The 72089-nt window shown below is 35.3% G+C and overlaps 1 protein-coding gene across 1 annotated transcript; it reads left to right on the forward strand.

The window, feature by feature from the left end:
• The first annotated feature begins 25565 nt into the window (after window positions 1-25565).
• On the forward strand, window positions 25566-39428 carry LOC144338525 (uncharacterized). Its single transcript, XM_077988411.1, has 4 exons — window positions 25566-25771; window positions 33256-33419; window positions 36555-36724; window positions 38292-39428. The coding sequence occupies exons 1-4, from the start codon at window positions 25566-25568 to the stop codon at window positions 38346-38348; spliced, it is 597 nt and encodes a 198-aa protein (XP_077844537.1). The 3' UTR covers window positions 38349-39428.
• Window positions 39429-72089: the final 32661 nt, after the last annotated feature.

Below are 72089 nucleotides of genomic sequence, written 5' to 3' on the forward strand. Positions count from 1 at the left end.
AACCTATTTTTTCCTTCATTTATGTCAGTGCATGCTTCATATATTTGGGAGTTCTTATGTTTGATGCACATCTTCTTAGACTGTTATATATTCTTGGAAAGTTGACATTTTTATTAATATATAATGCCCTTTTCTCTTGTAATATATTGTTACTTAAAGTCCATTATTTTCTGTTATGAGTATCTACATTTCACCTCTTTTTTCTTTAATATTTGCATGGAATATCTACTTCCTTCCTTTTACTTTCAACTTATTTGTGTCCTTAAATCTAAAGTGAGTCACTTGTGGATAGCACACATTTGAATTCCATACAATCAATTTATGTATTTTGTTTGGGAAGTTTAATCTATTTACATAGAGAGTAATTAATGATAAAAAATGACTTATTTTTGTCATTTCAAAATTTGTTTGCTGTGAGTTCATAGCTTATTCATTTATCATTTCCTGAATTACTACCTTCTTTCTTGTTTTGTTAATTTAAAAAAATTTCTTTTAGTGTTTGTTTTCATGTGTTTTTCCACCTTTATTGAGGTATATTTAGAAACCAAAAATTTATATATCTAAGATGTACACCTGATGTTTTGATATACATATCCGTGGTAAAATAATAATTACAATTAAGTTGATTAACACATCAATCAACTCATATAGTTACCTTTTTAAAAGATTGTTATCTTCAAATGGAGATAATTTTTTACTCCTTCATTTCTAATATAAATGCCTTTCATTTATTTTTTTCTTGCCTTACTGCTCTAGATAGGACCTCAAGAACTCTGTTGAAAAAAGAAGTGGAGACAGTGAGAATTCTTATTTTGCTCCTAGTCTTAGAGAAAAATGTTTAAAGCTTTTCAACATTAAGCATAATATTAGCTGTGAGCTTGTCATATTTGGTCTTTGTTATGGTAAAGTGCATTACTTCTATATCTAATTTGTTGAGAGGTTCCTTTTTAATCATAAAAAAGGTGAATTTCATCAAATGCTTTTTCTACATCTATTGATATGGACATATAATTTTTCCTTCATTCTGTTAATGTAGTACATCACATTTGTTGATTTATTTAGATTGAACCATCCTTGTATCATAGGGATAAATCCCACTTGGTCATGGTTGTGATCTTTTTAATGTGTCACAACCTTTAGTTTGCTAGTATTTTGTCTAAAGTTTTTGCAACTATGTTAATCAGGGGTATTGAACAATAATTTTTTTTTTCTTGTAGTTAGTTACAACGTTTTTCTCTCTTCACCTCTGAGTTATGTAAAACAGATGTCAGTTCTTTAGGCAGCCCCAGGCAGGGTTAGAACTTTGAAAATAAGTTCTTCTGTGAGCTTTCAGGATCATGTGAGTAAATGTGGAACTGGTCTCCTGCCTCCTCCAAACCAAGACTATGCTGTAGTGGTGGGGGATAGGGCAAGTGCAAATAAAACTACAATGAAAATTTTACAGTTTTGAATGTTACTGTTTCATGACTGAGCATTCATTTGTTAGCTCTAGATGTGTGACTTTCTTTCTAACATTCTATAATACTATTTTAACAAGTCTCTAGTTGCTTTTTGGTGTTTCTGTCGAGAGTTAAGGACCTGGAACTTTTAGATATTTTTCTGATGTCCTACCTAATTTTTAAAGAGGTTTATCTTTTGCTCAAACATTGAGGACAGCTAAGTCTTAAGTCTTATAGTAATTTCTTTAAAAATCTCACACCAGTTTTCATAATAATATAAGACTAAATTTTAAAAACTACTGTCTCACACAAGAAATGTGTGTCTTCTCTCAGATGAGACTTTGGACTGTAGACTTTTGAGTTAATGCTGAAATGAGTTAAGTCTTTGAGGGACTGTTGGGAAGACATAACTAATTGTGAAATATGGGGACATGAGATTTGGGAAGGGCCAGACGTGGAATGATATGGGTTGTTTGGCTGTGTTCCCACCCAAATCTCATCTTGAATTGTAGCTCCCACAATTCCCATGTGTCAATCAAAGGACCGGGTGGGAAGGAACTGAATCATAGGGGTGAGTCTTCCCCATGCTGTTCTCATGATAGTGAATAAATCTCAAGATATTGTTTTATAAAAAAGGAGTTCCCCTGCATACAGTCTTTTTTACCTGCCACCATGTAAGATGTAGCTTTGCTTTTCTTTTGACTTCCACCATGATTGTGAGGCCTCCCCAGCCATGTGGGACTGTGAATTCATTAAACCTCTTTGCTTTATCCATTACCCAGTCTCAGGTATGTCTTTATGAGCAGCATGAACACAAACAAATAACACAGACTAACCTTGCTTGTGTCCTGGCACTCTCTTACTAGAAAGTGACTTGACGATTACTTAACATCATTTTTGGCACCTAAATTCCTCATATGCAAAATGATATAATAATAATTTAGTTCTCACTCCATAGAATTTATAGAGGGATTAAATTAGATAATATATTTTAAAATGCTGAGCACACAGCCTGGTACATAATGACTGCATAAACCATCACTAATATTTCTAAAAATCAGGTTGTATTTGTCACTGGTCAATCTATTATTACCTTATTTTTGGAACAAATGTATGGGTCAAATTGTACAACCTCAAAATAGTTTAGAGGCTATTCCTCTTCAGAACTGTTTTTACAATACTGTGACTATAGTATGCTTAGATAGGAGGAGAATTCCAGTGTTAACCAAGGTTGCATCTTAGCATACTTTATTTTCATTCTTTACCTCAACAACTTTGTACAGAAAACAGGTTATTTTCCTCTATTAGAAACAGTCTTAGGTATTCTTGAAACTGTTGACCAGTTAATACTAGAAAGAGGAATCTACTTAAAATAATTTTTTTAAAACTTGGTAGGTGTTTATTACCATTTATGTAATCATTCTTAAATAACTCAATCCATTATTTCAAAACATTTAACTACTTAAGCTATATTTTGAAATTTTCTTTTCTTTTTGAAATATAACAAACATGTATTATAGAAAAGTGTGCAGTTATAAGCATATATTTGAAGAAATTATCATCAAACATAGCCATGCACTTCTCTCCTCCCCAAAGGTACCACTATTCTACCTTCTTTTCTTTTTCTTTTTTTTTTAATTATACTTTAAGTTCTAGGGTACATGTGCACAACATGCAGATTTGTTACATATGTATACATGTGCCATGTTGGTGTGCTGCACCTGTTAACTCATCATTTACATTAAGTATATCTCCTAATGCTATCCTTCCCCACTCCCTCCACTCCATGGCAGGCCCTGGTGTGTGATGTTCTCCACCCTATGGTAACCCTATGGTAGGTAGTCTTCTCATAGAAATCTTTGCATTTCTTATAAAATACTCTAACAAGAATTATCTCTTCAGAGAACTTTTTTTTTTTTTTTTTTTTTTTTTTGCTGGGATGGTTTAAATGTATACCCCAAAATCATGTGTTGACAATTTAACTCCCAAAGCCACAGTATCGAGAGGTGAAAGCTTTAAGAGGTGATTAAGTCATGAGGGCTCTATGCTCATATATACATTGTTGCTATTATTGATGGAGCAGGCTCCTGATTAAAAACATGTGTTTGTACCACTTTTCTCCTCTTTTGTGTGTGTGTGCTCCCCTGCCCTTCTTCCTTCTATCACAGAATGAATTAGCAAGAAGGCCCTCACACAATACGGGCCACCCAGCATTCAGAACCATAAGAAATAGATCTCTGTTCTTTATAAATTACTCAGTCTCAGGTATTCTGCTATAGCAACTCAAAATGGACTAAGACACTTGCTTACTGAAGATCTAATTGAAAGTAGTCTCCACTATGCTATGGAATGTCTCATATATGTGTCCTATAATTAGTCATATAATTTAACACAATGTAATTGAACACGTTTTCTTTTTGCTTCGGAGTTTTGGAGACTGACCTACTACCAGAGTTAGTTTTCAGATGAAGAAATTAGTTCATCTTATGCAAGAAAAGAGAGTGAAGGCTTGCAAAAGATATAGACTACCAGTATAGTTATAAGTAATAACAGATCAGCCACACTATTATGTCAAGCATTTTCTTAAGATTTATCTTAAAGTTAATAATTATTCACTCATTTATCATTTTTTGTATCACATGCTCAGTGTTTTATTTTTAAGAATTATTTTTCTTTCTCTCAAATGTTCACTTATAATATGAAGTTATGTCCACAGAAATTTTCAGAAGCAGAAAATTATTGTGGAACTCTGGGATCGTGAGAATTTCGCTAAAATCAACATTTCTAAATTCAGTTCTAGCTCCCTAAGGGGAACAAGTCAGTAATCCAGTCAATTCTGGGAGAAACAGGGGATTTTGCTTGACTAGCTATATTCCTTCTATGCCAGTGAGATATTATTATTGATGAATTGTGAAGAGTTCTGACCAGTGTACTTACTTTAGTAGGTAAGACAATCTTTTGAACACCATGAGGAAAGAAATACGAGTAAATAACTTAGACAGTAGAAGAAGATCCATGTTTCTCTTTACTTTTTGCTCTGAATAGAAATTTTTAAAACCCACTTTTCCACTACAAGCTATACATTCATGTTTAAATTAAGCTTCTTTAGAAAAGTGAAGCTCATCCTCCAACCATTCAAAATCTATTAATGAGAACTTTTCAAGTTATAAATGGAAGATAATCATTTCAATTACTTCACTTAAAATAGGATGGACGAGAAAAACGGTTTTGTTTTTCCCTTTTCCCAAGACATTAAATTGTTTGCCTAATAAAAATAACAAGTTTAAACTTACAAATGAGAATCTCAATGAAAAGGACATTGTGAATGCTTGTTATTTGGAGGTTAGGAGTAAGCATGCCCCCTTCTTTGTGAACACTAGCCAATATTTTAAAAATTACATGTTGGGAATAATCTCTAAGACACGGTTTCACAATGTTTTGCATTCATTTAAAAGTGAAGTGTATTTTATTTGTCTCCTTGCCAACTTTTTGAAGTCTTCCTCCCAGGCTCCTGTCCTTTTTTAAAGAAACCCTTAGGACTGCTTTGATGCTCCTCAAATGAAAAAATCTACACCCAAGAACACATGAGATTGTCCTAATTGGACTCTTTCCCAGAATAAAGAAGACTGTTGGAGGGAGAGTAATTTAAATAGAAATGTGTCTATCTTATCCTGAGCTGGCATTTCCTATTGTCAATATTTTAAAAAAGTGCTGGCAGGGGCAATATTTGAAGTACCAAGGTTGAATTACTAAAGTAAGCATCATAACTTCCAACAATAAAAATATCATTCTTTCTTAACAACTTTTATTTCATAGTGACACATTTTGTTACAATAATTTGTGGGTAAATGTGCAGTTTTCTATATGAACCAGGGCTACAACTAAAATGTCATCTTTATTTATCCAGCCCATTAGTTCTATTAATACCAATAACAAAAATACTTATGGCCCTTTATTCATGTATAATTTTCTCCCTAATTTCGGGAGAATACTCAGATCAGTGACCAAAACTATCAAAACATAATTTATGTTTTTGTTTTTCATTGAATGTGACTTGCTGTCTCTCTCTCAGTGAGGGTTTGTACAGTGACAAATACTTGTAAGCTATTTTTTAAGACTATCTCAAACTGCTGAAAAGTGTTAAATTTCATGAAACTAAGGTAGGCAGTAGGTATAGTACATATAGTAATGGACTAGACAGTGACAATATTAGGTTCTAATTTAGTCCTGGTTTTGTTACTTACTGGTTTCATAATTTTAGACAGACAACTAATCCATTTGAGTTTCAGTTAGCAGTCTTTAAAATAAGAATACTAATATGCTCAGTGTCTATTATATGAGTTTTTATGAAGATTAAGCAAGGTAATATATGTGAAAGCACTTATGTGTGCAAGTAGTTATTCTCATTTATAGCCAAACAAATTGCATTATTTACAAGAGTTTTTTGTTGTGTTTAAATGCAATGGCAAAAGCACCTGAAATGGGAGAAGTGTATTCAGTCTCCTTGAAACTAATGATAGTTTTCTCCAAAGTTAGTTGTTTCAGCGTCCTCCTTTGACTTACTATATAAATATTATTGATCTATTGTCTCACTCTATATTTATTTATTCACCTATAAAATAGGACTGATATTTATCACCCTAGTCACTATAAAACAGTTTTTACAATGAGATCTCAGTAAAGAGAATATTATATCTCTTTAGATACTATCTTTAGACAATATCTCTTTTAGATACTAAAGGATTTGCCTGAAAAGTGAAAATTTTAAGTCAACCAACTATAGTTTTTGTCAATATGACACCAGTAACAACAAGTTTTGTTAATGATTTGACAAAATTGATTAGTTGTTTTGGTTATCTGTAGAAAAACCCCATTAATATCTACAAAGTGTTAATAATATTGAGAAGGAAAAAATTTGTTTTTTAGCTTCTAATCCTTAGTAGGAAGTGCCAGACTGCCCTCTAGAGTTCTGAGAGCAGAATCACATTTACTTAGGTTGAAGCAAGTGGAAGCGCTACTGTTTTTAAAAAACTAATTACGAATTGGGATACTGGGAACTTGCCTTTTAATTCACACTTTTAGCTTTATTTCTCACTAATATTCCCCTAACACTCTTGACACTCCCTGTTATTTCCAAGCCTTTTCTATTGTATGTTCATTGTATTCTCTCTGCCTTGCCTGCACTTCATTTCTCACTGACTGATCCTAACCCTACCCCAAGACAGAGCCGATCAAATTTCCATCCATTCTTCAAGAACCAGTTCAAATTTCACAGTCTCAGCCATGCCTCCTCCCAGATCTTTCTAGTCATTAGTCTTTTTTTTTTTTCTTATAACCCCATAGAACTTTTCAATTCTCGCTTACCCTTATTCTAGTACGACTTGCATTATTAATATGCATAAATGTCTGCCTGCTCCAACTAAACCGTAAGTACCTAGATTGAAAGGATAATGAAATATTCCTTTCTGAAACTTGCACAGTACCTCACATAAAAGTGGTTTAATAAATATGTGTCGAATTAAACTAGGTTGATTCGATAGGCTAAGAGGGTAGGTTTCCTTATTATAATATTTTTATTTAAATGAGTCTAGGTTTATTTTATATAATCTAGCATGAAATATTTATTATGGCCTCGATATTATTTTCCTTCTTTCCACTTCTTAGCCCATATAATGACCAGAAGCTTTGATGAGATTCCTCCTGCTAGTGCTTAAATTCATCAGGTTGCTTTCTTTGCTTAATTGATATTATTTTAAACTGATATTTTGACAGTATTCTTTACAGTCTGATATCAATGTCCCATTAGCAACAATTACTTAGAATAATTACTCTTCTAAATGGAATAAAATTTGAAAGTCTAATTCATTCTAGTCTCTGCCCTCAAGGATACAAGATTTTATTATCTTAGTTTAACAGAATAGGCAATTGACGCCCAGAGATGTTAAGTTACTATAAATGACACCGCTAGTCAATAGCAGATATAATCTCAAAATTCACAATCAAAAGTTCTTTTCCTTATAACCCTTTGTGTCCTTGTTGGATTACCTCTTTTGGGACAACAGAAAAACCTTATTAACATTTACATTTCAGCATACCAAATGGGTAGATTGGTGATCTGATAGAATGATTGAGGTGCATTAAATAGTACAATGACTCATTGGAACAAAGAGTTACTCAGGTTTAGGGTATACTTTCTAAAAAAAATAATATTTACCACACAGTTGAATACTAAAAAGGAAACTTAGTTGTTAGGTTTCTATGATTTTATTATAAAGGCAAAGTAAAATACAATAAATCCTTAAAGTGTCATATTATGGATGTTAAGCAATAAGTAAAAGGAATAAATATATTTAATTTATCCAATATTCAACATATATCCTCAACAAGCCACAAAATTGAATAAGGCAGTATGAGGAAGTGTGACCAAAGGGACTCATACATCACATGCAATTGGACTAGATTACATGTTAAGGTATTTTTTAAACCCTGAAATTCATGCATTTATAGATCTATGAATTCACATAAGCCTTTCTTCTGTGTCTCTCCTTTGATCTCTCTTGCTTAATTTTACCTGTTCAAATCTAGATTCTTGCATTTGTTAGCTTACCATTTTCTATAATATTCATAAACTCCTGATTATTCAGGTTTTGACATTTATATAACAAGTGCAGTTAAGTCCAGCTTCATGGAGTCTCAGATAATAACTCATACATGCTGAGCTATTATCCTGACTCAAATGTCCCAAGTTATTTCGAAAGGACATTATCTCTTCTCTCAAAAAGTATGTAATTTAAATGGATGGGATTCAATATATAGATAAATAATTATGGGTGACTATTAGATATCACTTAAAGTGTGTAAGCTAAATGTTAAAGGAATTTAGAGAATATAATGGATGCCTTAGAGTTGAAGATCTCAAAGGTGATATTAGACTGGTCATTAAAATCAGTGTAAGGAGTATTCTGGCCACAGGTGTAGTGATGAAAATGTGCGTGTGATATGTCTTTTAGGAAAGGACTATAGGAAACATTTAGAAGATAAGTAAGAGAGAAAGCTATGTAAAGGTAGGCTGAGGTCTGAATGTGAATACTTTTAAATGACTGGCAAGAATTTTGACTGAATTTTGTAGGGGGCAGGAAACCACTAAAGATTATTGAAAAGAGAAATTATTTAGTCAAAGTTGTATTTTACCAAGGATATCATGTTGCTGTTGAGGATAGATTGTAGAAAAGGAGAATACTGCATGAATTTTGGAAGTGAATGAAGTGATATAGGGGAGAGGGATTGAATCTCTAGTCTAAGATGATGGCAGTGGAAATGAAAAGGAAGAAATTGACTTGATGGATATAGACTATCTCCACAAATAATTTACCAATTCTAAGAATGTTGCCTTGGTGAGGAGCAGTTAAAGAAAATATGTCCTTCTTGCAAATTAAGAAATAATTTTGAGCATTTGTATGCCTAAATGGCAAACTTGAACAGTAGGTGGAACAGAAACTCATTAGAGGTGACCATTAACTGTGGTGTCTTAGAAAGACTCCTCACTGAAAATTTCTCCCCCATTTAAGTCCCACAATATAAGCAGTTCTACCATTAGAGATTGAACTCTTTTAGTTAAACCTTGTTATTTCCATGCCTCCTTTTGAAAATAAAATTAAATTGTATCACATCTATTTTCTAGCACTTTAATTGAAATGAATGTATTGGATGCTTTCTCCCTGCTTGGAGAGACAGGTCTGGCTGATAAAAAGTTGAAAACTGTCTATGGGCCGTGAGCTCTGCTCTATACATTACACACATTACACACATATTTTACATAATTCTTATACAACATTATGAGGTAGATATTATTATATACACATTTACAGATGAGAAAACTGAAGTACAGAGAAATTAAGTAACTGCTCAAGATACTTCAGCCAGTAAATGGTAAAGCCAGAGTTTTGAACTGTGTTTAAAATTCTGCTAACCAACTAATTATACTGTGCAGTAGTTTAATTTTGAAATTATGCTGGATTTGATCCTTGTTGGTAGGTAATAGAGGGTAACCAGCAAATGGGGAAAATGTGGGGCAAATTTTAAAATCAAATTATTCACTTGAGAAGTTGACCATACAGACCTCATTAAGAATAGCAGGCACCCACATGTCATTGGAAATCTGCAGTATCTCTTGTCCTATTTACTCTAGGTTAAGATAGTTCCTTCTTACTCTAGCATGGATAGCGTTCAAGGTTAGCCCACAGTGAAACAAAATCCCAGCATGTGAAAGACAGAATAATGGACCCCAAAAAATGTCTACATTCCAATCCTTGAAACCTGTGAATATGCTGCTTTACATGGCAAAATGAAAAAATGGACTTTTGCGGGTGTGATTAAAGCCCTTGAGATTCGATACTTATTCTGAATTATCCAGGTGAACTTCATCTAATTTCATAAATCCATAAAGGTTGAGAGCTTTTCCCTGCTGTAGTCAGTCAGAGATATGACTGTGGAAGAATGATTGGAGAGGTGCAAAATTACTTGGTTTGATGGTGAAGGAAGGGGCCATAAGCCACATAATATGAGCAGACTCTAAAAGTTGAAAATGGCAAGGACATGGATTATCTCCTAGAGCATCCAGAAAAGAATGCACCCCGGCTGACACGTTAATTATAGCTCAGTAAGACAGATTCTAGACTTCTGATCTGCAGAACTGTAAGATAATAAACATGTGTTGCTTTAAACTACTGAGTTTTTGGTAATTGGTTACAGCAGCAATGGAAAACTAATATATTACTTGAAGAGCTGGTGGCTACTGTCAGCTGAGGGGGTGGGAATGAAGTATACATTCTTCATAAAAATAATAATTTATAGAGATGAAATTAATATACGATAAAATTAACCATTTTAAAGTAAACAATTCAGTGGCATTTAGTACATTCACAATGTTGCTCAACCACTACCTCTATCTGGTTCAAAATATTTCCATCACTCCAAAGTAAAACCCCTTACCAAATAAGCAGTTTCTCCCAACTTTTTTTCCCTCCTATCTGCCCCTGGCAATAATCACTTTGCATTCTGTCTCTATGTATTTATCTATTATGAATATTTTATATAAATGGAATCATGTAATATATCACTATTTTTGTCTGTCTTTTTCCCCTTAATATTATGTTTTGGAGGTTCCTCAACGTTGTAACATGTATCAGTATTCAATTATATTTTATAGCTGAATGTACAATTTGTTATACATTCATCTATTGATGAGTATTTGATCTGTTTCCACCTTTTGGCTATTCTGAATAGTGAACACATAAACACATATATTTTTGAGTACCTGTTTTCAAACCGTTTGGGCATGTACTGAGAATTAGGATTATGGAGTCATACAGAAAATCTATTAAATCTAAAATTTAAGTAATTTTTGAGGAACTGACAACCTGTTTCCAATAATTTGAAATATTTAGCATTCCTACCAGCAATACACAAGGGTTTCAATTTCTCCACATCCTTGCAAACAGTTTTAATTTTCAGTTATTTTTTCTTTTATTATAGCCATCATAGTAGGTACAAAGTAAAACCACATTGTGGTTTATATTGGTATTTCCTTACTGCCTAATGATGTTGAGCATCCTTTCCTGTATTTGGTGGCCATTTGACTGTCTTCTTTGGAGAAATGTCTATGGAGATTTTTTTATTGTTTTGTACAAAACAATAAAAAAGACAAAAAACCCAATTAAAAAGTTGCTATGTTGTAAAAGTTCTTTGTATATTTTATATACTACACCTTTATTAAACATGTGATTTGAAAATATTTTCTAGCATGCTTTAAATTGCCTTTTTACTCTCTTAATAATGTGCTTTTAAAACAAATAGCTTGAGGTATAATTAATATACAAAAATGCATTTATTTATTCTTTCCAACTTTTAGTTTAGGTTTAGTGGGTACATGTGCAGGTTTGTTATATAGGTAAACTGCATGTCATAGGGGTTTGGTGTACAGATTATTTTATAACACAGGTAATGAGCATAGTGGCTAACAGGTAGTTTTTTTTTTAAGTAATCTTTTTTTTTATACTTTAAGTTCTAGGGTACATGTGCACAACGTGGAGGTTTGTTACATATGTATGCATGTGCCATGTTGGTGTGCTGCATCCATTAACTCGTCATTTACATTAGGTATATCTCCTAATGCTATCCCTCCCTTCTACCTGCTCCCCACAATAGGACCCAGTGTGTGATGCTCCCCTTCCTGTGTCCAAGTGAACTCATTGCTCAGTTCCCACCTATGAGTGAGAACATGCAGTATTTGGTTTTCTGTTCTTGCGATAATTTGCTGAGAATGATCGTTTCCAGCTGCATCCATGTCCCTACAAAGGACATGAACTCATCCTTTTTTATGGCTGCATAGTATTCCATGTTGTGTATGTGCCACATTTTCTTAATCCAGTCTGTCACTGATGGACATTTGGGTTGATTCCAAGTCTTTGCTATTGTGAATAGTGCCACAATAAACATACGTATGCATGTGTCTTTATAGCAGCATGACTTATAATCCTTTGGGTATATACCCACTAATGGGATGACTGGGTCGAATGGTATTTCTAGTTCTAGATCCTTGAGGAATCGCCACACCGTTTTCCACAATGGTTGAACTAGTTTACAATCCCACCAACAGTGTAAAAGTGTTCCTATTTCTCCACATCCTCTCCAGCACCTGTTGTTTCCTGATTTTTTAATGATTGCCATTGTAACTGCTGTGAGATGGTATCTCATTGTGGTCTGATGGCCAGTGATGATGAGCATTTTTTCATGTGTGTTGGTTGTATGAATGTGTTCTTTTGAGAAGTGTCTGTTCATATCCTTTGTCCATTTTTTGATGGGGTTGTTTGTTTTTTTCTTGTAAATTTGTTTGAGTTCTTTGTAGGTTCTGGATATTAGCCCTTTGTCAGATGAGTATATTGCAAAAATTTTCTCCCATAACAGGTAGTTTTTTTATCCTCACCTTCCTTGCACCCTCCCCCCAAGTAAGTACCAGTGTCTATTGTTCTCTTTTCTGTGTCTATGTGTATTCAGTGTTTCGATTCCACTTATAAGTGAGAACATGTGACATTTGGTTTTCTGTGCCTGTGAACTCACTTAGGATAATGGCCTCCAGTTCCATCCATGTTGCTGCAAAGAACATGACCTCATTCTTTTTATGGGTGCATAGTATTCCATAGTGTATATGTAACATATTTTCTTTATCCAGTTCACCACTGATGGGCACCTGGGTTGAGTCCATGTCTTTGCTATTGAGAATAGTACTGCCATGAACATACACATTATACACATGCATGTGTCCTTATGATAGAATAATTTATATTCTTTTGAATATATACCCAGTAATGGAATTGCTGGGTTGAAAGGTAGTTCTAAGTTGTTTGGGAAGTCTACAAATTGGTTTCAACATTGGTTGAACTATTTATATTCTCACCATCAGTGTATCAGTTTTCCTTTTTCTCTGTAACCTCATCAGCACCTGTTATTTTTTGATTCTTTAATAACAGCCATTCTGACTGATGTGAAATGGTATCTCATTGTGCTTTTGATTTGGATTTCTCTAATCATTAGTGATGTTGAGTATTTTTTCATATACTTATTGGCCAAGTGTATGTCTTCTTTTGAGACGTATCTGTTCATGTCCTTTGTCCGTTTTTTAATGGGGTTGGCTGTATATGCATGGGTTTATTTTTAGCCTCCATTATGTTCCATTAGCCTGTATGTCAGTTTTCCTGCCAGTACCATACTCTTTTGATTACAATAGCATTGTAATATGTTTTGAAACCAAAAAGAATGTGATACTACCAAGTTTGCTCTTGGTAGAAATTGCTTTGGCTATTTGGAAACATTTTCTTTATTTAAATACATTTTATACTTTTTTTTCTAATTCTGTAAAAACTGCCATTGGGATTTTGGTAGAGATTGCATTGAATCTGTAGATTAATTAAGAAGTGTAGACATTTTAACAATGTTAATTCTTCCGGTCTATGAACAAAGGATGTCCTTCTACTTTTGTCTTTAAAATTTATTTCTGTCAATGTTCAGTTTTCAATGTACAATACTTTCACCTTTTTCGTTGTTTACTCCTAAGTATTTTATTAATTTTTATGTTGTTGTAAATAAAATTGTTTCCTTAGTTTACTTTTTGGATACTTTGTTGTTGGTATTTAGAAACACAATTGATTTTGTATGTTGATTTTGTATTCTTCAAAGTTACTGAATTCACTCATATATCTAACTGTTATTTTATGGAGTCTTTAGGGTTTTTTAACATATAAAATCATGTCGTCTTTAAACAGAGATAATTTTACTTCTTTCTTTCTGATTTATACACCTTTTATTAATTTTTCTTGCCTAATTGCTCTGGATATGACATTCAATATTATGTTTAATAGGAGAGGTGAAAGTGGGCATTCTTACCTTATTCTGGATTTAGAGGGAAAGCTTTCAGCTTTGAAATTATTGAGTATGATGTTAGCTGTGGGCTAGTCATATGTGGCTTTTATTGTGTTGAGATACATTCTTTGTAGATCTAATTTGTTGAGAGTTTTTGTGAAACAGTATTAATATTTTTCAAAAGCTTTTTCTGTATCTAAGGAGATAATCATATAATTTTATTCTTCTTTCTTTTGATGTTGTATATAACATTTATAGATTTGTGTATATTGAACCATCCTTGAATCCCTGAAATGAATCCAACTTGGTCGTGTTGTTTGGTTCTTTTAAAATGTTGCTGCTTTGGTTTGCTAGTATTTTATTGGGGATTTTGGGCTCTAACTTCATTAAAAAATTCTGACCTATAGTTTTTTATTATGGTGTCTTTATCTGGCTTTGAAATCACGCTAATGCTGGGCTCATAAAAAAAGTTTGAAAGTGTTATCTCATTTTTTGGAAGAGTTTAAAAGAATTGGTATTCATTTTTTTCTTTTAATATTTGGTAAAATTCACCCATAATGCCATCTGGCCCTGTATTTTCATTTGCTAAGAGGTATTTTTACTACTCCTTTAGTCTCCTTTTTGTTATTGGTCTGCTCAGGCTTTGTATCTCTTCTTGATCCAGTCTTGATAGGTTGTATTTTTCTAAGAATTTCTTAACTTCTTCTAAGTTGTCCAGTTTGTTGTTATGCAATTGTTCACAATAGTCCTTTATGATCGTTTTTATCATCATCAGTTTTCCTGTCTTCTCTTTCATTTCTGATTTTATTTGTTTGAATCCCTCCTTTTATTTATTAGTTTAGATAAGAGATTGTTGAGTAAGTTTACCTTCTCAAAAAACAAACTTCGAGTTTTCTTTCTTTCCTTTCGTTTATTTTTGCTTTAATTTCATTTTTTTCTTTATTTTGTTAATTTTGTACTCAGTTTTTTTTAGTTTCTTCAGATGCAACATTAAGTTGTTTACTTGACACATTTAGTTTTTAAATGTAGTTGTTTATTGCTATGAACTTTTCTCTTAGTTCTGTTTTAATCATGTTCCATACATTTTATGTTGTATTTTCATTTTTATTTGTCTCAAAGTATTTTCTAATTTTCTTTTACAAGTCTTCTTTAACCCAATAGTTGTTTAACAGTGTATGATTTAATTTCCATGTATTTGTGAATGTTCCCATTTTTTTATGTGTTATTTTGTTTTGACAAATAATAACTATACATATTTATGGGGTACAGTGGTATACATACACACATTGTGTAAATGATCAATTCAGGATAATTACCATATTGATCACCTCAAACACTTGACATTTCTTTGTGGTTAAAACATCCAAAATCTTCTCATGTAGCTATTTTGAATTATATAATATCTTATTGTCATCCATAATCACTGCATTGTGCAATAGAGTACCAAGACTTATTTCTTCTATTTAACTATAACTTTGTACCTGTTGACCAACCACTCTCATTTTCCCCACTGCCTACTCTTCCCAGCTTCTGGTAACCATTATTCTAATCTCTACTTCTATGATAGCAGCTTTATTAGATTCTACATATGAGTGACATCATGTGGTATTTATATTTATGTCACTTGTTACAAGATCATATCATCTGCAAACAAGGACAGTTTGACTCCTTTTTCTATTTGGATGTCCTTTATTTCTTTCTCTTGTCTAATCACTCTGGCTATGACTTTTCATACTATAATAAATGGAAATTGGGTAAGTTGGCATTCTTGTCTTCTAGATTTTTGAGAAAAACTTTTAAACTATGGATTCATCATTTATTCCTTTATTGCGTTAAGGTATATTTTTTCTGTACATATTTTTAGGGTTTTTATTATAATACAATTTTCAGTTTTATTGAATGCTTTCTCTGCATCTATTGAAATTATCATATAATTGTTTTCTTTTATTCTGATAAGTGGTGTATTACATTTATTGATTTGCATATGCTGAATCATATTTACATTCCTGTGATGAATCCCATTTGATCATGTTAAATTATACTTTTGATATGCTGTTGAATTCAGTTTGCTAGTATTTTGTTAAGAGTATTTTCACCTACATTTGTCGGAGATTTTACCTTCTAGCTTTTTCTTTTTCTGTTGTGTTTTTGTCTGGTGTTTGTATTAAGGTAATGCTGGCCTTGTAGAATAAGTTTGGAAGAGTTCTCTGAACTTCAAATTTTTAAACTAGTTTAAGAATAATTGGTATTAATTCTTTTTTAAATATTTGATATAACTCAGTGGTAAAACCATCAGGTACTGGGCTTTTCTTTAATGGCAGACTTTTCATTAGTGATTCAATCGCACTGATAGCTGTTGGTCTGTTCAGGTTTCCTATTGCTTCAAGATTCAATGTTGGTAAGTTGGATGTGTCCAGAAATTTATCATTTATTCTAAGTTTTCTAATTTTTTTAACGTATACTTGTTCATAGTAGGCTGTCATAATCCTTTGCATTTGTGGGAAATAAATTCTGATATCTCCTTTTTCATCACTGCTTTTATTTGAGTCATCTGTCTTTTTTCCTCAGTCTAGCTTAAAGTTTGTCAATTTTCTTTATCTTTTCAAACAATAAAGTCTTCGTTTTATGTTTTTTAGTCCCTGTTTCTGTACTGATCTTTATTTTTTATTTCTTTCTATTTATTTTGTGTTTAGTGTGCGTGTGTGTTTTTTTTTATTTCCTCCAAGTGTGATGTTAGATTGTTTATTTGAAGTTTCTCTACTTCTTTGATGTAAGCATTTATTGCTATGAACTTCCCTTGTAGTACTGCTTTTGCTGATTTCCATAGGTTTTGGTATGGTCTGTTTCTATTTTCATTTGTCTCAAAAATGTTTAATTTTCTTTTTAATGTCTTCATTGACCCACTGGTCATTCAGAAAAATGTCTAATTTTCCTGTATTTGTGCATTTTCTAGTGTTGCTTTTTTTGTTGATATCTAGCCTTATTCCATTGTTTTCAAAAAATAATTCATACAATTACAATGTAAAAATATGCAAAACTTTTTTTTTGGCTTAACATATAATCTAACCTGGAGAATGTTTCATGTGCTGCTGAGAAGAATGTGTGTTCTGTGGCTATGTATGAAATCTTCTATAAATGCTGTTAGGTGCATTTTGTCTAGAGTGCAGTTTAATTTTGGTATTTCTGTATTGAGTTTTTGTCTGGATATGTCCATTGCTGAAATTCGGATGCTGAAGTCCCCTACTAATATTGTATTGCAGTCTATCTCTCACTTTATGTCTGTTAGTATTTGTTTATAAATTTAGGTGCTCCTATGTTGAGTGCATATGTATTTATAATTGTGTCTGCTTGCTGTATTGACCCCTTTGTCATTATGTAATTGTCTTCTTTCTCTTTACATTGTTTGATTAACATCTGTTTTATTTGATGTAAGTAGTTACTCCTGTTCTCTTTTGGCTTTCATTTGCATGTAATGTCTTTTTCCATTTTTTTCATTTTCATTATATGCATGTTCTAACTGTGGAAGGCTCTTGTAGGATAGAAATAGTTAGGTCTAGTTTTTTAATCCATTCAGCAACTCTATGTCTTTTAATTAGGCAATTAAATCTCTTTATATTCAAGGTAGCTATTAGTGGGTAAGGGTTTAGTGCTGCCATGTTGTAACTTGTTTTCTATTTGATTTATAGATCTTTTCCTTCTTTCTTCTTCTCCTACAGTCTTCCTTTGTGGTTAACTTATTTTCTCTAGTTGTATGTTTTGATTCACTGCTATTCATTTTTAGTGTATCTATTGGAGGAATTTGCTTTTGGTTACTGTGAAGCTTACAAAAAAATACAACTTTAATAAAAAAGTTATTTTCTCCTTATAGCAACTTAATTTGATTGCAAATAAAAAAGAAACAAAAAACAACTGTGTGTTTTACATTCTCTCTTCACATTTTGAATTTTTGGTGTCACAATTTACATTTGCTATATTGATTATCTCTTAACAAATTACTGTAGTTATTATTTTTAATATTTTTGTGTTTTAGTGTCCATACTAAAAATATAAGTAGTTTACATATCGTGAATACAGTATTAGAATAACAGTCATGTTGATGTCCTTTTCTATTGATCTGTAGAACTTTTAACATTTCTTGTAGAATAGATCTGGTAAGGATTAATTATCTCGGCTTTCATTTTTCTGGGAGTGTTTTATCTCTCCACAATTTCTGAAGTATAGCTTTGTGGGGTACAGTCCTCTTGTGTGGCAATATTTTAGCGCACTGAATTTATCATTTTATTCCCTCCTGGCATGTAAGGTTTCTGCTGAGGAGTTAAATATCAGGTATATTCAATCTCCCTTATACGTTATTTGCTTCCTTTTTCTCACTGATTTCAAACTCTTGTCTTTGTTGAACTTTGAGAGTTGGATTATAATGTATCTTTAGGTATTCATATTTAGGTTTAATCTGACTTGTGACATTCGATCTTCTACTGGGATATTTGTATCTTTCTCTAAGTTTAGAAAGTTATCTTATTTCTTTAAATAGCCTCTCTACCACATTTGTCTTTCTCAATTCCCTTTTCAGTTCCAATAACCAAAATTTCTGATCCTTTTGTGTTGTCCTATAGATCCTGTAAACTTTCTTTATTTTGTTTTATTTTTTTTCTCCTCTATTTTCAAATAGCCTGTCTTCAAATTTACTAATTATTTTATCTACTTGATGAAGTCTGTTGTTGATGCTCTCTATTGCATTTTGATTTCATTTGTTATATTTCTCAGCTTAGAGATAGAGAGTAAAAGGATGGTTACCAGAGGCTAGGAAAGGTAGTGAGGAAGTGGGAGACAGGTGGAGATGATTAATGGGTATGAAATTAGCTCTCGATTGTTTTTAATTGTTATTTCAACTTCTCTGTCAACTTTCTTTCATACATTTTTAAATTATTTGCTTTTCCTTGCATTTTATTAAGCTTTCATAAAACAGCTACTTTGGGGCCAGGCGCGGGGGCTCACGCCTGTAATCGCAGCACTTTGGGAGACCGAGGCGGGTGGATCACGAGGGCAGGAGATCCAGACCATCCTGGCTAAGAAGGTGAAACTCTGTCTCTACCACAAATACAAAAAAAAAAAATTAGCCGGGAATGGTGGCGGGATTCTGCAGTCCCAGCTGCTCGGGAAGCTGAGGCAGGAGAATGGCGTGCACCTGGGAGTCGGAGCTTGCAGTGAGCCGAGATTGCACCACTGCACTCCAGCCTGGGCAACAAGAGCCAGACTCCGTCTCAAAAAAAAAAAAAAAAAAAAAAAAAAAAAAAAAAAAAAAAAAAAAGAGCTAATTTGAATCCTCTGTCTGAGAGTTCACACATCTCTAACACTTTAAGGTTTAAGGTTAGTATCTGTTATATTTTCTTCATTTTGTGAAGCTTTGTTTCCCTGAGTGTTCTTGATGCTTGTAGAAGTGCAATGATAGCTGTTTTGAGAAATCGGATATTTATTCCGGTTTATGCAGTCTGGCTTTGTTTGTGTTTCCCTATTTTAAGAAGGTCTTCCAGAGATTCTCAGCAGACCGTTGCGTTTTCTGAGCCAGTCATCACAGCAACTGTCCCAGCACTAGAAGGCAATCTAAGCTCAGATCAGCCATGAGTGTCACAAGGGCTCCAAGTTTGATGTAACTCTACAATCCAGATGGACCTGGGAAAGACTCAAGGAGGCTACTGAGGCTGTGTGGTAAAGCTGACCCGGGGCTCAAGCTCAGAAGACTCCCACTGGCCCAGATGGATATGCCTTCCAGCAGGTCCCTGCACAGATGGAATACTTATCCAACTGTAATACAAGGGGCTTGAGACCGCTCCCCGCTCAGGATATGCTGTGTCAGGTGAAGGCTAGTGAGCCCATCTTATTGGATCAGATGGTTGTCCAATACAATTAGGATTGCTCCTTGACTGCTACAGAAGGGGCCAGAACCGAGACTGGGTCCCCTTAGTATCTGCTGTGGGACAGAGGCTGGAGAACTTTGCCTTGTTGGTTCAAAGGGGTGCACAAACCCAAGCAGGTTTCCCCCGCGAGACAGAGTCTTGCTCTATTGCTCAGGCTGGAGTGCGATGACTCCATCTCGGCTCACTGCAACCTCTGCCTTCCGGGTACCAGCAATTCTCCTGGCTCAGCCTCCCGAGTAGGTGGGATTACAGGCGCATGTCACCACGCCTGGCTAATTTTCTGTATTTTTAGTAGAGACAGGGTTTCACCATGTTGGTCAGGCTGGTCTCGAACTCCTGTCTGCCTCAGCCTCCCAAAGTGCTGGAATTACAGGTATAAGCCACTGCAACTGGCCCCAAGCAGATCTTTAAACAGCCAGGATAAGTTTCCCACTGTAGCAGGAAAGGCTGGAGCAGAGACGGAACCTGCTTATGATCTGCTGTGTAATAGAGGCTAGCAGACAAGTTTTGTTGGCTTGGATAGGCCTGCATTTTCCAGCAGGTTTCCACACAAATGAGATAGTTCATGAATGGCAGCAAGAGGGCCAAGAGCTGAGACTGGGCACCTTCAAGATTTTCTGTGTGATGGGTGTTGACAAACCTATCACAGAGGCTCAGACATGCTAACCGAATATGAGTGAGTCTACCTCTGAGTCCTTGTGTGAGCAGTTTTGCACTGGGATGTCACCTGAGAGGAGCTGAAATTGAGCCATGGGGCAACTTTTAGATGAAATTCCAGATTTACATCAGCAAGCAGACAAAATTACCAAGGCACTAGTGTGTATGATTCTTCTTGGATCCTTTAGCAAATAGTTTCGGTTGTAGGTTCAAGAACAAACAGGGCTGTAACCAAGCTCCTTGGGGAATGGGGCAATTTCTAGGCTTTAATCCAGAAGCATGATAGGTGGATTAACCACCTGGTTGCTGGTCTCCAATTTCAAAACCACCCTCCTAGGTCTTGTGCTTCATTAAGATTTCACAACCTCCTACCTGAATTCCTTGGCTCCCATACACACAAACCAAACGTTAGTCTTGGGATGAGCACAGAGTTCTTGTTCTTGTAAGATATGTATAAGTTTCCCTCTATTCGGTCATGTTTGCTAATATCACTCTCTCTTTCTATTTATGATTTTTTGTCTCATGACATTGTGATCAAAAAAGATACTTGCAATGATTTATTCTTCTTAAATTTGTTGAGACTTGTAATGTGGCATATAATCTATCCTTGAGAATGTTTCATGTGCATGTGAGAATAAATATTCCACTGTTGTTAGATGGAATGTTCTTTTTATGCTTGTTAGGTGCATTTGATCTATAATGTTGTTCAGAGTTGACGTTTCCTAATTGATTTTCTACGTGGATGAACTTTTCATTATAAAAAGTGGGGTATTGAAATATAAATAGTATTATTGTATTGCTATCTATTTCTGCCATCACATCTGTGAATGTTTTCTTTATATATTTCGATGCTTCATTGTTGGTTGTTTATATATTTATAATTTTTATATCTTCTCTTTGAAACAATCTGTTTATCATTATGTAAAGACCGTCTTTGTCTCTTCTGATGGTTTTTGACTTAAAGTCTCTTCAGTTGGATATAACTATAGCAACCCCTTTTTAAAAATTTCTCTTGTCTCTCTTAGTGACTTTATAATTTTTTGACGGTAGTATGCTTTGATCCTTTTCTCTCTTTTTTTTTTATCCAGTGTATGCTTTTTATGATTATCATGGTATCCAACCTGTTGTACCAAATAATTTATAGTTGCAGAAATCTGTTTCTAGCTGTTAGCAACTTAACTTCAATCACAGTGTAGAAACTCTACACTTTGCTTTCCACTTCACATTTTATGAATTTATGTCAGAGGGATTTTTCTACATTTTGGTTCCTTTAACAAATTTCTGTGGTTGTTATCACTGTTACTATTTTTTAGCTATTTGTATAAAAGTATTAAAAGTGATTTATGTGCCACCATTAAGTATTACATTTTGTATGTGTCTTTCATATTTACCTTAAAGCAGTGAGATTTAGACTTTCACATGCTCTTGTGTTTCTGTTTAGATTCTTTTAGTTTTTATATGCAGATTTCTTATTTGTTACTTCTTGTAGCAGGCCTAGTTTTGAGCTACTACCTCAGATTTTGTCTTGGAAAGTTTTCGTTTTGTCTGTGTTCTTAAACACCAATTTTGCCAAGTAAAGTAATTTTAGTTGACAGGCATTTTTTTTTCAGTATTTTGAGTATATAATTTCACTCTTTCTTGGCCTGTTATCATGGTCACAGGCAGGTGTAGTTCCTACAGGTTCTGTGAGTCACTGGATCTGGTGGCAGAAACACAGATGAGTGAGGCTGGAGCCAAGTCCGCTGTTGGTGGGCCTGCTATTAAGGCATGAGCTTTCCTTCCCCAAATGGCTTTACTCTATCTTGGGCTCCACTGGGGTGTTGCAATCTCCTACCAGGTTCTCTAATCTTCAATAAAGGCACTTTTGTGCATAGATAATTGCCAAATTGGTGTTTCTCTGGGGATGCTAAAGGTCTGGGGACATACTATTAAACCATCTTACATCACTCTCTGTTCATTCTTCTTTAAATGTTTAGTAAAATTCAGTAATTAAGCCATCTGGTAGTGGCACTTTTGTTGTTAGTTTTTTAATACACTGATTTAATTCCTTTACTTTTTAAAGGTCTTTTTAGAATTTGTATTTATCCTTGAGCTAGATGTTGTTATTTGTGTGTTTTCAGAACTTTGTCAGTTTTATCTAGGTTATCTAATTTGTTGGCTTCCAATTGTTTTAGTTTACTCTTACAATTATTTATTTCTGTACATTTGGTAATAATGTACTGTATTTTATTTATACATATTCTTTAAATATAAGGTAGGAAAAGAGAAGAGACTAGCACTTATGCCTACATGGAGTGCTTTTGCATGAATAGGTGTCTAGTCATAGAAGCCATTTGACATTATTTGGATTTCCAAGGGAGAAAAAATACTTGTTTACCCAACTCCCATCTTCTAAAAGACACTTCACTGCAAATGCATACACTATGTAGATATGGTCTCATTTGGTGAAAAATCATGAATTAGAAAGGGAAAAATAACCTTGTGGGACTTTTTTCTTTACCTCTTATTCCTTGGATCATTTTCATATATCAGTATTGAATCTGAGTAATAAATAAACTTTTATAAATCTAAAAAATCATTATTACAATATACTGAAATTAGTGGCTTTTTACCTTTTTAAAATGTATATTAACATTTAATATCTAAATATCAGAATACTCTGAACAGTCATGCGTCTATTTCATAGGCAAATGACACTTCAATCTATGTTTTATATATTTTTGTTTTATTGAACTTTGAATCCTGTAGATGAAGAGGATAAGGATAAATTAAGTACACTTTTAAAAGATACAAACGAAAAATATCCAGGATACTACATAGACATGTATTATGAAACCAAGAAGACAATATTACTTCACCTCAGAAAGGATGGTTAGTTGTACAATCCAATAAAATTAAAAGAAATATTATTTCAAAATTTGAAGAATTCTAACAACAATATTTTTGCTGCTCACCATATTGTTACACTCTTTTTCTTAAATGGACATTCTTTTTCTTGTTGATAAGCATACATGTGTCAAGGTTACTTAGTGCAAGGTGGGGAAAATTCTGTAAGTTGTCTTTTCTGTTCTAAGTTTGTAGTGCTCTATTAAATTTAGCTGGCAAATATTCCACGGTTATATTTGATGAAAGGTATATTAGTTTTGTTGACTTCTCCTCCAATGGATCAATTTTCATTGTAGGACGACTAATCAATTTAATTTTGGGGGAAAATTTAAAAAGTGAGGTTTCTCTGAGCTCTTTACTATGTAGTAACAAATTATACCAGAAATATGTCCTCTAGTGAACCTACAGGATCACAGGAGAAAACATCCCTGTATGCCAGACCTAACACTATGGATATATTTAAATCATCATATAATGAAGTTTACATGAACTTCAAGTAAATTTTTATCTATTGTTTAATAGTTGTTCTTTGAAAATAGTATAGAACTCTATCATGTCATTTCTAGTTGCATGAAATAAATTATACCATTAAAATCTTAAGGTTACTTCTGGTTTCAGGTACAGCATGTAAAAAGTTTAAAGTCACTAATGCATTCTAACAAAAAGTAAAAAAAAAAAAAAAAAAGAACAATTGAACAATAAACAACTCATAAGATTTATACAAAAATAAGTCAAACTGCTCTCCCAAAAATAGAGACACAGACAGGCAAATACAGGGAATCACAACTTGCCAGAACAGGAACCCATAAGCAGGAACTTCCATGGAAACCAGTGCCAGATAAATAAATATGAACTGTAATTGACAAATTGATGGAGACACTGTGGATAAATCTGAAAGATAAAAGCTTTAATGGTACCTAGTTATACATTGACCATCAAATGTTTGTGAATGCTGGGTTCTCAGAGTAGATATCAAAGAAAATTCCCCTTGTGCTTCCAGCATAAGGAAGGAAAAAGAAACTATTTTAAAAATAAATCATATAATTCAGTTATTCTTAATAAGGCCTGCCTTTAAGAGAAACTATTTAACCAGTGCCTAAACTACTGGAAATTTATCAGAGTCTAACTGACTTATGGGAAGAGAAATACCCAACTTGAGCTTCTTCTAGCTTTTCACATGAGAGAAGACAAATATCTAACTCCAGCTCACCCTAGCCATCCAGTCCCACTTCAGGGGAAAAGACCAAGAAACACTTTCAAAATGTACAGTACAGAGCCACAGGCTTACTAAAAGACTGATACCTAATTATAGGACTATAGAAGATGTCCCTTCCCATTACAACTTACAACCACATCATTAAATTCCTTCATATAGACATTTCTTTTATCCAGAATATTATATCCAGCTATCAAGAAAAGCGTTACTAGGCACATTAAAGACAAAAACCACAGTTTGAAAAGAAAGAACAAACATCACAGCCAGATGCACATGTGGCAAGGATGTTAGAATTATCACTAGGAATTCAAAGCAACTATGATTAATATGCCCAAAACTCTAACGGATAAAGTAAAAGCACACAAGAACAGATAGGCAATATGAGCAGAGAGATGGAAATTATAATAAAATAACAAAAATTAAAGATAGAAATTAAAATATATACCAAAAATGAAGAATGCCTTTCATGGGCTTACTAGTAGACTGGATATGATTTAGAAGAGAATCGATGAGCTTGATGATATCTCCATAAAACATCCCAAACTGAAAAGCAAAGATAATAAAGACTCTAAAAAAGGAGAACAAAATATTTAAGAGCTATGAGGCAACTACAAAGGGTTTATCATTTGTGTAATGACAATACAAAAAGAATCAGGAAGAAAGAAAGGAACAGAAGAAATATTTGAAACAGTCATGACTGAAAATTTCCATGTTAATGTGAAACACCAAAGATACAGAAAGCTTAAAGAACAGTAAGCAGAATGAATGCCCCAAAACTACACTTAGAAATATTATATTCACTTTAAGTCAGAAGAACAATCTGATTGTCATTTCCAGAGTGAACTCACCCTTGAGCCAGCCAAACCACTGCATACCCTCCCATATGCGAGAGAGACCCTTGAGCCACCAAGCAGATAAAATGCTTGCAGACCAGGGGAGTGGATATGTGCCTGTGCTTAGGGCAAGATTAATAGTCTTATGGTACCCACTCCACACCCTTTGGATATTCCTATGGCCTGCCCAAAGGCCTTACACATGCAATTAGGGCCTAAGAAACAGCCACCTTTGGCTGTCATGACTCCAGGACAAGCAAGCAGCTATGTACTATGTTCCAGGCTTGAGAAAGAGTCATATAAACCACCAGTGGCACACAAACGCAGGCCAGCTGAGAACTGTGCCCATCTCCCAGACCTGAGAACAAACCTTTTGGGTTTCCTCAAGCTGACACAACCCCAGGCCAGGTGAGAAGCCTTATGACAATATCCCAGTCCTGAGAAACAGTTTCACAGGCTTTTCCTGGAAGACATACTCCCAACCAAGCTGAGCAGTTGTGTGCCTGCATCAGTCTGGGCCTGATAAAAAGCTCCATGGGCTACCCCTGGCAAGTATGACCCAAGGCAGGCCAAGCAACTGTGCACCTATGCCCAAGCCAGATTAACAACCTCTTGGCTCCAACCCCAGCAAGTCAGACCCCAAATTGACTGATTCATGTTCATGCATGCACTCCTGACCAGAGAAGCAGCCTGGTGAGCCCACCCACAAAATATCTGCACCATCACTGCCACATCTCTACCAGTGTAGGCCACTGAGACACACACAAATGTCACTAGCATGGATGAGAACTAAAGAATGTACATAAATATTATACTGTTGCATTAATGTAGAACGAAGCCAATGCACCCCACTATACCAAGACCCCCAAACTCATAAAATAATAAATCTTTCCCTACAAAACCTTTTTCATAAAATTGGAAGAGTCAATTGTTTCATCAGAGGCTTAAAAATCAACATACAGAAATAACAAACACAAAAAAGCAAGGAAGCATGAAGCCTTCTACATAACACAATAATTATTCAAAAACAGACACCAATCATAAAAAATACACAACATTTAAGAAAAAATGAAAATATTAATCCTAAGCAAAATCAGTATGATTCAAGAGAATAAGGAGAGGTGATTTAATGAAATCAGACAAGTACTTATGATTCAAATAAAAAAAAACAAAGAAATAGATATCATAAAAAAGAATGAAACAGAAAATCTACAGCTGAAGATCTCAATTAATTAAAAAAAATACAATCAAGAGTTTCAAGAACAAACTAGATAAAGTTCAAAAAGTATCTCTGACTTTAAAGACAGGTATTTTGAAATCACATAGGCATACAAAAAAGAATGAAGAATAAAAAAGAGACCAGGTGTGGTGGCTCATCCCTGTAATCCCAGCATTTTGGGAGGCTGAGGCAAGCTGATCACCTGAGGTCAGGAGTTGGAGACCAACCTGGCCAACATGGTGAAAACCCATCTCTACTAAAAATAGAAAAATTAGCCAGACATGATGGTGCATACCTGTAGTGCAGCTACTCAGGTGGCTGAGGCAGGAGAATCACTTAAACTTAGGAGGCAGAGGTTGCAGTGAGCTGAGATTGTGCCACTACACTCCCGCCTGAGACTCCATCTCAAAAAAATAAAAATAAAAAATAAAAAAGAATGAAGAAAGCCTACAGGATTTATGGAACATCATCAAGCAAAGAAAGATCTACAAGATACGTGTTCCTGAAAGAGAAAAGAAGAAAGAAAAGAAAAAAGATGTATAAAACATACTTGATGAAATAATAGCTAAAAACTTCTCGAGTCTTCATTGAGAAATGGACATTCAGATCCAGGAAGCTCAAAGAACAACAAATAGACTCCGAATAAATCTTTTCTGAGGCATGTTAGAATCAGTGTCAAAAGTCAAAGAAATAAGAAAAATTATAAAAGCATCAAGAGTGACAAGTCACATCAAGTGTAAGGGAATCCCCATCAGACTAATAGCAGGTTTCTCAGCAGAAATCTTACAGACCCAGAAAGAATGGGATGATATTTTGAAGCCACTGAAAGAATAAAAATTCTAGCCAAGAATATTATATACAGCTAACCTAGCCTTCATAAATGGAAAAGAAATAAAACCTTTCACAGACAAACAAAAACTTGTCTGTGAAAGGGATTCATTACCACCAGACTGGCCTTACAAGAAATGTTCAAAAGAGTCTTACATCTCGAAGTGAAAAGATGATAACAACCATCATGAAAACACGTGAATCTATGCAACTCACTGGAAATTATAAAATATACAAAGGAGAAAGAGAATCAAATCAATACATAAAAAACCCAATTGGCCCGGCACGGTGGCTCATGCCTGTAATCCCAGCACTTTGGGAGGCCGAGGCAGGCAGATCACGAGGTCAGGAGATGTAGACCATCCTGGCTAACATGGTGAAATTCTGTCTCCACTAAAAATACAAAAAATTAGCTGGGCGCAGTGGTGGGTGCCTGTAGTTCCAGCTACTCGGGAGCCTGAGGCAGGAGGATGGCATGAACCCGGGAGGTGGAGCTTGCAGTGAGCCGAGATAGCACCACTGAAATCCAGCCTGGGCGAAAGAACAAGATTCTGTCAACAAACAAACAAAAAACAAACAAAAACAAAACAAAAAAACACACCCAATCACAAAATTAAACTATAACAAGGAAGTTAAGATACAAAAGATATACAACAAAATGAGAAAACAATCGAAATGACAGTAGCAAGTTCTCACCTATCAATAATAACCTTTAACGTAAGGCTGGGCACAGTGGCTCATGCCTGTAATCCCAGCACTTTGGGAGACCAAGGCAGGTGAATCTCTTGATGTCAGGAGTTCGAGACCAGCCTGGTCAACATGGTGAAACCCCATCTTGGCTAAAACTACAAAAATTATCTGGGCATGGTGGCAGGAAACTGTAATCCCAGCTACTCAAGAGGCTGAGGCAGGAGAATCGCTTGAACCTGGGAGGCAGAGGTTGTAGTGAGCCAAGACTGCACCATTGCACTCCAGCCTGGGCAATAAGAGTGAAACTCCATCTCCAAAAAAAAATAATAATCATCATTAATGTAAACAAATTAAATTTCTTTTAAAAGACAAACTTGCTAAATAAATGAAAATTATGAACCAACTATATATTGCCTACAAGAAATTCACCCTACATATAAGGAAACAGACTGAAAGTGAAGGGATGGAAAAAATACTCCATGTAAATGGAAACCAAAAGAAAGCAAGTGTAGCTATATTTATATCAGACAAAACAGACTTTGAGTAAAAAGGTGTTGAAAGGGATCACAAAGGACACTATATGGTAATAAAAGTATCAATTCAGCAAGAGAATATAACATATATATACACATATACATATATACATATACATATATATACATATACATATATACATATATATGTATATATATATGCACCCAACATGGGGACACTCAGATATATAAAGCAAGTAATATATACCGAAAGATTGAGATAAAGCCCAATACAATGATAGTTAGGGACATCAGCCTCACCTGTGTACTTGTATAGTTCATCTGTACATAAAATCAACAAACATTAGACTAAAACTGCCTCATAGAAAAAAAAAAGTGTACCTAACAGACTTACATGGAACATTTCAACAAACAGCTGCAGAACACACATTCTTTCCATCAGCACACTGAATATTCTCCAGTGTTCAACATTTATTAACACAAAAAAACTCAGACACTTTTTAAAAATGAAATTGTATCAAGTGCCTTATCTGACCACAGTGGAAGAAAACTAGAAATATAAAACAAGACTATTTGAAACTATACAAATACATGGAAATTAGACAACATGTTTGTGAACATCTAATGGGTAAATGAACAAGTTAAAAATGAAATTTTAAAAAATTCTTGAAACAAATGAAAATTTAAATAAAATAAGAAAACCTATGGAACAGAGCAAAAGCAATATTAAGAGGTAAGTTTATAGCGATAAATGCCTACATCAGAAACTAAAAGATTTCAAATAAACAACTTTATGATGCATCTTAAAGAACTATAAAAGCAAAAGCAAAACTAACCCAAAATTAGTAGAGAAAATAAATAATAAAAATCAGGCTAAAATAAACAAAATTGCTACAAAAAGTATAAAATATTAGCAAGACAAGTTGGTTTTCTGAAACAATAAACAAAATTGACAAGTCATTAGTTACCATAACTAAAAACAGAGAGCAAATCCAAATATAATCAGAAATGAGAAAGGGGATGCTACAATGGATATCACAGAAATACAAAGGATCATTGGGACTACTATGAATAAATGAATATTAATAAATAAATTCAAATCCTTTAGAAAATGGATGAACTTCTACACACAAACAACTTATCAGATTGAACGAAGAAATAGAAAATCTGAACAAACCAATAACAAGTATTGAGATTGAATCCGTAACAAAACGTCTCCCACCAAAAAAAGTCCAGAATCAGATGTCTTCACCACTCAATTCTATTAAACATTTAAAGAGGAATTAATGCCAATTGTTCTGTAAGTATTCCAAAGAATTGAAAAAGAGGTGACTCCTCCTAACATATTTTACAAGGCTAGAATTATCCTGATACCAAAACTGGACAAGGACACAGCAAAATGAATAAACCAGATGCTAACATTTCTGACAAACAGAGATAATTTTTTGTTCAACAAAATACTAGTGAACTAAATCTAACAATACATACAAAACATAACATACTATGACCAAATAGGATTTGCACTATGGATTCAAGAATAGTTCAACATAAACAAATAAATGTGAGACATCACATCAACAGAATGAAGTGCAAAAATTATATGATCTACACAATACATGCAGAAAAAGCATTTGACAAAATTAAACATCTCTTCATGATATAAATTTTCAATAAAATAAATATAGGAGAAAATTCCCTCAACACATTAAAGACTGTATATGACAATCCCACAGCTAATATCATACTGAACTGGAAAACATAAAACCTTTTTTCAAAGAACTAGAACAAGACAAGGATGCCTACTGTCACCACTCTTATTCAATATAATACAGGAAGACCTAGCCAGAGCAATTAGGCAAGAAACAAAAATAAAGTACATCTAAATTGGAAAAGAAGAAGTAAATTGTCTCTGTTTGGAGATGACATGGTTTTATATGTAAAAAAACCTAAAGAGTCTACCAAAAACAGTATAGAACTAATAAACTAACTCAGTAAAGTTACAGGATACAAAATCAACATACTAAAATCAGACGTGTTTTTATAGATGAAAACTGAAATGGCTGATAAAACAAAATAGCAATTTCATTTATAATAGCTTCAAAAATCACCTCTAGGAATAATTATAACCAAGGAGGTGAAAGACTTCTCCAAGGAAAACTACAAAACCCTGATTAAAGACGTTGAAAATGATACAAATTGAAAGACATCTCATCTTCATATGTTGGAATAATTATTATTGTTAAAATGACCATGCTACCCAAAGCAGTCTACAGATTCAATGCAATCTCTATTAAAAATATCAATTACAATTACCTTCTTCACTTAAATAGAAAAACATTTTAAAATTTCTGTGTAAAACAGAAGATTTCAATATCCAAAGCAATCCTCAGCAATAAAAGCAAACCTGGAGGTGTCACACGACCAGATTTCAAAATATAATGCAAAGCTATAGTGAACAAAACAGTGTGTTACTAATATAAAAACAGACACATAGACCAATAGAATAGGACAGACAATCCAGAAATTATTACTTTATGTACAGGCAACTGATTTTTGACAGAAGCACCAAGAACATTTATTAGGGAAGTGATACCCTCTTCAATAAACTATTCTGGGAAAACTGAACATTCATATGCAGAAGAATGAAACTAGAACCCAACATTTCACCCTATATAAAAATCAACTAAAAATGGAGCAAAGGCCAAAATGTAGGACCAAAAACTGTAAAACTACTAGAATAAAGCATAGGGGAAACACTTAACTACATTGGTTTTGGAATCAACTTTATGAATAAGATCTCAAAAGCACAGGAAACAAAAGAAAAAACACACTGGATTATATCCAACCAAAAAGCTACTGCACAGCAATGGAAATAAAATAGTAAAAAGGTTTCATAAAGAATGGGAGAAAAATATTTATAAACTATTCATTCAACAGGGGATTGATATCTAGAATCTATAAGGAACTTAAATACCTCAACAGCAAAAAAAATCTGATTTTAAAATGGGCAAGTGATCTGAACAGGCATTCTCATAGGAAGACATACAAATATATTTTTTAGATGTTCACCATCAGTAATCATGAGGGAAATGCAAATCAAAACCACAATGAAGTGTCATCTCACAACAATTAGGATAGCTTTTATCGAAAAGATGAAAAATAACAAATGCTGATAAGGATGTGGAGAAAATGCAACACATAAACTGCTGGTGGGAATGTAAACTAGTATAAACACTATAGACAACAGCATGAAGATTTCTCAAAAAGCTAAAAATAGAACTACCATATAATGTAGCAATTCCACTACTGAGCATTTATCCAAAGGGAAGAAAATTATTATATCAAAGAATGATCTGCACCCTAATATTTTTTGCAGCACTATTTACACTAGCCAAGATATGGAATCAACCTAGGTGTTCAATAATAGATGAATGGATAAATAAAATGTGGTATTATACATGCCACATATACAATGAAATACTATAGAGTCACAAAAGAGAGTGAAATCCTGTCATTCTTGGCAGCATGAATAGAACTGTATGACATTATTTAAGTAAAATAAGCCAGGAATGGAAAATTAAATACCTCATATTCTCCTGATATTTGGAAACCAAAAATTGTTGATTTCATAGAAGTAAAAACTAGAACAGAGGATACTAGATGCTGAAAAGGTTAAGGGGAGAGAAACTTGGGGAGAAATTTGTTAAAGGATAAAATAATTACAGCTAAATGGCAGAATTAAGTTCAAGCATTCCAAAGCACTGTAGGGTGACTATAGTTAGCAATAATATATAGTTTTAAATAGCTAGAAAAAGAATACTGGATATTCCTAACACAAAGAAATAATAAATGTTTGAGATGATGGAGATGCTATTTACCTTGATATGCTCACTATACATTATATATATCAAAAATCACTTTGTATCCTATATATGTTAATTATTACATGTCTGTTAAAAATAAACCAGAAATAAATGAAATGCTATTATTTGCAGAAATTAGGATGAAACTGGAGGTCATTATATTAAGTTAAATAAGCCAAGCACAGAAAGACAAATATTATATGTTCTCACTCATATAAGAGAACTACAATAGTGAATCTTATGAAAATAAAGAGTAGATTAATGCTTACCAGGGGCTGGGAGAAGTCGGGGGCCATGAAGAGAGGTTAATTAATGAGTACAAATACACAGTTAGATAGAAGAAATGAAAGTTAGTGTTTGATAGATCAATAGGGTGACTATAGTTAACAATAATCTATTGTAACTTTCAAAATAGCTAGAGAGGAATAATTAAAATTCTCCTATCATAAAGAAAAAATAAATATTTAAAACTAATGGATATCTAAAATACTCTCATTTGATCTTTACACATTATAAAAATGTATCAAATTATCACATGTTCCCTCAAAATATGTATATCCATTTATGTATCAACAAAAATTAACAAGCCAAAGTGTAGAGGACTACGTGCTAAAGTCCTGCTCTTGCAAACAAAGCAGGGCGTTCCCGATAAGTCCTGCTCTTGCAAAGGAAGCAGGGCATTGGGTGCTTGTTTATGTGTAAACATCTTGAAAATCCAGAAAGTCAGGGAAAGGTCAGAAAAACAACAATGTGTCTTGTGACTTGGCAACATTCCACAAACGACTGTATAAAATAAAGCAGAGTGCACCATTCGAGGCGGCTGCCATGTTTGTCTTGTCTTGTGTTGTCTTGTGTGTTCATTCCTTCGTTTAGGAAACACGTGGACCCCAACATCTGGCGCAGCGAGCAGAGTCCGTGGCTCCACGCAGAGCAAGGAACCAGAGGGGGAACACCCCGGGCAGGTAAATAAAGAAAGGGGGACCCACGGGAAAATTATGGGGAATTCCACCTCTCTGGCCTCTGAATATTTGCGGTTACTCCAGGGACTGTTGATGTCTATAGGAGTAGAAGTTAGTTAAGGAGCATAAGACTTTGAAGCGATTGTTTGCCCATGTTGAACAACATTGTTATTCGTTTCAATATCAAACCAAAGTGCAGTTAAATTGAAAGGAATGGTTACAAGTGGTTAAAGTCCTGCATCGAGCTTATCAGCGAGGGCAAACAATGCCTCTGACTTTGTGGACTTTGTGTAGTTCCATTACTCAGGCATTAGAGTTACTTGAAACTGACTCAGAGCATGGCGATACTGCCACAGGAGGTGAGGCATCTGAAGCTTTAGAGAAAAATAATCTTAGAGAGGAACATGTTTATGCCCCGGTTGTTGAGAACAAGGAATTGGAAAAAGAGCTAATGCCTCCTTCATCTGAAGAAAATTCTGATTTGCAGCACATTTTAGAGATGTTACAATAGTTGTTAAAATTGCAAGGTACCGCTGCTCCTGTTTCTCCTATCTCTCTGCCACGAGCCTTCCCTGTTACCTTCCCTTCTGCTAAAAGGATTTCCCTTTGCCTCCACCTCCAACCTCTTTGCCTATGTCAGGTCAGGTTTTCTCTGTGCCTCTTCCTCCTGTAGGAGAAAAGAAGGAATCGAAGGAAAAGGATGATTTAGAGGAATTAGATTTATTCCCAATAACACAGGCTGCTTTCGGCTCCAATGCTCAGTTCCCAAACGGTGGCCAGAATGTGACTTTTACGGCCCTACAATTTAAATTTTTGAAGAAATGCTAATTATGGAACTCAGTCACCGTTTGTTGTTGGCCTTCTCGATTCCTTCTCTTTAGAACATATGCTGTATTAAAGACTGTAGGCTCAGGCCCTGCTGCTAAAATTATTTTGGATACTCTGGCTTTTGAGAATGCTAATCCTGAGTGCCAAAAATTGCTGCGTCTTCTAAAAGCTAGTGGAGCTGATTTAGCTGAATACATTCGGGCTTGTGCAGGTGTTGGAGGAGCTATTTACAATGCTCAATTGTTTGCTGGGGCACTTTCTAGGCTTTAAAAGGCAATTCTAAACAAGGTATATGCTATCAATGTGGGAACCCTGGTCATTTTAAAAAGGAATGCTGGAAAAAATTAGGCTCTTCTGCTCTAAAAGACAAAAGGTTACCATCTGATATGTGTAAACGATGTGGCAAGGGTCGACATTGGACCAATGAATGCCGTTCAAAAACTGATAAAAGTGAGAACGTATTGTCACCCCTCATGGGAAACGGGAGCCGGGGCCCGCAGGCTTGGGGCCCCAACAACTACAATGCAGGCCTACCCCAGTACCCAGTGAGCAGTGGCTTACAACATCAAGGAATAACCTCAAGTCCTCCTTAAAGACATCTTACCCTACCCCAATTTCTCAGCTTTATGCTGCCACTAAGCAGAGTGCTGCTGCTGACCTAGCTATTGCCCAACCTTATACTTTATCTCCTAATGGAGGAATATATAAGTTGGCTACCGGAGTGTGTGGTCCTTTGCCAAAAGGACATGTAGGACTTTTACTAGGTTGAAGCAGCAGCATTATGTGGGGGTTAATGGTGGTCCCAGGAATTATTGATCCTGATTTTACTGATGAAATCCTTATTATGGTACAAGTCTCACAATTTATGTGCCTAGAGGCAGGGGAACCTATTGCACAATTGCTTTTATTGCCTTTTTTTTCCTTTCTTATCTAGAGATGTGTCACGTCAAGGAGGTTTCGGTAGTACTGGGAAAACTGTTCTCTGGGAAACTTTAGTTTCTGATCAAAAACCTTTATGCTCATTGCAAATTAATGGGATACTTTTTGAGGGATTAGTCAACACAGGAGCGGATGTATCTATTATATGTTTGACTCAAAGGCCAGATCATTGGAAAAAGAAACAAGTATCGGTTATTCTATCCAGCCTAGGTACTGCTTCTATAGTCTACCAAAGTGTCAAGCCCCTGAGCTGTGTAGGACCTGAAGGACAGCAAGGAAAAGTGTTCTTTTATATTGTTCCCATTAATATTAACCTTTGGGGCCATGATCTTTTAAAACAGTTTGGTGCCTTTTAAAGCATTCCTCATATTTCTTCAGCCGCCAAAAATATGATGTTCAAAATGGGCTACAATCCTTTAAACTCTTAGCCACTGTCCACAGCCCTCAAACTTTACAGTTGAAGTGGAAAACTACAACTCCTGTTTGGGTGGAACAGTGGCCATTATCTAAAGAAAAACTTAAGGCTTTAAAGAATTTAGTTAAGGAACAATTGGCCAAGGGGCCTATTGAACCAAGTACTTCTGCATGGAATTCCCCTGTGTTTGTCTTGTCAAAGGAAAATGGCACTTATTAACTGATCTTAGAGCTGTAAATACTTGTATTCAACCTATGGGGACTTTATCCCCTGTAGCAGAAGAAGAATTGTCATTTGTAGAAAATAGAATTAGTGAAGCTCACCTTGATTATATTGCACCCAATCTTCCACTTTCATTGTGTCTTTTTCATACTCCCCATTCGCCAATGGCCGTTTTCAACAAAATCACATTTGGCAAATGGATGTAACTATGTTCCTTCCTTTGGTCGTTTAAAATATGTTCATCATACTATTGATACGTGGTCACATTTCCAGTGGGCTACGCCATTACCCTCTAAAAAGGCTACTTACTTGCTTTGCAGTTATGGGAGTCCCTGCTGAATTAAAAACTGATAATGGCCCTGCTTATTGCTCTCGTAAATTGGCTGCCTTCCTTTCTTTATACCAGATTCGTCATTCCACTGGTATTCCATTTAACAGTCAAAGCCAAACAATTATTGAAAGAGCCAATGCTACCTTAAAATTACAACTTTTAAAACAAAAAGGGGGAGATGGGTGAGATTCCCCAAAACATCAAATTCTGAAAGCCCTTTTTACTTTAAATTTTCTCAACCATTGGCGCCAATTACAGCAGTCTGCAGCGGTGAAACATTTTCAACAACCTTTAGAAAAGCCGCAAAACAGTAATCTGTGGGTGTATTATCCTTCATTACAAGGGAAATATTTAAAAGGAAAAGTTTTACAATGGGGCCGAGGCTATGCTCTTGTCCGTACAGGTGCCGGAGACGAGTGGTTTCCATCTCGACAGTTGAAACAGTGCCATGGCGAAGAGGAGCTGATCCGAAGAGTTCCTGAAGGAATTCCAGGAGCTAAATCTGAGCGCTCAGAGAACATTCACCTTCGGAACTCGACGTGCAGAGCCCCTGACATGGGGACAACTGAAAAGGTTAAGAAGCTGAAGGGGTTGTTCAACAAGCTGGGCAGCCCAAAACCCTACTGACTTTATTCCTGGCTATACTGGCCGTAGTAAATTGTCAGGTAACAGCTGGAGAATTTACATACTGGGCTTATATTCCTTTTCCACCCTTATATCAAGGTGTGGCATGTGGAGACAGAGAAATCCCAGTATTTACTAATGATACTGCTTGGATGCCATCACCTTTTTTAAACCAGGATCCTGAATTAAACACTGACACAGTAAATAGTTCATATCAATTTGGGGTTGAAGGGTTACCTATATGTCTTGGGGGTAGTCCACATTGTCTGCATCTTTCTCATGAGGCTTGGGCTGTTCGCTATAACCATAGTCATATCTCTGCCTTTACTATGATTATTATGGCTCAAAGTTTTAAGTATAATCATACTGCAGTACTTAATGAAACTCTGCCAAGTACATTATCTTTATGCCCTATCCCTGATGTGTCCGGAGGTGTTTCCCAACTAGAGTGGACTAGATGTAGAAGTAGTGGGCCACGATTGTTGTTAGAAGTAAAAGGGAAGATTCATAATTACCTTGTTACATATTGGAGTGTACATGGAGATTTTCAGACTAAATTCAACCATGTCAACCTGCGTTGGCATAAAGGTAATCACAGCACTTCTGCAGATGGCAATGAAACTATTATTTGGCATGATGGTGGTCTATCACCTCCTATGCCACATTTGGCTAATACCTCACAAATACAAGGTCATATTTGGAAGTTGCTAGCTGCTGGTAAACCAACGTTCACTTTCACAGGAAACATGTCCTTAAATCTTACTAATATTGCTAACCCTTTCCATATATCTTTGCATCAAAATAGTTCTAGATATGTTATTGCATGTGTAAGAAACCTTTACTTGTTGTTGACAGGAATTTTTAAATGGGATAATAATACAGGGGTAGTTAACTGTACAAACAATTGTACATTCTTAAGTTGTATAAATACTACTTGGTGGAATAATAATTGGAATGAGTCTCATTCCAATTTATATAACACGTACTTGGAGTGAATCTGCTGGGGTTACTCAAATTTACAAGGTTATGCAAGATCTTGTCCACCGCAGTCGGAGGATGGTTGGAATCGTCGTGACCATGGTGATAGGACTTGTAGCAATTGCTTCCACTGCCGCTGTTGCTGGATTAGCTAATGAGTGGATAATCTGGAGCAAGTGGTTTCTTGATTGGGAGATCAGCTAACAGTGTTGAATACCCGAGCTTTGTTGAAATGTGATTGGAACACTACCCAACTTTGTATTACTCCTGTTCCTTTTAACAGCACTGTACATAATTGGACTGAGATAAAGAGACTTTTAATTGGTCATAATAATCTTTCCCTAGAAATACAAGAATTAACATAGAACATTTCTGAAACATTTCACAATCAAGTTACCATTGGTGACTGGTGCAGATTTGATGACTGGTATTGCACAATGTTTGACGTCTTTGAACCCTATGAGCCCTGTAAAAACTTTGCTGACCTCTGTTTCTGGTAATGTATTGATTATTGTTCTTGCCTTTGTCATTTTCACAGTCTGCTGGAGACGGTGCCAAAGGGCAAACACCGAATCCCAGCGAGCCCAACATGTAATGATGGTTTTAAAAGAAATTCAAACTTGTAAATAAGGAAAGGAGAAATGTAGAGGACTACGTGCTCACAAACAAGACCTTCCGATAAGTCCTGCTCTTGCAAATGAAGCAGGGCATTCCTGATAAGTCCTGCTCTTGCAAACGAAGCAGGGCGTTGGGGGCTTGTTTATGTGTAAACATCTTGAAAATCCAGAAAGTCAGGGAAAGATCAGAAAAACAACAATGTGTCTTATGACTTGGCAACATTCCACAAATGACTGTATAAAATAAAGCAGAGCACGCCATTCGAGGCAGCCGCCGTGTTTGTCTTGTCTTGTGTTGTCTTGTGTGTTCATTCCTTTGTTTAGGGAACATGCGGACCCCAACACAAAGGCTGTCAAATGTGGCTTAACAATTCAAATTGAAAAAAATGTGTCCTCTCTTCAAGACCCAGTTGGGGAGGCAATATGTTATAATATGTCTACTTAGTATATTTCTTAGGAGTTGCCCCACTGCAACTTTTATATAGCTATTGAATTGGTAACATCAAAGTCACAATTAAGTTTTCTTGTCATATTAATAACCTTTAGAATTCAATGAGACTAATAGTACTATATTTTAACAATTTGTCTACATCACAATAAAATTTGTTAGGGTATTAACATTATTAACTATAAAAGTTGTTAGGCAACATTAATGTTACAAGGCATTAATGTAATTATTATAGCAGCAAAAAATCAGTATTGACCATAAGTACTCAGCTACTAACTCTGCATATCATCTTCGAGCACTAAAAAAATAGCATTGAATCTGCCAAAAGAATATGAATAGCCAACACCAGGGATCAATCTTCCTGGGATGATGCATTTTTGATATCATATACTTTTCCCTCTCTTGTTCCTGTTTTGAACTCAGTATCTATCCTTGTTATAACCTTCTAATATCCTGTCACAACCACTAATTTTTGTTGTTTTGTACTATCTCCACTATAAAGTGTGTGCTAGGTATTCAATTATTTATAATTATAAACTTAAGTAACATTTATTTTAAAATAATAGGATGACTATAGTTAACAATAATCCATTGAACCTTTCTAAAATAAATTGTTTAATTTAGTTTATAATACATTTTAATAAATTTTAAAATAAAATCCATTGTAATAATTATTAAAAAAAACTATTTAACTCAAAAATCTAGCCAAAGTAAAACTTTCAAACGTTTCTGTTCTGTCCCTTTAAATATTTTAAAATATCTGTAATTTACATATTATATGGCCTATAAAAACCTAGAAATAAAATCTCAAAATTCACAACCCTTCCAACTGGAGTTCACTTTCCATAGTAGTAAAAATTGTGACATATTTATCCTTTGCAATACAGAATGAGACAAACAAGCCAGAGGTTTATTAGTAGGATTTACATTCCCACCAGCAGCAAACAAGTATCCTCATTCTCACCAACATGTATCTTTGAATCTTTTGATAATAGCCATCCTAACAGGTGTGATGGAATATCTCATTGAGGTTTTGATTTGCATTTCCTGGTTGATTAGCATTGTTGAGTATCTTTTAAAATATATGTTGACCACTTGTATGTCTTCTTTGGAATAATGTCTATTCAGATACTTTGCCTATTTTTAATTAGTTTCTTTGTCATGTTTTGTTTTTGTTTGTTATTTAGCTATTAAATTATAGGAATTTCTTCTGTATTTTGGATATTAAACCCTTATCAGATACATGGTGCTAAGGTTTGAACATATCCCCCCAGAAAAATTCAAGTGTTAGAAGTTTAATTCCCAATGCAACATTGCTGGAAGGTGGGGCCTAATGGAAGCTGAATAGAGTAGGAGGGCTCTGCCTTTTGATTTCTCATTGGATCCACTGGTTTGTGTGTGATTTAATTTTCACACAGTGTAAAATGCTGCAGTTTTTCTTGTTATTATTTTCTAGTGTCATAGCATGATGGTTGGAAATGATTATTGACATGATTTTAATCTTCTTGAATTTGTTGAGATTTGTTTTGTGCCCTAACTTATGTTCTATCCTGGAAGTAGTTCTGTGTGTGCTTGACAAGTACATGTATTCAGTTGATGCTGTAAGGAATATGTATGTTAGATCCATTTGTCTAAAGTGAAGGTCAAGTCCATTGTATCTTCATTGATTTTCTGACTGGATGATCTATCCATTGCTGAATGCAGGGTATTGAATCTCCCTACTATTACTGGATTACTCTGTATTTCTCTCTTCAATTCTGTTAATGTTTGCTTAATAGATTAGGTGCTCTGATATTGGGTTTGTATATATTTACCATTTCTATAGCCTCTTGATCTCTTTGGGTTATAATTTGTGTGGAATATATTTTCTCATCCTTTCACTTTGAGCCTATGTGTGTCCTTAAACCTAAACCGAGTCTCTTGTAAACAACATATATTTGGATCTTGTTTTGTATTCATTAAACCCCTCTGTTTTTTGATTGCAGAATATATTTACATTCAAGATAATTATTGATATGTAAGGACTTAGCGTTACCATTTTGTTAAATGTTTTCTGACTGTTTTGTAGTTTCTTTGTTCTCTTCTTCTCTTGTTTTCCTTTATGATTTAATCATTTTGCATACTGGTATGCTTTGATTCCTTTCTGTTTCTCCTGTGTATCTACTGCAGGATGTTTCGTGACATTGCAATGAGGCTTACATACAGCATCCTATAGTGATATCAGCTTATTTTAAGATGATAACAACTTAATTTTGACATGTCTTTATTTTCTGTTAGTACTGTTATAATACATATATTGCAAGTATTTTTGTCTTTCCTTCTAAATTGTGACCTCCACAAAGTCAATGTTAAATGTAACTCTTTAGACTCAGTACCTAAACCAGTGCCTAAATGCTCAATAAATATTTAGCAATTAAACATGTGAATCAATCAAAGTGTTGTGTGGCTGCAAATATGATCAAATGAACATAGATAGGAGAATTAATGCTAAAACTCCGAACTTCTGATATTTAATCTAATACTATTTTTACTTACTCAATATGGTTCAGGTGTTCATGTCAAGGTTGGATAATTGCTTGGAGAATGTGAGGTCTGAGGGTTCCCAAATCAGGAATTTCCCCATTGAAACAAATACAAAATTGAAAAATATTCAACACTTGCTCTATGCCAGGCATTATTCTAGGTTCCAGAATTACAGCAATGATGTCCTTGGCATGAGCAGTCTTACGTTCCACTGGAGGAGATATACCATAAACAAGTTAGTAAATATATGATAAGTCAGGAATAAAAGGAATTTGGTAGGAGCTACATCATGTAGGGCCTTGTAGGTCATTGTAAAGATTCAAGTGGGTGAGTAATAACATCTTTGTTGTATTTTTAAGATTGCTCTATTTACTGTGCAATTATGTGGGGAGCAAAAATAAAAGCAGATAAACCAGTACAGTAATTCAAATGAGAGATAATGTTGTCTTGAACTAAAGTGCAATGGAGATGATGAAGAATAATGGCATGATAAGAAATCATTATACTCTGAATATATTTAAATGGTAGAAATGACAGCATTGGTTGCAGAATTGAATGTAAGGTTGAGAGAAAGAGTAGTCAGTAATTAGCCCTCTCAAAGCCTGAGAAAATTGGAGGATTCAGTTTACATTTACTGAGATGAGAAATGGGACCACATATTTTGTTTTCTGTATTATGATGATCTGATATCTGGGGTCTCGCTGACCACAGAAGGACTGCTCCTCTAGGGCTCACCAATGTCTAGAAATAATAAACTAGTTACCTGCAAGACTGCTTTTTAAATGCAAAACAAACAATCCAGAGACCACAACCTCAAATATCTCCTGTATTTGGCTCACTCAGGTCCACTATTAACCTACCATAATCACCGTAAGGGCAGGTACCAAACAACTAGGGGCATCACATTCCTCATGTTGTCTTGACATTATTCAAACTAATCAATAGTAAGCCCGTTTACTTTGCCTCACCCATTCCTTCCCTTGGAAACCTCAATAAAGGCTCTTGTCTGCACTTTCCCCCTCCCTCTACCTGCTTACCAAGTGAAGGTCCCTTGTCCTCTCAACCCCCTGTCCATGGCATGTCATGCCTCCTCCTTTTAGAATCTTTCAAGATAACATACTATATTTTCAATGATATTCATCTCTTTACCTTTTGATCTTTTTTACCTGAATAATATTAAAACCCAGACTTTAAAGCCATGACATGAAGAATGTCATTTTGGGCATAATTAAAATATGTCATAATTATGGAGAAATTGGAACCCTTATACCTAGTTGGTGGGAATGCAAAATGTTGTAGCCACAATGGAATACAGTATGGAGGTTTCTCAAAAATTAAAATAGAACTACCATATGACCCAGCAACCCCATTTCCAGATATTTATCCAAAATAGTTGAAATCAGGACGTCAAAAAGATGTTAGCATACCCATGCTAACTGCAGTACTATTTACAATAGCAAAGATGTAAAATCAACCTGATGGCCATCCTCAGATAAATGGGTAAAGAAAATATGGTATATATTCACACTAGAATACTAGTCAGCCTTTAAGAGAAGAAACTCCTGTCATATTTGACAACATTGATAAACCTGGAGGCCATTACGCTAGGTAAAATAAGCAGGAACATACAGATAAATACAACATAATCTTATATGTGTAATCTAAAAAAGTTTAGCACACAGAAGCAGACAATAAAATAGTAGTTGTGAGACATGTGTCTGTTGGGGCATAGTGGTCAAAACAGCAAAGTTTCTGTTAGATAGAAGGAATAAGTTCAACAGGCCTATTGTAGAACATGGAGACTATAGTTAAAGGATAGCATTAGGAGATATACCTAATGTAAATGACGAGTTAATGGGTGCAGCACACCAACATGGCACATGTATACATTTGTAACAAACCTGCACATTGTGCACATATACCCTAGAACTTAAAGTATAATAAAAAAAGAAAAAAATAACAATGCATTGCATTCTTGAAAGTAACTCTAAGAGAGTAGATTTGAGAGTCTGCATTACAAATAACGGACAAGCATATGAATTAATGCATATATTAAATATTTTGATTTAGCTATTCCACAATTTATACGTTTTCTTTTTTTTTTTCAACTTTTATTTTAGATACAGGGGTGTGTGTGCAGTTTTGTTGCATGGGTATATCGTACCTAGGTAGTGATTATAGTACCCAATATATAGATTTTTGCCCCTTCCTTTCCTCTTCTCTCTAGTAGTCTTCAATGCCTATTGTTTCTATGTTAATGTCAATAGGTGCTCAATATTTAGCTTCCACATATAAGTGGAAATATGTGGTATTTTGTTCTCTGTTCCTGCATTAATTTCCTTAGGATTATGGCCTCTAGCTCCTTCCACGTTGCTCCAAAAGGTTATGATTGTATTCTTTTTTGTGGCTGCATAGTATGCCATGATGTATATGTACAACACTTTTTTTTTTTTTTTAATTCCATCCACCACTAATGGATACCTAGACTGATTCCATGCCTTTGCTATTGTGAATAGTGCAGCAATGTGAGTGCATGCGTCTTTTTGGTATAATTATTTATTTTCATTTGGGTGTATACTCAGTAATGGAATTGCTGTGTTGAAGGAATGTTCTGTGTTTAATGTTCTAAGTTCTTTGAGAAATCACTGAATTTCTTTCTAGTGTGGCTGACAAATTTACATTCCCACCAACAGTATATGTGCATTTCCTTGCCTCTGAAATCTTGCCAGATTCTAATATATATATATATATATTTTTTTACTTTTAGTAATAGCCATTCAGCCTAGTGTGAGATTGTATATCATTTGGGTTTTTATTAGCATCTCTCTGATGACTGGTGATGATGGTATTTTTTCATATGTTTGTTGACTGCTTGTATGTATTCTTTTGAGAAGTATCCATTCATATCTTTTGCCCATTTTTAAAGGTGTTAATTGTATTTTGCTTGTTGACTTCTTTAAGTTTACTACATATTTTGAATATTAAACGTTTATTCGATGCATAGTCTGTAAATATTTTCTCCCATTCTGTAGTTTGTCTGTTTTCTCTCTTGGTAGTTTTTTTTTTTTTTTTTTTTTCCTGTGGGAAAACTCTTTATTTTAATTAGGTCTCACTTGTCAATTTCTGTTTTTGCTGCAATTCCTTTGGGGGACTTAGCAAAAATTTCTTTTGACAAAGTCAATGTTGAGAAGGATATTGCCTAGGTAGTCTTTTATGATTTTATAATTTGAGTTTTTACATTTAAATATTTAATCCAACCTGAGTTAATTTTTGTATGTGGCGAAATGTAGATGTCCAGTTACATTATTGTACATATGACTGTCTGGTTATCTCAGCACCATTTATTGAAGAGAGGGTTGTTTCCCCATGCTTTTCTTTTGTCACCTTTGCAAAAGATCAGATGGTTGTAATTATGTGGCTTTATTTGTGAGTTTTCTATTCAGTTCCATTGGTCTCTGTATCTGATTTTGTACCAGCATCATAGTATAGTGTGAAGTGGAGTAGTGTGATGTCTATGGCTTTATTATTTTTTCTTATAATTGCTTTGGCTATTTGGGCTCTTTTTAGGTTCCAGATGAATTTTAGAATAGTATTATCTAAATCTGTGAAAAAATGGCATTAGTAGTTTAATAGGAATAGCATTGAATCTGTAAGTTGCTTTAAGCAGTATGGCCATTTTAATGATACTGATTCTTCAAATCCATTAGCATGTGATATTTTTTCCATTTATTTATGTTGTCTCTGATTTCCTCCAACAGTTTTTTGTAGTTACCCTTGTAGAGGTTTTTTTTTTTTTTTTTCTCTTTGGTTAGCTATATTGTTAGGTATTTTATTTTCTTTGTGGCAGTTTTAAGTTGGATTGTGTTCTTAATTTGAACACTCAGCCTGTACCTTATTGTTGTATAGAAATGCTACTGATTTTGTATCCTAAAACTTCACCAAAATTATCAGTTCTCCTAGCTTTTTGGTTGAGTCTTTAGGGTTTTTCAGGTATGGTATCATATTGTCAGTGAATAGAGAGAGTTTAACTTCTTCTTTTCCTATCCAGATGCCTGATATTTCTTTCTTTTGCCTGATTGCTCTGGCTAGGACTTTCAGTATTATATTGAATAGAAGTGGTGAGAGTGGATATCCTCATGTTCTTCCAATTCTTAAGGAGAACGGTTTTAGCTTTTGCCTTTTCAGGATGATGTTGGCTGTAAGTGTGTCGTAGATGGCTCTTATTATTTTGATGTATCAAAATGCCTAGTTTGTTGAAGGTTTTTATTATGAAGTGATGTTGGATTTTATTAGAAGCTTTTTCTGTATCTATTGAAATGATCATAAGTTTTTTTTGTCTTAATTCTGCTCATGTGGTGAATTACATTTATTGATTTGTGTATGTTGAACTGACTTCACATACCAGGAATAAATCTTATTGATTGTGGCAAATTAACTTTTTGATGTGATGCTGGATTCAGATTGCTGGTATTTCATTGAGGATTTTTGCATCTGTGTTCATCAGGAATATTGACCTGAAATTTTCCTTTTCCTTTGTATCTTTGCCAGATTTTAGCATTAGGCTGACATTGGCTTTATAGAATGAGTTATAGAGAGCTCCTCCTCCTCATTTTTTTTTAAATAGTTTTAGTAGGATTGGCACCAGCTCTTCTTTGTATGCTTGGTAGGATTCAGCTGTGAATCCATTTGGTCCAGAACTTTCTTTGGTTGGTAGGTTTCTTTTTTGTTACTGATTCCATTTCAGAGCTCAGTATTGTTCTATTCATGTTTTCAATATCTTCCTGATTCAATCCTGGAAGATTGTGTTTCCAGAAACTTATGCATTTCCTCTAGATTTTCTAATTTGTGTGCATATAGGTTTTTATAGCATCCTCTGATGAGTTTTTTTGTGTGTTTCTTTCTGTGGAATCAGTTGTAATGTAATCTTTATCATTTCTAATTTTACTCATTTGGATCTTTACTCATTTGGATCTGTGATTTGGTGAAGTGTTCTGTAGATTTCTGTTGGGTCAGGTTGGTCAAGTGTCAAGTTGAAGTCCATAGTTAGTTTTTTTGTTAGATTTTTTGCCCCAATGATCTCCTATCTTTTCATCCAGCTTACCACTCTATTTTTTTAAGTGGAGTGTTATTTCCATTTACATTCACAATTATTATTGATATATGAGATTTCAATCCTGTCATTGTCTTGTTTGTTATTTTTTATGTAGACTTACTTGATTACTAATTTTTCTTCATTCTGGACCCAACACTTTAATCAAGGTACTGAATGTTAAGTGACTTTGGGTAAATACCTTACCTCTCCATACATGTGTATACATTTTTGAAACCATTATATTGGGCATGATAAATGCATACAATGTTTATTACTCAACTAAAAATAATTTATTTTCAATAGGGAAAAAGAAATATTCATAATTCAGTAGCTGAACAAGTGGAATTACAAACCAACAATTAAGCCAATAGTTAATCAAAACTTTACACAAAGCCTATTGGCTGACCTCCTAATAAAATATGGTGTAAGGAAATTAAATCTAAAAATATATAAACCAGTTAATGCTGGTAATAACCCTGTATTTGGGTAAAACCATTTAAATGACACAAGTAAACAATTTGTTTTTGTTTTTTTTTTATACAAAGCCTAAATTTGACTGTCTCACTTTAGTCAAGCTCTAAAGTCATGTTCAATTTTCCAGTTTTGACTAAGATGTTTCTTAGATATATTGCTGAATCCCTAGTGAAGGAAATAAGTAACAGGATCAATTTTAAATATTGAGTGTATCTAACATTTTTGAATGATTTCTGAATATGTAAAATAATAATCTTTTTTCTTTGTGGAACTGATTTAGATATGATGTTTTTATGAACTTGAGAGATCTAAATTTGTATGCAAATGCAAAAAAACAGTATTTGAACAGAATGTGTGTAGCATTACAGGGTAAGATGGATGAGACACAAGAGAACTGTATTCATTAAATATAAGAGTGATGGCCCATGAAGTAATGTAAAAATAAAACAGTAAAATTCAATTTGGCTCTCAGAGTGTTTGTGTCATTACAATTCCTGGTAAAGAGTTTTCCGTATAACAAGTGCTTCTGTTATTTGTCCTTAATCAAGTCACTTATCCCCTCCAGGCCTCAGTCTCCTTTATCATAAATTATTGATCTTTTAATATCTCAACTATTTGCTCTCTAGAAACACTTCAAAAATGAATAAGTCAGAACTATGTACAATTGAGGGGTGTTCATGTGCTGAAAAAATGAGAAACTAAGGTTTAAGTATCCATATTTCAGAGTTCAAGTTTATTAGTTAATCCAAATTTATCAATTATGCAAACCTCTAACACAGATATACTTTATACTTTGTATTTTATACCTTGTTTATTCAGATTTTTGAGTGAATCTCAGATTAGCAAAGCTAAAAGATGCATACATAAAAGACAGATTGGATAAGGACTTGGCAACTGTGGAAAGTTTTATTTATAAGTGGAGTTCCAAGGTTAGCCTGCAAGCATTATTAGGTAAGTCAAACATTTTTGTGTCATAATCTGTGATATTGTGTCACTGTAAATAAAACGGACCCCAAGTTATTTATCCTGCAGATCTTTCAGAAATACAAGATTTAATGATTGAGATGGAACTCCAGATGAAAGTCATAATGTCTATAGCAGTCATTAAATCAACTAATTTTTCTTCATTCTGGGCCCAACACTTTAATCAAGGCACTGAGTATTAAGTTAGGTAAGTGACTTTGGGCAAATACCTTATATCTCCATAATCTTTTCATAAAATAAATATGATAAGAGAATCATATTTATCATCAAAAGTACATCATAAAACCTTCCCAACTTACCTTACACAACAGTTGAATAAGTGGATGAGAAGCAGTCTAAAAAATGTAAAATACAATTTACATGTAGCTTTGAAGGTCAGTTTATCTACACCCTATCAACTTCTAAAGGCCTAGGTCAAGTTCAACATTTTTCAAAAAATCTACTCAAGGAGCACCAACTCACAGTATGTTTTCATCTATTTATTATATTGCTTACTATTTATCTTCTTAATCATACTGTAACTTGATAACAGAAATGAACATATCTGATAATACTTTGATATTTTTGACTTTACCTAGCACAGGGCTAAGAAGGTAATAGACATTCAGTAATTATTTTTCAACGGTAATTAAAACACAGAACATGAAATCTACTCAATTAAAAATTCTGTAAGTGTACACTGCAGTATCGTTAACCATATATGTATTTTGTACAACAGATTTCTACACGTTTTTCAACTTACATGATTAAAATTCTGACTCAATGCACAGTAGCACCCCATTTTTACCTTACCTTACCCCCTGGCAGCTAGCATTATACTTTAATAATTATTTTCTACATACTAAATAATTTATTATTAAAATATCTGAAATATTCTTAACAAATCTAAAGACTTTGGGTCTGTGATTAGTTGATACTCTCGAAGACTCTGTCAATATAGATTATGTACCAAACACTTACCATAGGCCTCCCTCCAGATTTGTCTTAGATTTTCTGGGAGGGTCTTTTTGCCTCCTTGCCGCTCCCTGGCTGGTCATGCTCCTTGCCTGCTCTTAAATTTTCTGTTTTCCATGAAAAAAATGTGACACATTTTTGTTTACAGGGTCAATGCTGAAGACAATGCTCTTGAATGTAAACCTTACTGAATAATTGATGGGCATAAAAACACATCGTTTATCTCTATCTCCTATTCTCCATTCTGCTTGCCTCCTAACCCACTTCATTCAATGCTCATTTCCTGAGACAAGACTTTTTGTAAGTCTCCCAACAGATCTATGATTCTGATGTAACCTATTTATTTTCAACAAAAAAAACGGTCTCTCTAAAGCATTTTATTTGATCCATCACCAACCTATTTGAAACAATGCAACATATCCCAATTGTTGACAGAATCAAGTACAAACTCCCTCATATAAAATCCAAAGTAATCCATTATAAGGCCTCAACATATCCTTCTCCCAGCGTTATTATCTATTAAGTACTGCATTTCCACCTTACATTTTAGTCAAGTCATATCATTTGCCATCTTGCAGCATATCCTCTTCTGATTTACTAGGTTTACGTTGTTCATGATATTCCATTTTTTTCTGAAATCTTTCTACCTCTCAGCTTGTTGAAATCTCACTTATTTTTATGGATTTAAACAACACATTCTCAAATGATGTCAAATAATGTTTATATCACTCTTACATGATTACATTCTGCTCTGTGCTGCACTTATTTGTACATATTTTGTATGTGTTTTGTCACCTCTACTTGAGAGCAGAGATTATCTTCTGTTCACCCGTGTATCCATCTACAATGCCTAATATATAGGAAATACTCAGCAAACGTGTTATTATATATTGAAATTCAACTGAAAAATATAGTTTGTCTTGTCAAAGGAGCTTTCATAAATATTATAAATAAAGACTTTCTGGATCGTAAATTGAGACACGTATTAAAAAATGATGCTAGAAGCAACATTTGTGGCTGCATATTAGAAATAGGGGGTAGATAAAACCTTAATTTATGGCTCACTAAAGTATGCTATTCTAATAACCATGAAAAAGTATAATGCAATAAGAAACAGCACATATGAAAAAATATGTAGAGAGGTTGAGTTCCATGTATTACATAATGAAAAAAGAAATCTCAAATAAATGCCATGAATAAAGGAAAATAAATTCTCAAAAGTACATATTTATTGGAAGTCTAAATTCCCTTAATATGAATAAAACAGGTGTAATCCAGGAGGGATGTTGTCGAGGGCAATAGGGAAAATGTGTCTGAGTAGAGAAGAACCTGAAAAAATTATAAAGTAAAAATTGAAAAAGCCAAAACAATACAATACAAAGGGAAAAAAAGTGACAACAGACATAGTAGAAACAAAATAAGACTTTCACATGTTTTAATGGGATATGCTGATTACTTGAGAACTGCCGGAATTACGATGCTGAAATATTTTTATGCTAGCACATATTGGCTTTCATATGATATAAATAATTAATTTCAAAGGGTAGTAGCCCCTCCTCCCCACCTCCAGCTTAAAATCAAACTGTCGGACTGTCACTCCAGGTGAGCACCATCTCATGGATTCCCTAAGTATGACTTTTCGAAATGTATCCAGTCCTTGCTTACTCAGCCCACCAGGCAACTTTTTCATGCCCTTTTAGTATCATGGGGTGACCAACGACACAGCTTTAGGTCACCATGTCAACCCTGGTCGCACTTACCTTTTCTAGCATGCTAGCTTGTATTGTTTACAGGCTGACAGAGTTAGTGCAGGAAGACGGAGTGGCATAATTGTCAATTTATTGATGTCCTGACTCCTGTGATGAAGAGTTTGCCTTAAATTGTGGAGCACAGAAGCTGTCTTCTTTATTCCATGACAGTATCAAAATTCACTCTTCGTATCTCAATAAAAGCTAACTGAGATGGGCAGGATGGGATATTGGGAAAGAGCACTGGACTGTATGTGAGAAGTACTGAATTCTAGTTTCTGTAGAGCCTGAGTGAGAATTCCTGAATGAGGAGCTGAAATGGCTTTGAGGGCTTTAATACAGTGGAAATAGCATGACATTTGGAAACAACAGATATGTGTTTATATATATGGTCAAACCTTCTTCAGTTCAGTGGTTTTCAAGTCTTCAAACCTCAGTTTCCTCACCTCTAAAGTAAGGTCAATAGTTACTGATATGGTTTGGCTCCATGTCCTCATAATCTCATTTCATGTTGTAGCTCCCATAATTCCCACATGTTGTGAGAGGGACCCAGTGGGAGATGATGGAATCATGGAGGCAGATCTTTCCCATGCTGTTCTCGTGATAGTGAATGGATCTCCCAAGGTTTGGTGGTTTTTAAAAACAGGAATTTCTTGGCACAAGCTCTCTCTTTGCCTGCTGCCATCCATGTAAGATGTGGCTCCCTCCTCCTTGCCTTCTTCCATGATTGTGAGACCTCCCCAGCCATGTGAAACTATAAGTTCCATAAGCCTATTTCTTTTGTAAATTACCGAGGCTTGGGTATGTCTTTACCAGCAGCATGAAAACGAACTAATACGGCTACTAAACTGTAACTGTTGTGGTTAGAGTCAAGGTAGATTAAGGAATGAGAATGTTCTTTCTTAGTTTAAATAATTACAGAAATGCTATTATTAACTCACCGTGTAACTTCAATAAAAACATTGTTGATCTGTAAAATAAGGGAAATTAAAAGCAGTTATATCTGGGACAAATATATACAATTTGTAAATACTGTGTGTATATAAGCCAAACAAAAAATAAATGACAATGATTTAGAAGGAAGGAAGAGAATTATGACAACTTTAATTGCTCTTAAAAGTCCTATTTTCAATTCCTCAAAGACCTAAACACAGAAATATCATTTGACCCAGCAATTCCATTACTGGATATGTACTCAAAGGAATATAAATCATTCTATTATAAAGATACATGCATGTGTATGTTCATTAAAGCACTATTCACAATAAGAAAGACATGAAATCAATCTAAATGCCCATCAATGGTAGTCTGGATAAAGAAAATGTGGTACATATACACTATGGAACACTATGCAGACATAAAAAAGAATGAGATCATGTATTTGCAGGAACACGGATGGAGCTGGAAACGAGTACCCTTAGCAAACTAATGCAGGAACAGAAAACCAAATACTACATGTCCTCACTTATAAGTGGCAGTTAAATGATGAAAACACATGGACACAGAGATGGGAGCAACACGCACTGGGGTCTATTGGAGTATGGAGGGTGGAAGAAGAGAGAGAATGAGGAAAAATAATGAATGGGTACCAGGCTTAATACTTGGGTGACAAAATAATCTGTACAACAAACCCTCACGACACAAGTTTACCTATATAACAAATCTGCATGTGTATCCCTAAACTTGAAATAAAAATTAAATAAAAATATAAGTCCTGCCTTCTTCAGGTCTTAAAAAACACTACTGCTTCATCACTGCCCCTAAAACAGTATTCTCTCAAGCAGAGCACATGAGGGAAAATTGACTGGACATGAAAAAATATTTAATGTATTATTCATGTTTATTTGTAAATGTCCTTTTCTGACAGTTTTTATACATGTTGTATCATGCATAAAATATTCTTTAACCTCGGTAATACTGTTGTTTTTATTAAAATGGATCAAGTAGTACATGCATCAAACCAAAATATATGTGATTAAAAATTATTAATTGGTAAATTTATGTCTTCTTTCCAACTTTTATTTTAAGTCAGTGTTACATGTGCAAGATGTGTAGGTATGTTTCATAGGTAAACGTCTGATGTGGTAGTTTGCTGCACAGATCATCTGATCACCTAGGTATTAAGCCCACTATCCATTAGCTCTTCTTTCTGATGCTCTCCCTTCTCCCACCCCTCACTCTCCAGCAGGCCCTAGTGTGGGTTTTCCCCTCCCATGTGTCCATATGTTCTTATTGTTCAACTCCTACTTACAAATGAGAACATGCAGTATTTCATTTTCTGTTCCTGTGATACTTGGCTGAAGATAACGGCATCCAGCTACATCCACATTCCTGCAAAGGATATTATCTTGTTCCTTTTTATGGCTGTGTAGTATTCCATGGTGTATATGTACCACATTTTCTTTATCCAGTCTATGATTGAGGGGCATTTAGGATGATTCCATGTCTTTGCTATTGTGAGTAGTGCTGCAATGAATATACACGTGCATGTATCTTTATAATAGAATGGTTTACATTCTTTTGGGCATATACTCAGTAATGGAATTACTAAGTCAAATGATATTTCTGCATCTAGGTCTTTGAAGAATCCTCACACTGACTTCCATAATGGCTGAACTAATTTACACTCCCACCAACACTGTAAAAGCATTCCTTTTTCTCCACAACCTCGCCAGCATCTGTTGTTTTTTGACTTCTTAATAATAGTCATTTTTATGGGTGCGAGATGATGTCTCATGGTGGTTTTGATTTGCATTTCTCTAATGATCGGTGATGTTGAGCTTTGTTTCATATGTTTGCTGGCTGCATAAATGTCTGCTTTTGAGAAGTGTCTGTTCATGTCCTTTCCCTGCTGTTTGATGGGGTTATTTTTTTCTTGTAAATTTGTTTAAGTTCCCTTTAGATGCTGGATATTAGACTTTAGTCTGTTAAATATATTGCAAAAATTTTCTATTATTCTATAGGTGGTCTATTCACTCTGATGATAGTTTTCTTTTTGCTGCGCAGAAGCTCTTTAAGTAGATCCCATTTGTTCATATTTGCTTTTGTTGCAATTACTCTTGACTTCTTCATCACAAAATCATTGCCCATGCTTATATCCTGAATGGTATTGCATATATTTTCTTCTAGGGTTTTTATAGTTTTGGGTTTTGAGTTTATGTCTTTAATCCATCTTGAGTTGATTTTGTATATGGTGTAAGGAAGGGATGCCATTTCAATTTTCTGCATATGACTAGCCAGTACTCCCAGCACCATTTATTAAATAGGGAATCCTTCCCCATTGCTCATTTTGTTCAGGTTTGTTGAATATCTGATGGTTACAGGTGTGTAGCCTTATTTCTAGGTTCTCCTTTCTGTTCCATTGCTCTATGTGTCTGTTATTGTACCAGTACCATATTCTTTTGATTACTGTAGCTTTGTAGTATAATCTTTTTGCTTAAGATTGTATTGGCTATTTGGGATCTTTTTTGTTTCCATATGAATTTTAAAAATAGTTTTTTTTCTTATTATGTGAAGAATGACAATGTTACTTTAATGATAAAAGCATTTATCTATAAATTTCACAATATTGATTCCTCCTATGCATGAGCATGGAAGTTTTTTCAATGGTTTGTGTCATCTCTGATTTCCTTGAGAAGTAGTTTATAGTTCTCCTTGAAGAGGTCCTTCACTTCCCTTGTTAGCTGTATCCATAGGCATTTCATTCTTTCTGTGGCAATTGTGAATCAGAGTTCATTCATAATTTGACTTTTGGCTTACCTGTTGTTTGTGTATAGAAATTCTAGTGATTTTTTTCACATTGATTTTGTACCCAGAGACTTTGCTGAAGTTGCTTATCAGCTTAAGAAGCTTTCTGGCTGAGACAATAAGGTTTTCTAGATATGGAATCATGTCATCTGCAAAAAAAGATAGTTTGACTTCCTCTTTTCCTATTTGAATACCTTTATTTCTTTCTCTTGCCTGATTGCCCTGGACAGAACTTCCAATACTATGTTGAATGGAAGTTGTGTCTTGTTCCAGGTTTCAAGTTAAATGCTTCCCGCTTTTGCCCATTCAGTATGATACTGGCTGTGAGTTTACTACATATGAGATGCGCTTCTTCAATACCTAGTTTTTTGAGAGTTTTAAACATGAAAGGATGTTGAATTCTATCAAAACTCTTTTCTGCATCTATTGAGATATTCTTGTGGTTTTTGCCTTTAGTTCTGCTTATATGATGATTGCATTTATTGATTGGCATATGTTGAATCAACCTTGAATCCTGGAGATAAAGCCAATATGATCATCATGGATAAGCTTTTTGATGTGCTGTTAAATTTGGTTTGCCATTATTTTATTGAGGACTTTTGTATTGATATTCATCAAGGATATGGACCTGAAGTTTTTGTTGTTGTTGTTGTGTCTCTGCCAGGTTGTGTTATCAGGATGATACTGGCCTCATATAATGAATTAGGGAGGAGTCCCTCCTCTTCAATTGTTTGTAATAGTTTCAGTAGAAATGATACTAGATCTTCTTTGTACCTCTGGTAGAATTCAGCTGTGAATCTGTCTGGACCTGGGCTTTTTTGGGTTGGTAGGCTATTTATTACTGCCTCGATTTCAGAACACATTATTGGTCTATTCGGGGATTCCATTTCTTCCAGGTTCAGTTTTAGGAGGCTGTATTTGTACAGGAAATTGTCCATTTCTTCTAGATTTTCTAAATTATGTGCATAGAGTTGTTTATAGTATTCTCTGATGGTTGCTTGAATTTCTGTTGTGTCAGTGGTAATATCCCTCTTATTATTTCTTACTTTGTTTATTTGATTATTCTCTTTTCTTATGAGTCTACTGTACTAATTTTCTAAAAAAGAAAAAAACAGCTCCTGGATTTGTTGATTTTTTTTTTGAAGGGATTTTCATGTCTATCTCCTTCACTTCAGCTCTGATCTTAATTTTTTTCATCTCTGTTAGCTTCGCGGTTTGTTTGCTCTCGGTTCTCTAGTTTTTTTAGTTGCGATGTTAGGTTGCCAATTTGAGATATTTCTAGCTTTTTCATGTGGGCATTTAGTGCTATAAATTTCCCTTTTAACCCTGCTTTAGCTGTGTTTCAGAGATTCTGGTGTGTTGTCTCTTAGTTCTCATTATTTTTCCAGAAGTTCTTAATTTCTGCCTTCATTTCATTATTTGCTCAAGAGTCATTTATGAGCAGGTTGTTCAATTCCCACGTAGTTGTGTGGGATTGCGTGAATTTCTTAACATTTAGTTCTAATTTGTGCTATTGTTTGAGAGACTTTGTTATGATTTCAGTTCCTTTGCATTAGTTGAGGATTGTTTTACTTCAGATTATGTCATCAATTTTAGAGTAAATGTCCTGTGGTGATAAGAAGAATGTATATTCTGTTGTTTTGGGGTGGAGAGTTCTGTAGATATCTATCAGGAGGAATGGGTTCCGGGACCTGCTTAAATAAGCAGTCTGGCTGTTTTTTGGCAGAAGAGGTATGCTGCATTGTGGGTAACCTTACTAATCTGGACCATTAGTTTTCTTAAAATCTGGTGGGCTGGCCAGGCGCGGTGGCTCATGCCTGTAATCCCAGCACTTTGGGAGGCGGAGGCGAGCAGATCATGAGGTCAGGAGATCGAGATCATTCTGGCTAACATGGTGAAACTCCGTCTCTACTAAAAATAGAAAAAAATTAGGCGGGCATGGCGGCGTGCGCCTGTAGTCGCAGCTGCTGGGGAGGCTGAGACAGCAGAATGGTGTGGCATGAACCCGGGAGGTGGAGCTTGCAGTGAGCCCAGATAGCGCCACTGCACTCCAACCTAGGTGATAGAGTAAGACTCCGTCTCAAAAATAAAATAAAATAAAATAACAAAACAAAACAAATAAAATAAAATAAAAAGCTGGTGGGCTGGAATAGCTTAGTCGACCAAACTGCAGAGGTGGCGGCCACCCTTCTCCCTAGGAGCTCTGTCCCAGGAAGAGATCTGAGCTTTATCCATAGAACCCTGGCTGGAGTGGCTGAAGCCCACACAGGGAGGTCCCACCTATTGAGGAAGACTGGATTGGGGTCCTGCTTAAAGAAGCACTCTGGCCACTATCTGAAAAGGCCACTAAACTGGGCCGTGAGGGGCCCCTCTTTGTCTGTACCATCCGCACTCTCCACAGCTGGCAAACTAGAATGGCTGAGTCTCCAGAACCTCAGAGATGGCGACTGCCCCTCCCACTGGAAATTTGGTTCTGTCTCTAATGGACTTCAGCCCTCTGCTGGTGGCTGGTTGGGATTCCAAGCTAGTGGGTCTTAACTCATGAAGTACTATGGAAGTGAGGCTTACAGAACAATGCTGCTTGGCTCCCTGTATTCATTCCCCTTCCTAAGGTTATGTATGGATGTATTTTCCACCTTGGCAGGGATCCTGGGGCCAGAGCATGCAAAGCTTCTGGGTCTCTGTGTGCTCCTGAGCAGCTACATTGCCAAGAGTTCACACAGCTCTGTGTATCAGACCCAAGAGATAGTGGTGTGGCATCTCGAGGGGATCTCCTGGTCCACATGTTGCAAAGATTTGCGGGAGAAGCATGGCTTCCTGGGTAGGTCATACAATTACTCACCACCTCCCCTGGCTGGAGGTGGGGGTTCCTTTGGCTCCACGCTGCTCCCAGGTGAGCTGTCACCCCCACCCCTGCTTGTCCTTGCTCTCCCTGAGTCCGAGTTGCTTGCCTATTCAGTCCCAGTGCAAGAACCTGGATATGTCTGTTGAAGGTGTTGAATTCACTTGCCCCTTTTCATTCCACTCCATAAATACCACGGACCACAGCTGCTTCTAATAGGTTATCTTCTCTGTCTTCTTTAGCATTTCTTGCAGTGCTGGTTTGGTGGTGGGAAATTTTCTCAACATGTGTTTGTCTTAAAGAGACTTTATTTCTCTTTCGTTTATGAAGCTTAGTTTCACTGAATACAAAATTTTGGGCTAACAATTATTTTCTTTAAGGAGGCTACGGATAAGACCCCAATCCCTTCTGGCTTGCAATGTTTCTGCTGAGAAAACTGCTTAGTCTGGTAAATTTTCCTTTGTAGGTTACGTAATGCTTTTGCCTGACAACTCTTAAGATTCTTTTCTTCCTATTGACTTTAAGTAGCCTGATGACTACGTGACTTGATGGTGATTTTTTTTGCAATAAATTTCCCAAGAGTTATTGGAGCTTCTTATTTTTGGATGTCTACATATCTAGCAAGACCAGAGAAGTTTTCCCCAATTACTTCCTCAAATATATTTTTTAAAAAACTTTTAGACTTCTCTTCTCTTTCAGAAACACCAAATTATTCTTAAGTTTGGCCATTTTACATAGTCCCATATTTCTTAAAGACTTTGTTTATTTCTTAATTCTTTTTACTTTGTCATTGTCCAATTGAGTGAATTTGAAAGCCTTGTCTTTGAGCACTGAAATTCTTTCTTCTACTTGTTCTAGTCTATGGTTAAAAAATTCCACTGAATTTTGTATTTTCCAAAGTGTGTCTTTCTTTTTCAGGAGTTCTGATTTGTTTAAATAATATCGATTTCTCTGGAAAGTGTTTCATTCATAGGCTGGATTTTAAAAAAACTTCCTTAAGTTGGTTTGAACCTTTCTCTGATATCTCCTTGAGTATCTTAATAATCAACCTTATGAATTTTTTGTCTGGCATTTCAGAGATTTCTTCATGGTTGGATCCATTGCTGGGGAGATGCTGTGATTTGGGGGGTGGGTGTTGAAAAACTCTGTTTTATCATATTACCAGAATTGCTTTTCTGTTTTCTTCTTATTTGGGTAGACTATTTTTTTAAATTGTTCTAGAATTTATTTTTGATTGAACTGTTTTTTGTTTTAGTTTTTTTTTTTCTTCCCTTATAAGGATCTGACTTTAATGTTTATAGTTTATTTTAGCCTCATTTGATTCTTGGTGCTTTTAGGGGTGATGACTCTGTATAAATTCCTTAGTTATAGAGAATCTTTGTATGCTGTTTTTCCCAGATGCTGGCTGTAGCAGTTATGTACTTTGTGTGTAGGCAAGTTTACTGTCTCCTGTGGGATTAGAATGACAGGAATATCTTGAATCCTATATTATTATCTTATGGTGTATGCTTTATTTATTTAATATTTTCCCAATATTTTATTTACTGAGTTGATAAGTCAGGCTTCAGCAACCATATAAACAAGTCTGCATAATAACCAGCTAACACCATGATGACAAAATCCAATTGAAATATATCAATACAAACTTCGAATACAAATGGGCTAGGTGGTCAATTAAAAGGCACAGAGTGGAAAGCTGAATAAGGAACCAAGATGCATTGGTATGCTGTCTTCAAAAGAACAATCTCACATGCAATGACACATATAGGCTCAAAATAAAGAGGTGAAGAAAAATCTACCAACAAAATAAAAAATGGAAAACAGCAGGGGTTGCAATCCAAGTTTCAGATAAAACAATTTTTCTTTTTTTTTTCTCTTTATTTTTTCATTATACTTTAAGTTCTAGGGTACATGTGGATAACATGCAGGTTTGTTACATATGTATACTTGTGCCACGTTGGCGTGCTGCACCCATCAACTCGTCGGCACCCATCAAGTCGTCATTTACATCAGGTATAACTCCCAATGCAATCCCTCCCCCCTCCCCTCTCCCAGTGATAGGCCCCGGTGTGTGATGTTCCCCTTCCCGAGTCCAAGTGATCTCATTGTTCAGTTCCCACCTATGAGTGAGAACATGTGGTGTTTGGTTTTCTGTTCTTGTGATAGTTTGCTGAGAATGATGGTTTCCAGCTGCATCCATGTTCCTACAAAGGACACAAACTCATCCTTTTTTATGGCTGCATAGTATTCCATGGTGTATATGCACCACATTTTCATAATCCAGTCTGTCACTGATGGACATTTGGGTTGATTCCAAGTCTTTGCTATTGTGAATAGTGCCGCAATAAACATACGTGTGCATGTGTCTTTACAGCAGCATGATTTATAATCCTTTGGGTATATACCCAGTAATGGGATGGCTGGGTCATATGGTACTTCTAGTTCTAGACCCTTGAGGAATCTCCATACTGTTTTCCATAATGGTTGAACTAGTTTACAATCCCACCAACAGTGTAAAAGTGTTCCTATTTCTCTACATCCTCTCCAGCACCTGCTGTTTCGTGACTTTTTAATGATTGCCATTCTAACTGGTGTGAGATGGTATCTCATTGTGGTTTAGATTTGCATTTCTCTGATGGCCAGTGATGATGATCATTTTTTCATGTGTCTGTTGGCTGTATGAATGTCTTCTTTTGAGAAATGTCTGTTCATATCCTTTGCCCACTTTTTGATGGGGTTGTTTGTTTTTTTCTTGTAAATTTGTTTGAGTTCTTTGTAGGTTCTGGATATTAGCCCTTTGTCAGATGAGTAGATTGCAAAATTTTTCTCCCATTCTGTAGGTTTCCTGTTCACTCTGATGGTAGTTTCTTTTGCTGTGCAGAATAAAACAATTTTTCAACCAAAAAAGATCAAGAAAGACAAAGAAGAGCATGATGTATTGGTAAAGGATTCAATTCAATTAGATTTAACTATTCTAAATATATATGCACCAAACACAAATGCACTCAGACTCATAAAGCATGTTTTTGGAGACCATCAAAAAACCTTAGACTCCCACACAAAAATAGTGTGAGATTCTACCATCCCACTGACAATATTAGATAGATCATCAAGATAGAATATTAACAAAGATATTTAGAACCTGAACTCAGCACTAGAACAAATGGACCGGATAACATAGCTAGAGAACTCTCTCTCTTAAAACAAGTGAATGTGCATTCTTCTCATCACCATATGGCATATACTCTAAAATCAATAGAAAATGGGAAGTAAAACACCTCTTGGCAAACTCAGAAAAGCTAAAATCATAACATCCAATCTCTCAGACCACAGCACAATCAAATTAGAAGTCAAGACTAAGAAATCCACTCAAAACCATACAATTACATGGAAATTGAATAACTTGCTGCCAAATGGCTTTTAGGTAAATAATGAAATTAAAGCAAAAACCAAGAAGTTATTTGAAACTAATCAGAACAAACATACAACACATCAGAATCTTTAAGACACAGCTAAGGCAGGGTTAAAAAGAAATTTGTAGCACCAAATGCCCACATCAAAAAGTTAGAAAGATCTCAATTTAACAATCTAACATCACAACTGAAAGAACTCAAGAACAAAGAGAAAACCTACCCCAGAGCTAGCATAAGAAATCAAATAACAAAATCAGAGCCGAACTGAAGGAGACTGAGAAACACACACACACACACACACACACACACACACACACACAATTCAAAAGATCAACAAATCCAGGAGCTGTTTATTTTTTGAAAATACAATAAAATAGATAAACTCCTAGCTAAATTAATAAAGAAGAAATGAGAGAAGATCCAAATAAACACAATCAGAAATGACAAGAGGGTCATTACCACTGACCCCACAGAAATACAAAAACCATCAGAGAATATTATGAACACCACTAGACATAAAGTAGAAAATAAAAAAGAAGTGGATACATTTCTGGACTCATACATCCTCACAGTATTGAACCAGGAAGAAACTGAATGACTGAATAGACCAATAACGAGTTCTGAATTTGAATCAGGAATAAATAGCCTCCCAACCAGAGAAACCAAGAATGAGACAAATTTAAAGCTGAATTCTACCAGATGTACAAAAAAGAGCTGGAAACTCTTCCTACTGAAACTATTCCAAAATATTGAGGAGGAGGACTTCCTCTGTAACTCATTCCATGAGACAAACATCATCCTCATACCAAAAACTTGGGAGAGACCAAACAACAACAAAAAAATCTTCAGGCCAATACCCTTAATAAACATCAAAGCAAAAATCCTCAAAAAAATACTTGCTAACTGAATCCAGGAGCATATCAAATATTTATTTTCTACAATCAAATAGGCTTTATCCTTGGGATGCAAAATGAGTTAAACATATGCAAATCAATAAATGTGATTCATCACATAAATAGAACTCAACACACACACACAAAAACACGTAATTACCTCAATAGATACAGAAAAAACTTTCGATAAAATTCAGCACTGCTTCATGTTAAATACTCTAAGAAAACTAGATATTAAAGGAACATACCTCAAAAGAATAAGAGCCATCTATGACAAAACCACAGATAATATCCTATTCAATGAGCAAAAGCTGGAAGGATTCTTCTTGAAAATTGGCACAAGAAAAGAATGTGCTCTCACACCACCCTTATTCAACACAGAATTAGAAGTTCTGGCCAGAGCAATTAGGCAAGAGAGAGAAATAAAGGGCATCAAATAAGAAAAGAGGGAGTCAAACCATTCCTGTTTGCAGATGACATAAACCTATATCTAGAAAACCCCATAGTCTCAACCCAAAAGCTTCTTAAGCCAATAAACAACTTCAGCAAAGTCTCAGAATTCAAAATCATGTACAAAAATTACTAGCCTCCCTATAGATCAATAACAGTTAAGCCAAGAGCCAAATTAGAAATGCAATCTCGTTCATGACTGCCACACACAAAACATTACCTGGAAATACAGCTAACGAGGGAGGCAAAAAATATCTACAGGAAGAACTACAAAACACTGCTCAAAGAAATCAGAGATGACATAAACAAATAAAAATATTCCATTCTCAGGGATAGGAAGAATCAATACCATTAAAAAGGCCAGATTGTCCAAAGAAATTTATAGATTTGACCCTATTCCAACTAAACTACCAATGGCATTTTTTAGAGAACTAGAAAAACCTACTTTAAAATTTTTAAATATGAAACCAAAATGGAGCATGAATAGACAAGAAAATTCTAAGCCAAAAGAACAAAGCTGAAAGCATCACCCTACCTGACTTCAAACTATGCTACACAGTTACAGTAACAAAAAAGACATGGTACTGGTACAAAAACGGACACATATACACAAAGAACTGAATAGAGATCACAGAGATAAGGATGCACACTTACAACTATCTGATCTTCAACAAAGCTGACAAATATAAGCAATAAAGAAAAGATTTTCTATTCAATAAATGGTGCTGGAGTAACTGGCTACCCATATGCAGAAGATGAAACTGGTCCCATTTCTTACACCATAGACAAAAATCAATTCAAGATGGATTCAAGATTTAAATGTAAAACCCAAAACTATAAAACCCTGTAAGACAACCTAGGCGATATCCTCATGGTCATAGAAATGAAAAAATATTCCATGACAAAGATGCCAAAAGCAATTGCAACAAAAGCAAAAATCGACAAATGGGATCTAATTAAACTAAAGACATTCTGCACAGCAAAGGAAACAAGCAACAGACTGAACAATCTACTACAGAATAGGAGAAAATTTTTGCAAACTATGCTTCTGACAATGGTCTAATAGCCAACATCTATAAGGAATGTAAACAAATTTACAAGGAAAAAAAACCATTAAAGAGTGGATAAGGAATATGAACAAACACTTTTCTTTTCTTTTCTTTTTTTTTTATTATTATACTGTAAGTTCTAGGGTACATGTGCATAACGTGCAGGTTTGTTACATATGTATACTTGTGCCATGTTGGTGTGCTGCACCCATCAACTCGTCGGCACCCATCAACTCGTCATTTACATCAGGTATAACTCCCAGTGCAATCCCTCCCCCTTCCCCCTCCCCATGATAGGCCCCGGTGTGTGATGTTCCCCTTCCCGAGTCCAAGTGATCTCATTGTTCAGTTCCCACCTATGAGTGAGAACATGCGGTGTTTGGTTTTCTATTCTTGCGATCGTTTGCTGAGAATGATGGTTTCCAGCTGCATCCATGTCCCTACAAAGGACATAAACTCATCCTTTTTTATGGCTGCATAGTATTCCATGGTGTATATGTGCCACATTTTCTTAATCCAGTCTGTCAATGATGGACATTTGGATTGATTCCAAGTCTTTGCTATTGTGAATAGTGCCGCAATAAACATATGTGTGCATGTGTCTTTATAGCAGCATGATTTATAATCCTTTGGGTATATAACCAGTAATGGGATGGCTGGGTTATGTGGTACTTCTAGCTCTAGATCCTTGAGGAATCACCATACTGTTTTCCATAATGGTTGAACTAGTTTACAGTCCCACCAACAGTGAAAAAGTCTTCCTATTTCTCCATATCCTCTCCAGCACCTGTTGTTTCCTGACTTTTTAATGATCGCCATTCTAACTGGTGTGAGATGGTATCTCATTGTGGTTTAGATTTGCATTTATCTGATGGCCAGTGATGATGATCATTTTTTCATGTGTCTGTTGGCTGTATGAATGTCTTCTTTGGAGAAATGTCTGTTCATATCCTTTGACCACTTTTTGATGGGGTTGTTTTGTTTTTTTCTTGTAAATTTGTTTGAGTTCTTTGTAGGTTCTGGATATAAGCCCTTTGACAGATCAGTAGTCTGCAAAAATTTTCTCCCATTCTGTAAGTTGCCTGTTCACTCTGATGGTAGTTTCTTTTGCTGTGCAGAAGCTCTTTAGTTTAATTAGATCCCATTTGTCAATTGTTGCTTTTGTTGCCATTGCTTTTGGTGTTTTAGACATGAAGTCCTTGCCCATGCCTATGTCCTGAATGGTATTGCCTAGGTTTTCTTCTAGGGTTTTTATGGTATTAGGTCTAACATTTAAGTCTCTAATCCATCTTGAATTAATGCTCATATAAGGAGTAAGGAAAGGATCCAGTTTCAGCTTTCTACTTATGGCTAGCCAATTTACCCAGCACCATTTATTAAATAGGGAATCCTTTCCCCATTTCTTGTTTTTCTCAGGTTTGTCAAAGATCAGATGGCTGTAGATGTGTGGTATTATTTCTGAGGACTCTGTTCTGTTCCATTGGTCTATATCTCTGTTTTCGTACCAGTCCAGTACCATGCTGTTTTGGTTACTGTAGCCTTGTGGTATAGTTTGAAGTCAGGTAGCATGATGCCTCCAGCTTTGTTCTTTTGACTTAGGATTGTCTTGGCAATGCAGGCTCTTTTTTGGTTCCATATGAACTTTAAAGCAGTTTTTTCCAATTCTGTGAAGAAACTCATTGGTAGCTTGATGGGGATGGCATTTAATCTATAAATTTCCTTGGGCACTATGGCCATTTTCATGATATTGATTCTTCCTATCCATGAGCATGGTATGTTCTTCCATTTATTTGTGTCCTCTTTTATTTCACTGAGCAGTGGTTTGTAGTTCTCCTTGAAGAGGTCCTTTACATCCCTTGTAAGTTGGATTCCTAGGTATTTTATTCTCTTTGAAGCAATTGTGAATGGAAGTTCATTCATGATTTGGCTCTCTGTTTGTCTGTTACTGGTATATAAGAATGCTTGTGATTTTTGCACATTAATTTTGTATCCTGAGACTTTGCTGAAGTTGCTTATCAGCTTAAGGAGATTTTGGGCTGAGACAATGGGGTTTTCTAAATATACAATCATGTCATCTGCAAACAGGGACAATTTGACTTCTTCTTTTCCTAACTGAATACTCTTCATTTCTTTCTCTTGCCTGATTGCCCTAGCCAGAACTTCCAACACTATGTTGAATAAGAGTGGTGAGAGAGGGCATCCCTGTCTTGTGCCAGTTTTCAAAGGGAATATTTCCAGTTTTTGCCCATTCAGTATGATATTGGCTGTGGGTTTGTCATAAATAGCTCTTCTGATTTTGAGATACATTCCATCAATACCAAATTTATTGAGCGTTTTTAGCATGAAGGGCTGTTGAATTTTGTCAAAGGCCTTTTCTGCATCTATTGAGATTATCATGTGGTTTTTGTCTTTGGTTCTGTTTATATGCTGGATTATGTTTATTGATTTGCGAATGTTGAACCAGCCTTGCATCCCAGGGATCAAGCCCACTTGATCATGGTGGATATGCTTTTTGATGTGCTGCTGGATTCGGTTTGCCTGTATTTTATTGAGGATTTTTGCATCGATGTTCATCAGGGATATTGGTCTAAAATTCTCTTTTTGTGTGTGTGTCTCTGCCAGGCTTTGGTATCAGGATGATGTTGGCCTCATAAAATGAGTTAGGGAGGATTCCCTCTTTTTCTATTGATTGGAACAGTTTCAGAAGGAATGGTAGCAGCTCCTCCTTGTACCTCTGGTAGAATTCAGCTGTGAGTCCATCTGGTCCTGGACTTTTTTTGGTTGGTAGGCTATTAATTATTGCCCCAATTTCAGAGCCTGCTATTTGTCTATTCAGAGATTCAACTTCTTCCTGGTTTAGTCTTGGGAGAGTGTAAGTGTCCAGGAAATTATCCATTTCTTCTAGATTTTCTTCTCAAAAAAAAAAAAAAAAAAAAAAAAAGACACACATGTGTCCTATATCATATAAAAAAGCATAACATCACTAGTCATTAGATTAATGAAAATTGAAATTATGAGATATGATCTCACACCAGTCAGAATGACTACTATTAAAAAGTTAAAAAACAAAACAAAAGAAAACAGAACTTCATGAGGCTTTAGAGAATGAGAAATACTTATACACTCTTGGTGAAAGTGTAAATTTAGTTCAATTGTTGTGGAAGACAGCATGGCAATCCCCCAAAAATCTAAAAACAGAAATACCATTTGTGCCAGCAACCACATTACTTGCTATAAACCCAAAGGAATATAAATCATTCTTTCATAAAGACACATGCATATGTATGATCACTGCAGGACTATTTACAATATCAAATACGTGGAATCAACCTAAATGACCATCGGTGGTAGAATGGATAAAAAATTTTTGGTACATATACACGATAGAGGAGTATGCAGCTATAAAAACTGAGATCATGTCCTTTGCGAAAACGTGGTTGGAGCTGGAGGCCATTATCCTTAGCAAACTAATGCGGAAAAAGAAAACCAAATACAGCTTGTTCTCACTTATAAGTAGGAGCTAAATGAAGAGAACACATGGGAACATGGAGAGAAGCAACCCACACTGGGGCCTATCAGAAAGTAAAGGGTGGAAGGGGAGAGAGGATCAGAAAAAAATAATTAATGGATACTAGGCTTAATACCTGGGTGATGAAATAGTCTGTACAACAAACTTCCATGACACAAGTTTACCTATATAACAAACATGCACATGCACCTCTGCAATGAAAGAAAAAAGTTAAATAAAAACAAAAAGTACAAAAGAAAAACTTTTGAAACAATTGTTAATGGAAATCAAACATACCAAAATCTATGGTATACCACAAAAGTAGTACAAACAGGGAAGTTTACAGGTGTAAGTGCCTACATTTAAAAAGGAGGAAAAACCTCAAAATAAACAATCTGACAATGTATCTTAAAGTACTAGAAAAGCAAGGGCCAACCAAACCCAAAATTAGTAGAAAAGAAATAATAAAATCAGAGCAGAAGTAAATGAAATTGAAATAAAATAAATACAAAAGATCAATGAAACAAAAAGGTTGTTTTTTGAAAAGTTTAAAAAAGTTGACAAACTAGCCAGACTAAACAAGAAAAAAAGAGAGAAGATCCAAATAAATAAAATCAGAAATGAAAAATTAGGCATTACAACTGATACTGCAGAGATTCAAAGGACCATTAGTGACTACTGCGTGAAACTATATGACAATAAACTAGAAAATCTAGAAAACATGGACAAATTCCTAGATATATAAAACCTGCCAATATTGAACCAGAAAGAAATCCAAAACCTGAACAGACCCAATAACAAGTAATGAGATCAAAGCCATAACAAAAATATTCAAGTAAATAAAAGCCCAGGACCTGATGGCTTCATTGCTAAATTTTACTAAACATTTAAAAAAATAACTAATACGAACCCTTCAAATGCTATTCTAAAAAATAAAGAAGGGAATACTTTCAAACTAATTCTCTGAGTCTAGTGTTACTATGATACAAAAGCCAGAAAAACACACCAAGAAGAAAATGCTGCAGGTCAAACTCTCATGAATATTCATGGAAAAATACTCAAGAAAATACCAGAAAACTGAATTAAACAATACACTAGAAAGATTCTTGATCATAATCAAGTGGGATTTATCCCTTGGATGCAAGGATTGTTTAATATACACAGATCAAATAGTGTGATAGAGAATATCAACAGAATACATGATAAGAACGATATGATCACTTCAATTGATGCTGGAGAAGCATTCAATAAATTTCAACATCCTTTCATAATAAAAACCATAAAAGAACTGGGTATAGAAGGAACATACTTCAATACAAAATCCATATAAGACAGACCCACTTCTAGTATCATACTGAATGGTGAAAAACTAGAAGCCTTTGCTCTAAGATCCTGAACCCAAAAAGGATGTCAACTGTTACTATTGTTATTTCAATATAGTATTGAAAATCTTAGCTAGAACAATCAAAAAACAGATATTACATCCATCAAAATTGAAATGGAAGAAGTCAAATTATCATTGTTTGCAAATTATATAATCTATATTAGAAAAAAACCTAAAGTCTACACACACACACACACAAAAAAAAAAAAACTGTTAGAAATGACAAACTAAGTAAAGTTGAAGAATAAATTAGCATACAAAAATCAGTAGCATTTCTATATGCCAACAGTGAAAAATGTGAAAAAAAATGTTTAAAAAGTAATTCTATTTATAATGGCCACACATAAAAATAAGTGTCAGTAATTAATCAAGTAAGTGAAATATCTCTATAATAAAAAACATAACCCAGTGATAAAAACATTGAATAGGACACCTAAAAATGGAAAATTATGTTACGATTGTGAATTGGAAGAATAAATACTGTTAAAATGTTTATATTACCCAAAACAATCTACAGATTCAATGCAATCCTTATAAAAATACCAATGACAAAAATCCCATTGTAAGGGGTGCCCAAGATGGCTGAATAGGAACAGCTGCAGCCTCCAGCTCCCAGTACGAGCAACACAGAAGACGGGTGATTTCTGCATTTTCAACTGAGGTACTGGGTTCATCTCACTGGCCTGTGTCACACAGTCCATGCTGGTCAGTGGGTGCAGCCCAACCAGAAAGAGCTGAAGCAGAGCAAGGCGTTGCCTCACCTGGGAAGCACAAGGGGGAAGGGAATTGCTTTTCCTAGCCAGGGAAACTGAGACACACAACACCTGGAAAATCGGTAACTCCCACCCTTTACCAAGGGTCTTAGCAAATGGAACACTAGGAGATTATATCCCATATCTGGCCTGGAGGGTCCCATGCCCACAGATCCTCCCTCATTGCTAGCACAGCAGGCTGAGATCTAACTGCAAGGTGGCAGCAAGGCTGAGGTAGGGGCGCCCGCCATTGCTCAGACTTAAGTAGGTAAACAAAGCCACCGGGAAGCTTGAACTGGGTAGAGCCCACCACAGCTCAAGGAGGCCTGCCTGCCTCTGTAGACTCCACCTCTGGGGACAGGGAATAGCTAAACAAAAAGCAGCAGAAACCTCGGCGGATGTAAATGTCCCTGTATGACAGCTTTGAAGAGAGCAGTGGTTCTCCCAGCACGGAGGTTGAGATCTCAGAACAGACAGACTGCGTGCTCAAGTGGGTCCCTGACCCTTGAGTAGCCTAACTGGTAGACTTCCCCCACTAGGTGCAGACTGACACCTTACACCTCACATGGCTGGGTACACCTCTGAAATGAAGCTTCCAGAGCAAGAATCAGACAGCAACACTTTCTGTTCAGCAATATTATATCTTCTGCAGCCTCCACTGCTCATCCCCAGGCAAACAGGGTCTGGATTGGACCTCAAGCAAACTCCAACAGACCAGCAACTGAGGGTCCTGACTGTTAGAAGGAAAACTAACAAACAGAAAGGACACCCACACCAAAACCCCATCAGTACATCACCATCACCAAAATCCAAAGGCAGATGAAACCACAAAGATGGGGAAAAAGCAGGGCAGAAAAGCTGGAAATTCAAAAAATCAGAGTGCATCTACCCATCCAAATGAACACAGCTCATTGCCAGCAATGGAATAAAGCTGGATGGAGAATGACTTTGATGAGTTGAGAGAAGAAGTCTTCAGTTGATCAAACTTCTCAGAGCTAAAGGAGGAATTACGTACCCAGTGAAAAGTAACTAAAAACTTTGAAAAAAGAATGGAAGAATGAATAACTAGAATAACCAATGCAGACAAGTACATAAACGAACGATAGAATGAAAACTATGACATGAGAACTGCATGACAAATGCACAAGCTTCAGTAACCGACTCAATCAACTGGAAGAAAGAGTATCAGTGATTGAAGATCAAATGATTGAAATGAAGTGAGAAGAGAAGTTTAGAGATAAAAGAGTAAAAAGAAATGAAGAAAGCCTCCAAGAAATATGGGATTATGTGAAAAGACCAAATCTACATCTGATTGGTGTGCATGAAAGTGATGGGGAAAATGGAACCAAGTTGGAAAACACTCTTCAGGATATCATCCAGGAGAACTTCCCCAACCTAGTAAGGCAGGTCAACATTCAAATTCAGGAAATACAGAGAACACCACGAAGATAGTCCTCGAGAAGAGCAACTCCAGGGCACATAATTGTCAGATTCACCAGACTTGAAATGAAGGAAAAACTGTTAAGGGCAGCCAGAAAGAAAGGTTAGGTTACCCACAAAGGGAAGCCCATCAGACTAACAGCAGATCTCTCGGCAGAAACCCTAAAAACCAGAAGAGAGTGGGGGCCAATATTCAACATTCCTAAAGAAAAGGGAACATCACACACTGGGGCCTATCATGGGGAGGGGGGAGGAGGGAGGGGGGAGGGATTGCATTGGGAGTTATACCTGATGTAAATGACGAGTTGATGGGTGCTGACGAGTTGATGGGTGCAGCACAGCAACGTGGCACAAGTGTACATATGTAACAAACCTGCATGTTATGCACATGTACCCTAGAACTTAAAGTATAATAATAATAATAATAATAATAATAAAAGAAAAGAATTTTCAACCCAGAATTTCATATCCAGCCAAACTAAGTTTCATAAGTGAAGGAGAAATAAAATTCTTTACAGAGAAGCAAATGCTTAGAGATTTTGTCACCACCAAGCCTGCCTTACAAGAGATCCTGAAGGAAGCACTAAACATGGAAACTTTAACACCCCACTGTCAACATTAGACAGATCAACAAGACAGAAAGTTGACAAGGATATCCAGGAGTTGAAATCATCTCTGCACCAAACAGACCTAATAGACATTTACAGAACTCTCCACCCCAAATCAACAGAATACACATTCTTCTCAGCAACACATCGCACTTATTCCAAAATTGACCACATAGTTGGAAGTAAAGCACTCCTCAGCAAATGTAAAAGAACAGAAATTAAAACAAACTATCTCTCAGACCACAGTGCAATCAAACTAGAACTCAGGACTAAGAAACTCAATCAAAACCGCTCAACTACATGGAAACTGAATAACCTGATCCTGAATGACTACTGGGTACACAACGAAATGAAGGCAGAAATAAAGATGTTCTTTGAAACCAATGAGAACAAAGATACAACATACCAGAATCTCTGGAACACAGTTAAAGTAGTGTGTAGAGGGAAATTTATAGCAATAAATGCCCACAAGAGAAAGCAGGAAAGATCTAAAATTGACACCCTAAAATCACAATTAAAAGAACTAGAGAAGCAAGAACAAACACATTCGAAAGCTAGCAGAAGGCAAGAAATAACTAAGATCAGAGCAGAACTGAAGGAGATAGAGACACAAGAAACCCTCCAAAAAATCAATGAATCCAGGAGTTGGTTTTTTGAAAAGATCAACAAAATTGATAGACTGCTAGCAAGACTAATAAAGAAGAAAAGAGAGAAAAATCAAATAGACGCCAAAAAATATGATAAAGGGGATATCACCACTGACCCCACAGAAATACAAACTACCATCAGAGAATACTATAAACACCTCTATGCAAATAAACTAGAAAATCTAGAAGAAATGGATAATTTCCTGGACACATACACTCTCCCAAGAATAAACCAGGAAGAAGCTGAATTCCTGAATAGACCAATAGCAGGCTCTGAAATTGAGGCAATAATTAATAGCCTACCAACCAAAAAAAGTCCAGGACCAGATGGATTCACAGCTGAATTCTACCAGAGTTTCAAGGAGGTTCTGGTACCATTTCTTCTGAAATCATTCCAATCAATAGAAAAAGAGGGAATCCTCCCTAACTCATTTTATGAGGCCAACATCATCCTGATACCAAAGCCTAGCAGAGACACAACAAAAAAAGAGAACTTTAGACCAATATCCCTGATGAACATCGATGTAAAAATCCTCAATAAAATACTGGCAAACTGAATCCAGCAGCACATCAAAATGCTTATCGATTGTGATCAAGTGGGCTTCATCCCTGGGATGCAAGGCTGGTTGAACATACACAAATCAATAAACACAATCCAGCATATAAACAGAACCAAAGACAAAAACTACATGATTATCTCAATAGATGCAGAAAAGGCCTTTGACAAAATTCAACAGTCCTTCATGCTAAAAACTCTCAATAA

Source organism: Macaca mulatta, chromosome X (assembly GCF_049350105.2).
Source record: "Macaca mulatta isolate MMU2019108-1 chromosome X, T2T-MMU8v2.0, whole genome shotgun sequence".
NCBI classification, from domain to species: Eukaryota; Metazoa; Chordata; class Mammalia; order Primates; family Cercopithecidae; genus Macaca; species Macaca mulatta.

Excerpts from the sequence above, each read along its gene's own strand:
- LOC144338525 (XM_077988411.1), top strand. The coding sequence starts at position 25,566 with ATGCAATTAGGGCCTAAGAAACAGCCACCTTTGGCTGTCATGACTCCA. Across the intron at positions 25,772-33,255 it reads CTGACACAACCCCAGGCCAG|CAGAGTGCACCATTCGAGGC; the intron begins GTGAGAAGCCTT and ends TATAAAATAAAG. Across the intron at positions 33,420-36,554 it reads AGGGGGAACACCCCGGGCAG|GTGCCGGAGACGAGTGGTTT; the intron begins GTAAATAAAGAA and ends TTGTCCGTACAG.